The 72,089-nt window shown below is 42.0% G+C and overlaps 1 long non-coding RNA gene across 1 annotated transcript; it reads left to right on the top strand.

Annotated features, from left to right (window-relative positions):
- The first annotated feature begins 15,889 nt into the window (after nucleotides 1-15,889).
- On the top strand, nucleotides 15,890-63,606 carry LOC140697562 (uncharacterized). Its single transcript, XR_012074712.1, has 3 exons — nucleotides 15,890-15,964; nucleotides 60,147-60,256; nucleotides 61,600-63,606. It is a non-coding gene; the product is annotated as an uncharacterized lncRNA (long non-coding RNA).
- The last annotated feature ends 8,483 nt before the right edge of the window (nucleotides 63,607-72,089 follow it).

Below are 72,089 nucleotides of genomic sequence, written 5' to 3'. Positions count from 1 at the left end.
ATAATCAGCTCAGATTTGTTTGATCAACAAGTGATTCTGATGGTCTTTTAGGAGAGTCAGCAGTTGATACCCCCTAGGTGGTTTCAATGAAGAAAACTTAATGAAGGGACTCCTCACAGGAATAAGGACAGGATTAGCAAAATAAACAAGGGATGGTGAGGTACCCAGGGACCAGCAAAAGTGGGAAGCCATTATCAGCCCTAGGGCTGAAGGGACAAGGGGAGGAAATACTGTCACTGGAACCAGAAGTGGGGGAACCGTAGAGCAGTGGGCCGCCCAGCAAGAGCTGCAGTGGTGGAGGCACACATCCACTGTCAGAAACGAGCTCCACGTCCGCAGGGAGGGGGAGGAAACATCGCCACGTCTCACTCCTTTTGCCCTTCAGTGGCCAGCTTGTTCCTCCCACTGACCAAACCCAAATGCCAGCCAGCAAGCAAGAGGCCCGCTCATGCAGCAATCAGCCTTCTGGGGGACAGAGCAGGGCAGAGAAGGGAGGAGAATGGATCTGTGTGGACGTGGGGAGGATGGGGTGGAGTCAACAAATACAGAATAATCAGTGCACAGTACAATATCTGCTGAATGAATCCAGCAAGGTCTGTAGTAAATGATGTGTGTTAAGGAATGGATAAATGAGTTATACTGAATTTACGTTCTTTCTATTTAGGCTTTTGTTTGGAGTTGGGGGGATTGTAATCAGTAAATGTCAATGTTGTTTCTTGGCTTATAACTACATCTTATGCCAAGATCAATAAGGAACTCAAAGGATAAGGAAAACTAGACATGTTTTAGAGATTTCATAGATATTGTCTGTGTCATAATTTGGCTTTAAGCCTAGACTTAAGAGTTCTGGCACAAATAATTCTTTACCCACCTCCTTAAAATAGCACCAAACTAAGGCTTTGTATCTGGGGACCTTACCCTAATTACAAGAGTTACCCAGATCCCATTTTCTGGAAGGAATTGAAAAGGTTAGCAAATTTGGAAATACCACCAAATAAATTGCCAGATAATCCTTTTGTAATGATCTGTTTTGAATTATGTAGCCTAAAAGAATGTGAGCCGATGAGAGTGAGAGCCAAGGAAGCAAAGTAAGTTTTGGTGTTATCTGCTGTAGATACTTGACAGCATAATTGTCAAAAATCTCTAGTTCTGAAATCAGACAGACCTGGTTTTAAATCTCATACTCTGTGACTTTGAGCAAGTTACTGACTCCCATGCCTCAGTTTCCTCATTTATAAAATGGGAATAATATTCCACACTTCTTTTGTCTGGTTTTTTTTGTTTTTTTTTTTTTGTTTTTTTTTTGGCAACCAGCATTCACTCCCACCCCTTTCACTTCCTTGTATCCCAGGACTGAAAGTCTGGTAATTACATCTCAGCCGCCATTTTTTAATTTTTAATTTTATTTTCATGAAATGTAGTTGATTTAGAACGTTAGTTTCAGGTGTACAGCAAAGCGATTCAGACATACATATACATATGTATATACACACACACACACTTATACACACACATGTATTTTCAGATTCTTTCCCATTATAGCTTATTACAAGAAATTGAATATAGTTCCCTGTGCTATTCAGTAGGTCCTTGTTGTTTCTCAGATCCCATTTTCTTCATGGTTCTCGATAAGAAATACATCCTAACAATGAGATGTGTGAACTTATACAAGATTTGGAAGTCCAGGGTTAAGCAGATGTGAAGTTTCACAGCAACTTTTAAGTTTTCCCTTCTACTTATTAGCCTGGGTGCCGCAGGACGGCTGTGACCAGCTGTGGCCATAGGCAGCAGGTTCCTATAGTTTCCTGATCTGAGTGACAGCAGCAACTTCTTGTGATAAGAGTGCAGAGGAGAACCTGAAAGCTAGTAGCTGCCTCTCCTGACTTCATTTGCAGCTTTAGCCTTTCGGCTTCTTATAAGCATCTAATTCCTTCTGTTAAATCCTTTCCTACTTGAAATACCTAAGGTGGTTTCTCTTTTTCTAACCAAATCCTAAGTGATATCTATGAGAGTATAAGTTTCATATCTAAAGTGCCTTTTGCAGAAATGATCCTTGAATTAATCATTCCAGTGGCTGTCTTTTGGCATGTGTATAACTGTTTGTGGAATGTCCTATAAAATTGAAGACTTCAGAGTTCTCCACAGCAACAAAAAAAAGGTAGTAAATTTGTTCATTATCCTGTTGGCACTTTAATTAAAATCATTTATTTGGTTACTATAACCATTTCTAACACCTTAATTATAGAATCATATCATATAAAAATAAGCTGCACTAAGTTTCTTGGTTTAAAAAAAGTACAATTTATAAAATTCAAACATATATTTAGAAACCAAATGAAATTTTCATTTATCAAGAGCCACAAATAGCCCATTTCTTGAGATAGAAACTTTTACTTTAAATTATTAGTTCTCTCAATAGGAAACATAAATACTTCACATGTTTGTTTATTGTTCTATCTAGTTTGATATGCTGTACTTAAAGTAGCAGAAATCCATTAGTCATTTTTATATTATTTTAATTAAAGACAGAAGAAATTCCGACAATTTGTTAGAAACACAGTCATTCTTTGCCAATTCTGCTCACATGTAATGGGATAGAAGATGGCTTCTTTCTTACCACATCCCTCCCTCCCCTTTCCAGCACTGTCCACAAGTACTGCAGAGTCTATTTGAAAATACTCCACACTGTATAAATGCAGCATTCCCACCCCTCCTGGACAGAATTGTAATCTTGAAGTCAAGATTATCCCTTCAGGGAAACTTTTGGCATGCTGTTCTGCATACTAAAAATATTATTGAGGCGATCACGCCTCCTAGATTTGCAGAGCGAGCCACCAGCTGAGCCTCCAGCGCCGCTTCCTTTAGTGCCTGAGTTTTTCAAAGCGAAGTCCAGTCCTCGCTTGCCTCAAAAATCTAATTAATCTTATCTCTTAACTAATGAAACTAATTACATGGCACTTTGTAAACATCCACGGCACTCCCCAAAAGGCAAACACCAGTAATGGTCACAATCATAGCCGCACGTATAGGGTGTTGAGATTATGGTTTGAGGGTCATGCCTGCCTGAAAGAACAGTAAACACAGGCAGCTTTGATCGTGTCACTCCAAACATAGAACCTTCAGTGGTTCCCTACTGCCTTCAAAAGCCACACTTCTTGGTGGACTCACCCTCCAGACCCCTGTCATCTGTTCTAACGCTCACCCTTCCCTCTTCCCATCCCCCTCTCCCCGACCCTGGCTTACCAACCACTACTCCCCACTCTTGTGAACAAGTTCACCAAGTGAGCCACGCATAGCTCATCACAGGCCTCAAAATGCTTTCTCTCCTCCTTCCTCTGCCTCTCAGCATCCTGTATCACCCAGCTTGGGTCCCTCCTCTTATTTCCTTCATTTTACAAGGAATGAGGAAACTGGGACAAACGCTGTAGTATTTTCAGACTTCGTGATTCAACTCCCAGATAGTATTTACAGCTCTCTCTATGCTTCAGAAGAAAATCTGGCTAATTTACTCCTTAAAAGAGCTGAAGAAAATCTGTAAGATTTCTTGAACAAAGTAGTCAATGCTTTCAAAATTCAATATACTCATCTCAAAATTGCAACAGCTCTGTGATACAAGATACTTTACAGCCAATCAGCAGGTGAAAAGATACTGAGTACTACTCATCACTAGAGAAATGCACATCAAAACACAATGAGATACCACTTCACATTCATTAGGGTGGTTATTATATTTTTTTAAAAACCAGAAAATAACAAGTGTCGGTGAAAATATGGAAAAACTGAAATCCTTGTGGACCGCTGAGGGGGATGTAAAATGGTGCAGCTGCTGTGGAAAACAGTATGGAGGATCCCAAAAAATTGAACATAGAATTGTCATATGATCCAGCAATTCCACTGCTAGGTATATACCCAAAAGAATTGAAAGAAGGGATTTGGAGATATTCAAGCTCCTATGTTCATGGGAGCATTATTCATAATAGCCAGAAGGTAGAAAGAACTCAAATGTCCATCAGCAGATAAATGGATAAGCAAAATGTGGTATATACATAGAATCAAATATAATTCAGCCTTAAAGAGGAATGAAATTCTTACACATGCTACAACATGGATGGACGTTGAGGATATAAGCTAAGTGAAACAAACCAGTCAGAAAAGGACAAATACAGCATGATTCTACTTATATGAGGTACCTAGTTAATCTCATAAAGACAGCAAGTAGAAGGTGGGTTGTCAGGGGCTGCGGGGAGGGGTAAATGGGGAGTTAGTGTCTGATGGCCACAGAGTTTCAGTTTCGGGTGATGAAAAGTTCTAGAATGAATAGTGGTAACAATGTGGATATACTTAATGTCACTGAACTACACACTTAGAAATGGTTAAAGTGATCGATTCATGTTATGTATATTTTACTACAATAAAAAAGTAGTTTATGAAAATGCTTTTATATCACGCATTTGGTTCTCAAATACCCTGTGGGGAAGCAGAGGCAATATTAGGATCCCCCACTACTAAGATACAGAAAGTCAGGCTCAGAGGGATCATTGACTTGCTCTAGATGTGCCCAGAATTCCCTGGGGGTCTTGTCACAACACAGAAGTCAGATACAGTGGGTCTGCCTGGGGCCCAAGACTCTGCATTTCTCATCTGTCCCAGGTGATGCTGGGAGTCAGCAGACCACAGCTCTGGGTTGGGACCACGAAGCAGCAGGCCTGAGACTCAGAACCTGATTCTTTAGACTCACGCTCAAGAATTCTTTTAACTCTTTCAGGGAGTCCCTCAGAAATCACTATACCCTCACGAGGAGCAAAAGAAGAAAGGGTCCCCTAAGAACCGGACAGATTCTGATCATCTCCATGGATTGATTAACTCAGATATTTCCAGATGACCATAATCAGACTCACTGTTTTTGTGAATATTCTGGAGACCTAAGTTATACCCTCCTTTAATCTTACAAACACTTTTAAAAGCATTACTTGTATGTTAGCTAAAATAAACTTATAGTAGAACCTCACTTGATTGCACACTAGTAAAGCTTTCCTTAACAAGATTATACGTCAGGTATATTTCACCTAGGGCAGAAGTTCTAATATCCAGATGCACATTAAAAATAACCAACATGTATATTTTTTAATAATGATGCCCAGGTCCCACCCCCAGAGAGATGACTCAATTGGTCTGGCCGATTTTTGGGTTTGTTGTTTAATTTTTTTAAGTTCTCCAGGTGATTCTATTACCAGTCGGGGCTGGGAACCCTTGACTTGAGATGAAACGGCAGCCCGAAGTCAAGATATTTAATAAATGACGTTAGTCTCTATTCTTGGCTGAGATTACCAGACATCACAAGAAAAGAATGGTATATTTTGTTTGCTAACTGCAAATGCAAATGAGACATTTCAGATATTTTATTGGGTCTAAATTTACTCCAGGAGCAAACTTTATATGAAATAAGGAAAGACTGCTAGCAGTTGTATGTCCCTGGCAACATGGAGGTTAATGTTAGCACCATTAAACTCCTAACTGGACCCACCAGTCTGTTTAAAATCATGGTCGGGCTTACTAACCTAATTCAAATCAATAGCTACCTTCTTCCCCTGCTAAAATAAAACTTGCCACAATAGCCATATTGCTGGTACCCTTCGTGTTGATTTTCATCGTTCATATTCAGCCATAACTTGGATATTGCCAACCAACATTTCCAGCCAAGGACACTTCAGGATAATGTATATAAATTGTGCCTTATTGATCACAGAACATCTGCTGGCACTTAAGTATGTTGACATATAAACATGAACACAAGTCTGCAAGTTTGCAATTCTGATGTTCATGAAACTATAATTTATAATAAAATGAACACTGCTATGCTTTTTTAAAATCACCTTCATAAAGATAAACTGATATAAGCAGGAGCTTTAAATTACAAAAACCATTAAAAGAAGATAAAGTCCTAAGTTGTTTTTTTTAATGACTTATGGAAAGAAAACATTTTTCTTTTACAAGTGATACTATTTGATTGCGTTTTGCCTCTTATAGGGTGAAAAATAAATTTGCCAAGTCATAATTACTGAAATCAGAAATTAAAAAGTAACAGTGTTTCCTTAAGATAGATATGTATATGTATACGTTTTCTTATTTTAAGATTTCCAGAGTCCACAGTAAGATTAGTGCAGTTGATTTCTTGGGACATGTTTCCCAAAGATAGATCAGCATCTGCAAAGCAGAGGAGGGAAGAGGAGGGATGTTAAGTAAAACACATGGTCAAAGTCTTAATCCCTGTCATGAGGTGACTGCAGTTGATACTGTACATTAAGAGTGAAAAGCTGCAGCTTTTCCCATAGAAAACAAGATAAACTGGGCAAATAGTGCGCAGGTGTTCACCTGCCCTACCGCTGCTCAAAGTCTAGGAAAGGGCCAGGTGACCTCATCAGAGGGCACCTTCCTAAGTCAGGGAAATGAAGAATGAGTTTCAGGAGAAACCTAGGAATGATTCGTTGGTTCCCAGGAGCGTGTTGAGGAGACACTGTCCTGTCACTGCCTTGGCTCAGTTCCCACAGCGAGGGGAACGCTGACACTCCAAGAGGGCCTGTGATGTTCTAGAACAACACTAGAAGGTCCAGAAGAACATATGCCACATATGTTATACAACAAGAGTAATGCAGTGGGGGAGGTGGATGTGTAATTAGGTTTATTTATTTATTTGATGGAGGTGCTGGTGATTGAACCCAGGACCTCGTGCACGCTAAGCATGTGCTCTACCACAGAGCTCTACCCTCCCCACCAAGACTAATACGTTGAAAATACTAATGGCGTGGGGTTTTACTGCATTCCCTGCAGACATTCCAGAACTCCAGGAAAGAGGGAGAGGAAATGCCATCCAGGAAGGACAAGAATACCCCCCAGCAGGAGGCATGTGAGAGAAAGGATGGGGAAGTGAAAGAAAGCCTTCCAGGTCTGAAGAGAGGGGATCAAACAGGCAGACCTGGGTCCTGCCCCTCCTCTCACTCTGGACAGAACTCCTGGCACAGGGTGAAGTCAGCTTTCGATAGACTAGGGCTGGAGTGGGTGGGAGCTGGGAGGCTGCATAACCGCTCTTCACAGGGACTCCAGGAAGTGACTTCCAGGACAGGGTGTCGCCACGCCAGGGGAGGTAACACAGCAGAGTGAAATGGCAGCCCCACAAAGCCGATGAGCTGCGGTGCTGAGGGGTAAGTCAACCCCACCAGAGAGGTCAATTAAAGGTCAAAGTTGACCTTCAGAGAGGTCTGCCAGACCAGAGAGAGCCAAGGTGGGGAGCTCGGGAGAGCAGGGGCCAGGCGACCCCTGAACCACAGAGGGCAGCAAAGGCACCGTGTCATGGCATCTCGTGCACTTCTGACTAGACCAGGGCTCCTCACCTCACCTCGATGTCAACATGACTGACATCGGGCCAGATAACTCTTTACTGAGGGAGGCTGTCCTGTCCGTTGCAGGATATGGAGCGGCATCCCTGGCCTCTACCTACTAGATGCCAGCAGCTCCCCTACTCCAGGTGTGATAATAAATAAATGTCTGCAGACATTGTCACATGTCCCCTGGGAAACAAAGTCACTGCAGATTAAGAACCACTGCACTGAACCTATACGCTAGCTTGGAGAGGAAGAGGAAAAAGACCCTGAAAACTGAGCATCCATCCCAGAGACAGCAGTTTCACACTGAGACCCCAGATTGAAGAAACAAAGGTACAAACATGGGCAAGTTTAAGGACCAGTCCCTCCATCCTACCCATCTGCGGGCTTCCCCGCAGAGTGGAAGCCCAAGACCAGTAGAAAATACAGCAAAATAGAAAATATTAACTTGGGAAGTGTTTGTTATCACTCCACTTTACAGACGAGGAGACTGAGTCTCTAGGAGGTTAAGCAACCTGTCCAAGGTCATATACCCAGTCAGTGGCAAAGCCAGTGTTCAACCACCAATGAGGCTGTCTCCAAGGCCACATTCACCCAGATAAGCCAGACTACAATTGCCTCTCAAATACTTAATATATATTTCAGTGTCATTTCCAGAGGACATGAGCTCCTATTGGGAAGGAATGATACATGCCTGTTCCCATACTAAGCATTTATTTTGTTCTCCATAAATATTTGTTGAATGAATGAATGAACCTTCTCCTCCACCTTTGGGCTAAGTAGGGTCGTTTTCCAAGGCCAGGTCACACCTGGGAAAATAAGAATGGAGATAAAGGCTCAGCAAAAGTTGACAACTGCAGGACTAATGTTCTTTCTCAGAAGGTCCTTGAAAGAAGCAAACTTCCAATCAACTGCTCTCATGTGTGCACCAGGAGATAAGCTCCAGAAGCTCGTGGAGAAGGGAGAGAAGGGAGGGAGTGGGAGGAGCCAGGCAAGAGACAGTGGATTGTGAGCGGATTTAGGTTCAGTTTGGAAGGGCTGAGGGAATGAATGGGGAAGAAAACTCTAGGGTTCAGTGAGTGCCAGAAGTAAGAACAAAGAGGAAAAGGCAAGAATGAGTAAAACAAGGAGAGTCCAGGCTAAGAAGGGGAGAGATGGGTCTGGCACAATGAAAACCTGATCCTGGGAAATAAGGCTGGGAGGAGGGTGAACCGGAAGTTCAGGCAAAGACATTCTAGGTTGCATAGCGGATTCCTGAGTAAAATCAGCAATGACCATTAACGTGGATTGGTGGGTTGCTGCAGGCAGGCACTGCTCTGAGCACTTGACGGGGATAACCTCGTACACGGGAGGCTGACTGCCCACCAGAGAAACCTGCGGGGGCTTAGCAGGCTCTCCAAGGGGCTGCAAGCCCTATAATTTACAAGTGATGGGGCAGGATGAGAATCCAGGCTGTATGTCCCAAGAATCCACACTCCTAGCCACTAGGCTACACCACTTCCTGGCATGTGATGTGATGAAGGCAAAATTAGCACACCACTGAAAAGGCGACCATCAAGGCCCCTCCTTCGTGCTCTTAATCTGGATAATAGTCATTCCCTCAGTCGGGATGGGGTTTAGGCAGTGGTAGGAAGAAAGATTCAAGATATATTGTAGCAAAAGCTAGGGCTTAACAGCTATGTGCTAGATGACTAACTCTGGTGTGTGTAAGATGCAATTACTCCACAGGCAATTAGATATTGAGCCTCTTTGTTCCTTGGTTATTAGCATGCCTTTGCATGCTCATCTTAGATTTAACACCACTAAGGGGATGAGGACCATGCTTGTATTATTCCCTGTCTTTCTGCAACCTCAGCTTGGCACCACCCTCAACGAGCATCTTGATGATGGAATTATGCGACCACTGATTGTAAAATGTGGAGCCAGCAATGATCCTGGTTCTCAGAAATGCAATCAGCATTGCAGCCGGTGGAAACAAATGATCTGTGTGTGAGTGGTGGTGGGAGGGGGGTTGTGTGTGTATTTGGTTCACTCATTCATTCATTCATTCAATCAACAAATATTTAGTGAGCATCTACTATGTACCAGCCACTGTTGTCACAGAGGCAGCATCTCCAGGGGAGAGACAGACAATAAACATAATAAATAAGTTATATTGTATGTTGGAGGCTAGTAAGTGTCTTGATAAAAGTAGAAAGTAAAGGAAGGTAAGAGAGATCGGGAAGGGAGCAGGGGAGGAGTGAAGTGGTGTATAGTATTAAACGGGACCATCAGAGTAAGCAAGCTGGGTGGATATGGGGGAAGAATGAGCAGGCCTGATGCATGTGATGTCCAGCAAGGAGGCCAGTGTGTCTGGGCTGGAGTGGAGGGAGCTGAAGCCCAGGACGTGGTAGGAGACAGGTCAGAGCAGGTACATTATGAAGGGCTTGCAGGCCTTTACTCTAAGTGAAATCGGGAGTCCCCACCAGGCCAAACAAGCACAAGAGGCATATGCTCTTTCTTAGACATAAGAGAAGCCCATAGCAGGCAAAAGTAAGCTATTATAATCATCCAGGGGGGAGACGATGGTGGCAAAAGCCAGAGTGATCATTTCTCCCCCGGCAGTGCCTGCCCAACGTCGTTCCAAAAATAACTAATGGGGTCAGAGTCAACCAAAGCAGATACTTCGTGATGAGTCAGCACGGGGGAACCAACCCTGGGGAAGACGTGACACGTTGTCCTGCACTGTGCAAATAGCGACAAAACAAAGAATCAGTCACTCAGATCCACCCAGTTATGAAAAAGAGTGCCCCAGACTACATCGCACGCAAGCAAAGCAGTAACACCTGCGTTATTGAAACTTCAGTCCCTTAGCCCTGCTGTGGAAGTGATCAGCTTTGTCTTTACACTGAGATTTTTCCACTGGGATACGGGTTGTACCCAGTCCCTCCCCAAATGATTCCTGTCCTCGTGTGGAATGTCTTGGTCCCAGTCAGTTGTCTTAATTTGGGGAAATTCACTTTGTTCTAACAAGTTGCTTTAACTAAATACCTAAAGCATAGTCTGACTAAACCACATGGGAACTATTTTGCATTTGTATTGTATTTTTTGCCATAGAAGTCACTGCAAGTGCTTCTTTGCATTTTCTTGTTTCCTGATGCAATTTCCTCTGTGAGTATTGTAGTTACAAAACATTTTATTAATTAAAAAACCAGATCCTTCTGTGAAACTGGGATGCCCTTGTGTTAAAATACTGTTATGTGAAAACGAATCTATGTATATTCATGTACGACTGAAAAATTGTGCTATACACCAGAAATTGACACAACATGGTAAACTGACTATAACTCAATCTAAAAAAATACTGTTATGAAGGTCATTACCTGGTAATAAGAACTTCTTTCTTAGTATTAAAAGAAAAGGACACTTGATTCTTGCCTACACAAATCACCTACAACTGCCAAAACTGAGCGTGTGGAATGTACCTGAAACACGCTTTTAATTTCCCACCTGTTTTTGTGCTCAATGAGTTCTTATTCTAGATTACCCAGAATTTATTTGATTTGGCTGTTTCTCTGGAGTTAAAGGGCCTATAGTCCTATTCCTCTTAGCTTTAGAGGAAAAGGAGGGATAATGGTGGCTTTTCAGGGCTTTTTCAGCATCTCTGCTCTAGTTCTTACCCAGTCTCCTGCTCAGGTGAAACTAGCTGTTGGGTGGGAGTTTGGCCACTCTTTCTAGGCCAACCTTGTCAATGAAGGCTGCAGAGAGCATCCTGTGACTCCTCCAAAGGGCCAGCCAATCACCCCCATTTCCAGGGAGGGAGTTCGCAGGACTGGTGAGGTCTCACGTGACAGAAAAGCAGTTCATCGTTTGACAAATATTTATTAAGCACCACTACATGCCTGGACTGCTTCAAGGATCTGCTCTATCCAGCGGCTGTGAAATGCTGCAGCAGAACTGCCTTCCCTACTGGGCAGACCATCAAAAGATTCTCTCTGCAAACAGAGCCATGAGGCCACCAAGGGCGTGTGGACCCATCCCCCTGTGCTGCCTACATGCCAGAAATGCCCAGCATGCAATGCTGCATACCCCTGGGCAAGTCCCCTCACCTCCCTGAGCGTTGGTCTCCTCCATCTGCAAGGTGGGGGTGGCAAAAGCGCCAACTTCACAAGCTTGTTGTGAAGATTCAATGAATCCTCACACTCAGTTCAGAGACTGGTACGTAATAGATGCTCAGGTAACATTTGCTGTTCTACTGGTGATCAGTTCTATTTTACCGCATGGTAGTGAGCAATGTCTTGGCTGCTTGATGGTTTCTAATTAGCCGAACATGCAGCTAATGATGTTTCAAGCCACGAAACCTGCAAGATCCCCCAGGGACCAGATTTGTTTTGCCCACTCGTAACTGTACCAGCTCAGGGGCAGGTAAGCACAAATGTCTACACCGAGAGCAGGGGCCACAAAGGGAACAGCTTGAATATCGCTGTTGCTGCTATGCTGTTGTTGCTTTGAATTGACCTTGAGTGTCTATTAAGGCAGGACCTGCCTGTGTGCACCGAGCCCCACACCCTAGCAGCTTCCACGTTACCTTTCCCACCCTGCTCTGAAGACCCTGGAAGTCTGGCAACCCCTCACATCACTGAACATCCAGATGTGCCCATGCAGTGGCAGGTGATCTCTAAAGGTCAGATTGTAACACCATCAGGATTCTTTAAAATCCTACCACTTTGGCCACAAACAAGGACCTGCTTCTTCTTGCCTATCAGCAAAGGCTTTGAGTTGGTTCTGAAGCGTGGGTGACATTTGGACTGTGAGGGCAAGGCTACAAGAAGGATGGGATGGCTCCCTTACCTACCGGTGAGGAGTTCCCTCTGTGGTATGCGGTGGACCTGGAATCCTGTGAGGGAGCTTTCTCTAGACACGGATAAGAGGCCATTCTTGTGTTCACTCTCCTGTAGACTCCATTGATGTCTTGCCAGTGTAGCAGGATGCTTCCCCACTCCAGATGCACAGGAAGCCAAGAAACGCAGTTTTGTGTTTGTCCAGGCGCAGAGCTGAAGAAAAGCCCTGAAGCAAATGCACAGTGTAGATCTCTCCAGCTCCTGCTGCAGATAGAGTGTCTTATTTCTTAGCAACAGGACAAGGCCGAGGTAAAACTCAGTCCAGCGTAAGAAATGTGCTTTTCCAAACCTTTGGAGTCCTGCTCCTCATCAGGCTCATCCAGAGAATGATGACGCTGGTCCTCACTGTGCAGTGGTGTTTCCTCAAGTTGTCCCATAGGTCCCCTCTCCTGCCTGTGATCTGGGTGACCCCAGGAAAGCAAAACGATTTTTAACGTCAGATTATGTCCATGCTAATCTGGCGGGTAAACCTGCTGCTAACAACACAACAGAAAGGTCACTTGATTTCTTCCAAAGTCCAGCAGAAAGAACATTTGCATCATCAGAGTTCTCTCCTATGAGAGCCCACACACACAAGAAAGCACCTTCTTATTCAAAAGCATGACTTTGGTGAGTGAACCGGACTCGAGGGGTTTGCCTGGGAATTCACATTGACTGTTTTTCTCCTCAAGCCGCTAAGCTTGAATTGGATAAAGAGTGTGACTCATGAAATAGGTTTTATTTAAGGGATTTGGGGTCATGATTTGAAATGTATGCTTAGGGGTATGGGAACGCTGTGCAGAAAAAAAAAAAGTATAATCACGGGTAAATATTCAGATTAGAAATCCAGAATGCATTCCAGCTGTAGGATTCTTGTTGTTGTTGGCCGGGCTTGTTCTGGGGGTGGGGGAAGCGGTGCAGTCTATCCAAACCAGCCCCATGTAACTACACTTCCCACATGATTTGTTTTTTTAACATAACAACAAATGTTCATACATTTAGAAGTGCGAGTTAAACACTGGGTCTTTATTTTGTTTAGCCAGGCAGTAGTTTAACTCTGCCTTTTTTCAGCTCTGGTCTTCTAACCTTACCAGTGGTCAGAGTTGAAGAGAAACCCTTTGTTTTTCTTGGGAACCTCATAACTTACATCCGGTTCAGGAACATTCAAGGGTTTCTTCTGATAAACACATTGATACTTTCCATTCCCCTCCCTGCCCCCTCCCCCACCCCTACCCTCAGGACACATACGTTTGGTTGGTTTACATCAGTTAGACTGATGGAGAAATGGAAATATCAGTTAGAAATCAACCTAAAAGAGTATTGGCTTCAGAGTGGGGAGGGAATAGCTCAGGCAGTAGAGCACATGCTTAGCATGCACAAGGACCTGGGTTCAATCCCCAGTACCTCTTCTAAAAATAAATAAATCTAATTACCTCCTCCCAACAAAATAAAATAGAGTATTGGGGTCAGATGAAGACACCAGGCAGGGATGATGTTTGATTCCACCTTAGTCTTTAGTCCTCAGTGTCTGGATAGAAACTTCACAGTACCAGCCTCTGCAAACGTCCTGGACCTGACAGCACTCCCTGCAGATGCCACCCTCTGTCTGCCAGAACCTCAACCCAAAGGCAGTGAGGACAAGGCAGCGCTAGAGAGGCCCAGGGTGTGGGAAGTGTTTCTGGAAATGTTTCTTCCCATCTCCTGATTTGGGACCCTGGCCCCAGTTCTCATTTGAATGCAAGAGAATTAGACCATTTCTTACATTCCTTTCAATGCAAAAATTTTATTCAAGCTTGAATCCCTTTTACAGACTCTAAGGCCTCGGAGTCCATGCAGGATAATAGTAACTGTGCTCCAGGGTTCAGAGCTCAGGAAGCCTGGGCAGCAGGTCCTAAGGCTGAAAGGTGCAATTGCCAAGAAGGACACAGAAACGTGATTTTTCTTCAACTACAAAATTATAAATTGGGAGGATGACTATCTACCCTAAAGAGGTATCACGCTGATTAAGGGAGATAATGTATAAAGTATATAGCTCAGTGGCTGGCATACAATAGGTTCTTAGTGACGGATGGCTGAAATAATGGGTAAGTGAATGAAACTCTCAAGCAAGCAACTTGCCCCAGGGCCTCACAGCTAGTATGAGGCAGGTCCAGGCTGTGACACTTCACTTTCTTATTTCAAGTCTAGTGATCATTCCACTGATCATCACACCTATTGATATGTACCCCCAGTTGGTTGCACGGTAGGTCATTGTGGTCATTCTGAAGCAGAAGTTCTGCTGGGACTGTCATTACAAACTATCTTATTCAAGGTAAGGAATTTATTCTTAATGTGGGATTCACTCAGGTGGTTGGTAAAAATGTATGATGGCCAAATGTACACAAGCCACTTGTACCTTCCTCCTATATTAGATCCAGCATCCATACCTTCACTTATTCCTGCTATGCATTTATTGAGAGCTTCTTTTAAGTTAACACCATGCTCTAAAGATAATAAATTTTGCACTAGGGCTCAATAAAGAGTAAGACGGGGTCCATAAACAGCTGGGGAGATGAGACAGGCAGACACTCACAAAAATTAAGAAGCATGGCAAAATGAGTGTGTATATGTCCATGAATGACTGAAAAATTGTGCTGAACACTGGAATTTGACACAACATTGTAAAATGATTATAAATCAATAAAAAATGTTAAAAAAAAAGAAGCATTGCAAACATGTAATGAACCAAAGAGAACTCTACAAATCATCACTGTCCCATGGAACACCAAGAAGAGAGAGCTCCATGGGGACTGAGAGATAGGCTACAACGGTATCTTGAAGGACTTTCGTGAAGAGGAGGGAAAGACACTATTAGGCAAGGAGAAACCTACATCAAAAATAGAATTCTCTGATCACCAAAATGGTGCTGATACTTAGAGTTTCCAAGTGTTATCAGTATCTTCTTACACAGTGGTTCTCAATGCATCAGAATCACCTGGGGAGAGGGGGTATAATAAAAAAACATACTTGGTCTTTGGCACGGAGATCCTGGTTCTTGGCACAGAACTCCTAAAACTCTTGGAATTTTCTGAGTGATAGGAGCATACTTGTTATTCATAACAAACCCCTTTTGAACCGCACCTGAGTGTGTGCTAGCAAGGCGACCCTTGGTGGCCCCTGAGCTTCGAGGGAGGGGTTGGCCGCAACAGAAAGACCAAGCATGTGTTTAGAGCACTGGAACTTGCAGTGCCACCCTTGACCTCCTGGAGGCGAAAGGCACTGGAGATTAAGTTCAATTACAAATGGCTGGTGATTTAACCAATACTGCCTACTAATGAAACCTGGATAAAAATTCTTGAATAATGAGGTTCAGGGAGCTTCTGGATTGTGGGCACATTCATTGCTGAGAGGGTGGCACACCCAGAGAGGGCATGGATGCTTTGTGCCCCCAATTCCTATCTTACCTTATAGCTCTATTTGTCTGTTGCTGAGTTGTACCATTTATAAGAAAGCAGTACAGTTAACCCTCCATAACCGTGGGTTTTGCATCCGCAGATTCGACCAACTGCTAATTGACAGTCCGTGGCTGGTTGAATCTGCGGATGCGAAACGCCACAGATATGAAAGGCTGACTGTGTTTGTCGCGCGGCGCCATTTCACATCGGGGGCCTGCGCGTCGGTGGGCTGTGGGGTCCGCGGGGCCTCCTGCAGCGAGCCGCCTGGGGACACTGAGGGACCACGGCAATTGTAAGTATAGCACTTTCCTGAGTTCTGTGAGTCGTTTCAGTGAATTATCGAAAATGGGGGCAGGGGGACACGGTATGGGAACCTTTGAATTTGTAGCCGAATCGTAAGGAAGTGTGGGTGGCCCACGGGGCTTGGACTCCCACCTGGCATCTGAAGTGAGGGCGCCTTGTGAGGCTGATTCCTGAAACCCGTGGAGTCGTCAGAATAGGACTATCGGTGTCCGAGAACTGGTGTTGAAAAACAGCATAGAGGTATTTATTAAAATTCCAATTCTCAGGCCAGTAGTGCTGGCTATGAAAAATTAGTCAATCTAAAAAAGAAGTGGGAAATTTTTTTTTAGCCAAATTGAGGATTATAATCCGGGAACAGCCCCTCTGAAAGCTCCCAGGGCTGTTTCAATTATTTGAGGTCAAAGCCCAGTTAAATCCGTTTGGAGACAGAGGGCTGTACCTTAAATGACATAGATAGTTTGCACCTTCCAGATCTGTGAGTGCAAAGTGGTGGGTCATCGTAACCCCTTAGAAGATCGAGAAGGAATGTTTTAAGGAGTTGTCTTGTGAGTGCTGGGAGAATGTGGTTCTTCATGATTGAACAGGTGTTTCTGCCCATGGGGAGGTTTGGTCCATGCATCATGCAGATAGATGATGCTCAGTAGAGGAGGAGACAGGAGGCCATAAGGCAGAGAAAATTTTTTATGTTTGAAGTTTCCTCTACTTGCCTTAGAATACGAATTTTGATTTCATCAATGCGAATGAACTGCTAAATCAGACTGTGGGTGGGGCTGGAGAAGCTCGGTAGGTGATTGTGAGGCAGGCCAGCATTTGAGAAGCCCTGTCACAGCTTCTGCTTTGGCAACTCCATCTCAAACCCAGAGTTCTTTTTGCCAAAGGCACCAGGCTCTGGACTCTGGAGGTTAACCAGCTTGCTGAGTGTACCGCCTACCTGGAGTTGGAGTGGCTGAACAACAGACACTTCGAGTTTGAGCCCTGCCATTTCAAGAATCACGTTAGTCAAGCCAGCCCACGTGACCCCCTTCTACATGACTCCTGGGTGGGGAGGAGTTTGTGAACCCAACAGGTGAAGGGGTAGATTCCCCAATTTAGTCCCTTCACAAATCCTCTCTTGGCTAGGAAGGCCGTCGCGAGCTCTGAGATTGCAGAACTTCCATATGTCTAAAGGGGGCGCTTGTGTCTGAGCCTTCAAGCGGCTGCCCCTCCCCGGAGGGGCGAATTCCCTCTGCGGGACCCCTTGAACACAGAAATGTATCTCCACATGGCAGGAGAGGATTTCCTCAGGCCCGGGAGCCTCTTGGCCTGGAGAGCAGAGGCATCAAGACGTTCCTGCCCTTGGTAAACATCATCTACGTCGATGCATATTTTTAATACAGTGAAAAATAAAAATAAAAGCAAAACACTCAACAAAAAAATCAACTGCAGTCCCACCACATGACGATGACCACAGTCGGCACTGTATTTATATGTCCTTCCCGTCTTTCAGTGCACATTTAAAAAACGTGGCTGAGATCTGTACTCATGTTCATGATTAACTTCCAGGGCAGTAATAGAAAAGCACAGAGTTTCTTCCTCAGGTTTCCTCGTGGAAGAATATGCTGTGTTCAGTATCCAACAGCTTTGTTCCTTCTGCCGTGGAAAACTCACTCTCGAGGAAGGCTTTTTTGGTTTTTATTTGCCTCTTAATCTTTTTATTACTTTAGTAATACCTATCCATTCTTTAAAAACCCAAACAGTATGAAAATGTATAAAGTCTCTCCCCATCCCATGTTTGATGTGTATGGTTCCAGACTCTTTCCTTTTCATATAAGAACATATATGATCTATACCTGCATTGTTTTTAATCTGCAGAAATGGAATAATGATGTAAATTCTGATGACTTGCTTTTTTAACCTACCAGTATATTGTGGATACCATAGATGTTTTTAGTGAGAAAAAGAGAACGCAGAAATAAAAACTGGGCTAGAAAGTGAAAACAGCCTCTTTAATCTAGATGCCAGGAAGAAAGTATGTACTGGGTTTGCTATGCTAATTGAAACCACAACCCAAGACTATTATATACTCTGTCCTAAGTATGGGATTGAGAAATGTAAGTACGTGGGTTGCCGTTCCTTAAAGCACCCAGAATAAATAATAAATGTATGGAAAAGAGGCTTAAAAAAAAGTTTACATAAGTCTTAATCATATACTGTGCTTCAATATGGCATCAGCCTGAAATTTCCTTTTTTTATAGACAATACTGCTAAAAAAGAATGAACTTCCAAAAAGTACAGATTTACCTTTTCCTTTAAAAAAAAATATGAAAGCAGTCAGTTGGCTCTACAAATATGTATTGAGTGTCTGTGTGCCACGCCCTGTGTTGGGAGATCAAATACATGAGTGAATAACAGCCAGAGATGATCTTCTCCACTCCTCAAGGTCGGGGGGTGGTTGGGACAGACAGTTAACTATGGGCATAATCAACACGGAAATTACCTAGTGTGTTAAAAGATAATATGTGTGATGGGAGGGGAAAAAAGTAACTTAAAAGGTATTGGAAGTTGGTATAGAGGGATGGGGCAGATTGGAGTATTGAAAGAGGTCATCAGAGGAGGCTTCATTGAAAAGATAATCTTATAGTCAGTGTTTAAGCAAAGCCCTGAGGAAGTTGAGGGAGTGGGCCAAGCAGATAACTGGGGGGAGAGGAAGCTGCCTGGTGTTTGTTAGGGTTGAATTGTGTCCTCCTCTCCTCTCTCCCCTCCCCCCCCAAAAAAAAGATCTATTGAAGTCCTAACCCGTCAGCAGCTGTGAATGTGGCCTACTTGGAAACAGGCTCTTTGCTAATATAATCAAGTTAAGATGAGGTCATTAGGATGTGCCCTAATGAAATGACTGATGCCTTTGTAAGACGAGGGAAATTTGGACACTGAGGGAAAACATCATGTGGAGACACGCAGACACACAGACATGGAGGGAAGACAGCCATGTGAAGATGGAGGCAGAGATTGAAGTGATGCTGCCACTGCCAAGGAACATCTGAGCCATCAGAAGCTGAAAGAGGCAAAGGAAGAATCCTCCCCTAGAAACTTCAGAGGATGCGTGGTCCTGTCAACACTTTGATTTCAAACCTCTGGCTTCAGGTCAGGAAACAAATGGAAGGATCATTCAGGACCCAGTTGGTCAAGAAAAGGACTTGGATTTCCTTCTAGTGAAATGGGATTGTGGGCAAAGGAGTGGCAAGATCTGACCTGTGTTTTCAGAGGTTTCTCAGTGTTGCCACCGTGTCCAGAATAAACTGGTGGTCACAAGGAGACCTGTTAGGAGGGTTTTGCTGTGATCTTGGTAAACGGGTCTGTAGTCACAGTGAAGGGGAAAAGAAATGGCCAATTCCCCAGGTATTTCAAAGGTAGGATTTCCTGATGGGTTGAATGTGGGATGTGAGAGCAAAAGGTCAAGGATGAATGACACTTGCTGAGGGGGATGTAACAAGGATATTAGTTCACCTTAGCCAACTTGGCACTTTTATTACTCAGGCTGCGCCAAAAACCAAACCAACAAACAAAAACAGACTACAGACACTGAAGAAGTAATTACCGTCGTTTACGCTGCCCAAGGGAAGCTTTGAGCAACTTTAGACCTAACCCTAGGAATCCTGATTGGGCATCAGAGTGCTGCTTTTAAAAATAATTCTGATTTGTTGAGAAGTCATGGAAAAACCACTTGTTTTTTTTGTACTTCTCATTTTCTCTGGAAAACAAAAGTGCAAATATACAGTGGTTCTTCCATCTTTTCAAGCCTTGATGAGGAAAAATCCTCTGAAATATACACGGTGACCTCTCCGAATTTAACAGAGAATGGTAAAATCTTTTCTGTCATTTTATGATGATGCTAATGAGGATTCAGACGATGATTTAATAAGCTCTAGGGCACCTGAATTCAGGAAACAGCTATGAGCTCCTACTGGTGCTGGGAAAAGTTTGGAGAGTACAGAGATAAGCAGGATGTGGGGCCCCCACTGGAGGAAGAGAGGGTGAAGTAAACACACAGAGACACACAAGTAGGGTGTATGAAGTGCAGATACAAATCGTGGTGACCAAAGGCAGAAATAATTCGTTTTGAATCAAGATGTCCGAGTATGTTACATATTGAAGAGGATATCTAAACTAGGTCTGAGAGTATGAGAAGCCTTGAGAGAGGCAAAGAACGGGGGAGAAATATGCCCAGCTGTGGGAACACCTTGAGCAAAGGCAGTGGCTTGAGAATAAATGAAGTGAGGATGAGCAGAGGTTGGTACAGAAAATGAGTGAAAGGATGTGGCCGGGGAAGAGGCTTGAGAACCCCAGACACAGTGGGCAGCTGTCTGCCTGCCGGTGCGCTTTCTTGAAAGCTCATGGGCTGACCAGCAACCAATCAGGTGCTTCATCTCGTGGTCTTGAATTAAGAGACACAGAAGCTACAGCCTGGAGATGCTGGTGGTGACCTCTGAATTGAAATGTCATGTGGAGACAGAGTTAGAGCAGCCATGGCAAGCTAAGGGTGGGGAGGGAGAAAGATAATGAAAGAAGGAAAAAAAAAAACAGATATGAAAGACGCCAGGGTGACCCACATGCAGGCAAGGAAAAGAGCAGTTGTCTGACTATTTTTCAATGTCTGGGAGGCCCACGCGTACTTCCTACAACGAGGCTTGAGGAGACTGTCCTGTATTTTTATAATGGATCCTCTTTTCACCTAAGATCACTTGAATGAGCTTCTGCTTCTTGCCACCAAATAATCCTTAAGACAGGAATCCTAAGGGTAGTGAGGTGAGAAGAGGGGCATCTAACACTGCACTTCAGACTAAAGACTTTGTTTCTGTAAAATTCTCCCCGTGTGTCTTCAGGGTGCCGCCACCTATCCATCCCCTTCCCCAAGTTCTCTCCATGTCTGTTCCTTGCCTTGTCTCTCACAATAAGTGCTATAATTTCAGAAACTGTGTCTGTAAGCTGAGCAAATCATCTGTTGGGCCTTGGAACCAATCAGACAAGTTTTTCCCCCAACTTTTTTTCATGTCATGAAAGTAACATGATTGGCCCTTATGGGCATTGACAATCAACGATGCTACTATATCACTGCACCCCTTTAATAATACATGGCCTCACCTTAGTTGCCTCAAATCATATCCCTTCTTCTTTTCTCTCTCTTTAGATCAAAGCCTTCTAAATTTGCATGGCTTAACGTATCATCCAGAGTACCCACTTTTATATTTACACTTTTGAACTTGACATCCACAAGCTATTAGAATAAAAACTACTTGTAAGCAAAAATTTATAAGCAACAAGAAGATACATGTTGCATCTTTCTCTCAATCCATATGTTAATATTCTAATTTAAAATTAAACCTTTCCATGATTTTTTCTTTGCTATAACATGCTCATTGAAACAGATCAGTCAACACAAAAGTGGTTTATAGGAAAATAGACTTCTTTCCAGCTCTGTTCCCACAGCAACCACAAGAGAAAAGGCTGATATGTATCTTTGCATCCCTTCACTAAGTTCACACAAACACATAGTCACATATGTGGGATTTGCATCTTTAAAAAACAATAGCATCGTATCATACAAAGCACTCTGCAAACTTTTTTTTCTCACAACATTACAAACATCTTCCCAGGCAATATACATAGATCAAACTTGTCTTCTTAATAGTTGCGTAAAATTACATTGCATGGATGAATCATAATTTATTCAGCTGTCCTCTATCAATAGACATTGATATTTCATCTCATATTTTTGCTGTTTTTCGCACATCTATCCTTATTTAGTAGGACATCTTATGTCTGTAGAATAGATTCATGGTAATACGCTTTCTAAACAAAAATATGTTGCCATTAAAGATTTATGACCACTGTAAAGTAAATTACTCATTTTTCTCTTCTAGAAATAACTTCATTATATCACTAAGTCTCATTCTATATCGCAGAAATGAGTAGCTAGGAGAAACTCACTTTTGAAAAGAGACAATGACCCTCTCAGGTGTTTGCCTTTTCCACTGAGTGTTGGCCGCTGCTCTGCGCTCTGCACTGTGGCAGAATCAGCATCACAGTAATAAGTATTTTAAAGGAAGAGTAGGCGTCCTTCCTTCTGGAAATTCTCTCTCTGTTGGGGAATGTAGCTGAGATCTTTTATAGCATCACTGGATTTAAATGAGAGAAGCAAAGGAGGAGTTAGGGAGGAGTTTCCCTATAATTTTCCCCACATCTCTCTCCACAAAATAGGCCTTTTCTCCCAAAATGGGCCAGATGCAAAAGTGGATTCTTTAAAAGTGTTCCCACCTCTGCCAAGGATAGCCAGGTTTCTTTTAAAAGCCACCTAGCTCCTGGCATTTGCTAAGATTAAGCCTCTAGCTGTAGCCACAGAAAATGGGCTAACTCAACAGAAAAAGGTGCAACATCATCAGACAGAAACCAGCCTGGTATCAAACTCTTCAAGGCCCCATGTGGGATGATGCTCCCAGCTGGTCAGACCCATCCTCACATGCTGAAGGGGTGAGGCTAAAGCTAATGGGAACTACAGGTTTTTGCAAGCCACGTTGCACTTGAAAAAATTTAAAACCCTCTCCTAACCCTAAAGCTAGCTAGGTAACTGCTGCGACTGGCTTTAGGACGTTACCTGCAGTGCTCCGTGGACACAGACACTTTCTGGAGCTATTCTGGAGCTATGTCATCTCTTCTAGATGGACCAGAAAGACCAGGAATTTCTGCCATTGCTCAGTTTTGGGTGAAATATGTACAAGGATGAGAAATGAAATTGACAAAGTGGTTACAGTGAAAAATTTCCTTCCTTCCTGTCTCCCAGCAATTTTCCGGTTTGGTTCCCTGAATCCCTGCAGAGTGCAGTTGCCGACCGTGCACATTGATGGCTGCTGGTACCACACATACACACACTGCCCCTGCAGGCACATCTCCCAGCGATCTGTAGCTAATGCTGGGAACCAGACTGCGAACTTTTCCACCAAATACACTTGAGGTGGTCAGCTGTTGCCCTGCAAGTGCAGGAAGAAGTACCCAAAGCATCATGGAGAAAACCGAAGTAGAGAGGAGGGCAAGGCTGAAAAGAAGAGGTGAGCCGATCGGATACTGGAGACACAAGAAGGTGCTGAAGATGCAACCCTGGCCCTCACTAATTTCTGCTTCAAGATGAGCTGGAGATGACTTCTCTGGAAAGCCCTCCCTCTTACCCCTTGACAAGTTGGGGGCCCTCCAGTGCACCTACAGCACTTGTCATGCCGTTCACCTGAGGACTATGCCCATACTCTTTCTTGCTCAGTCCTGCATTTCAGCACCTGGAAACAGTGTCTGGCATAGAGAAGATATGCAGTGAGCAGGGTTCCAGAGAGGCAAATGAAGGCCTGAGGGAAGTGGTGCCAAAGGGCACTAAAGGATGCAAAGTCCCCAAATCTAGGAATGTAGTGCTGATGAGACACTTACTTATAAATCTTAGTTTTGCATATGTATCAGTCGGCAAAGCAAAGCAATAATGTAAGACACGCTTCTTAGGATAGGGCTTCAGAAAACTTCTGAAAGAGCTCTGTGGGTTTGTTTGTTTCTTTTTTATTACTATCATCCCCAAAGGGTCCGAAATTTTGAATTCATATTTAAATCCTAGGACCTCAGAGCAAGCTTGCTTGCTTCTCTTCTTTCTTTCCATCCTTCCTTTTTTTCTTCTTTCCCTCCTTTTTAATTTTTCCTTCCTTTCAAACATTTCTTAAGATTGTACTGTGAACCAAGCACCTTGAGAGGTACTAAGGGTATAGGAACAGAGAACATAGCCCCTGACCTAGAGGACGTTTCCGTCTAATTTGTATTAGTGAGGACAGGCTATCTTATGCTGAAGTTAACAAATATACCCTGAAACATCGGTGACTGAGCACAGCAGAATTTCACTTCTCACTGCTGCAAGTCCTGTATAGGCCAGTGAGACTCCCGTCCATCCAGTGACATGGATTCAGGCTCCCTCTGTATTAAAACACCACCCTCTAACACATGACTTCCAGGACCACAAGAAAGGAAGACCAAGCATGGAGGTGGCACACTGGGTTTTCAAGGCTTGGGCACAGAAATGGTCTGTTAGTCCCACTTACAAGTCATTGGTCTTAAGAGGTCACATGGCCTCAACCTAACTGCAAGGGAGGCTGGGAAGTGTGAGTAGCACATAGATATTTACCGAGTATTAAATATCAGTGTCACACTGGCAAAGGTAACATTCATTTCTACACGATGTGTTGAAGGCAGTGATCCAGGTATGCACAGGGCACTAAGGAAGCACAGATGAAGGGCCTTCCCCCAACCTGGGAAGGAGCGGATGGAACCTTTCTGAGGAGATGATACTGTCCCTTCTCTCCAGTGTGTTTTCAGATCAACAGTGTCAGTCATTTAGAGCATAGCTCCACACTACGTAAAAGCATAAAATTCAAATTATCTACTGTGTCTTTTTAGAGATAGATACTGAGATATGCACAAATGAAATAAATTGTCTGGAATTTACTTCAGAATTACTGGGGAATTGAGTAGGTCAGGGGACAGCTGAAACAAAATAGGTTGTTTATTAAAAATTGGTAAAACTGGGTAGTGAGTATATTAGGCTCTTTATACTATTCTTCCTATTTTTATTTATGTTTCATATCTTCCGTAATACTTCATTTAATTGCATAGCCATTGGGTAGGGTACAAGTAGAGAGTGTCTTGTTACAAACCACACTGATGTCACCTCAATTTTTAATTTAAGCAAGCTATTACTTCAGTTCCACTCCACCCTCGATCTTAGACCTCAGCTTCTCACTCCTTCTTTGCTGACTCGTTTTATTCGCGTCTGCCTTGCTGTCTGCAGCCACTTCCATTTATACAGCTTGAGGCTTGAGCCGTTTTTCAGCTGAGGGAGCTTAACTCACAAAGTGGCCCAACCCGTCCCACCACGCTTCCTTTACAAGCAAAAAGCCCTTTTGATAAACTTCTGACAGCCTCTGCCTAGATCACTCTCGATTAATTATGTTGATACAACCTAGTCGAACAAAAGCAGCTCTAAAATTTCTGCACCAGCCCTAAATTTCAAGAGCAGGCAACTTCCTGTTTAGGAAAGTAAAGAAGTAGTCCCAGACTCGGCGCACTCTGTGTCTCCCTCCACTTAACAAAAACCTGATTCATCTTGGTGCCCCTGACACCCAGCCCCGCACAGAGCCCGCCACAGACTGGGAGCTCAGGAAGTTGTTGCTGAGGGAATGTGTCTGGTCCCCTCAATACTCCACTTTCTCCGAGATACTGCCGAGCAGCAGGGCGCTCACTGGGCCTGCTGCTGTCTGACCACACTCGTCAGCTCACACTCCGCTCCTTTTCAGCTGCTGCCAGACCCAGAGTCCCCGTGTACACTCAGCCACCCACTTTCCTGTGTTCCCACGTGGCCCAAATGTCACTCAGACACTCCCCAGTTGGTGCCACATTGTCTCTGGCTTCTTACTCCACAGAAGGGCTTCTCTCCTTTCACAGGTAATTATTTTCACATCTTACTGTTTCAGAAGGCTTCCATTTTAAAAATAGTCAATAGCCAGCCTCCTTCTCCCACTGAAGGCCTGCAGTCTCCTGCTAGTGCATTCATTCACATTCCCACGGCTCGCTGAGAAGCGCAGAGGCCAAGGTGTTTCCTCCACCTCTGGCAAGGTTCTTGGCTCTGCATTTTTGGTGGCATTTCATATCTAGAAATACACCTGGAATCCATCCAGTGCATTAAAGAAAGAGCTTTAGTCCTTATTTGTAACTTTGCTTTTCCCTCTACAAGCCCATAAAAACTTGGGCCAACTTGCTTCAATTCACTGAATTTTGCAAATAAAGAAGAATAAGTATTTTGCTTCCAGGTTTTACTGGGAATGAGAAAGGACTCAAATTATTCTTAACACTATCTTTAAGAAAAAAAATGTTTTAACCTTAGTAGAAAATGTACTTTTGAAAGATTTCAAGAGGTTTACATTTTTCTCTTTAGCTTGTCTGTATTTTCAATTTTTTCCATATAGATCATGCATTATGTTGTAACTTTTTGAAATGTAATTTTCTGTTTTCGTTCTTTTAAACGAAGTTTTCTCGACCTTAGCACTGTCAACATACTGGACTTGATTCTTTGTCAGGGGCGTGGGGGCGTGTCTGCTACACTGCAGGATGTTTAGCAGCATCCTGACCTCTACCCAGTAGATGCCAGTAGCAGCCATGCAGTCGTGACAATAAAAAATGTCTCAGACATTGCCACATGCTGCCTGTTGGGGGAAGGAGGCAGAAGCACTTACTTAAAATCTACTGTTTTAAATGAAAGATTTGGGGTCCTGGAGGGAGTTTGGAATCTATTTAGAGAAATGTGTATTCGCTAGGAAAAAGGTCATCAAGCTGCTAAGATTAAATATGTTAAAGAAGACAAAGCACTTCTAAACAACGAATGTCAGACTGCACACAGATTGCTGAAAGACTGGCAAGACACTCAGGGGTTAATGGAATGACCCACTAGCCTATGAGAACAGACAGAGAAGCATCATCAGGCCCACTTTTCCTACAGAAGTTGGAAAGGAGTAGTGGAACTGGGCTCCTGTGCTCATCAATTTGATGCCATTGCTTCCCAGAGAGGGAGAAGCAGGAGAAAGAGAAGAGGAGGCAGTCTTGAGTGAGGGGTGCCATTTAAGCAGCAGCGTGATGAAACTGGTATCATCAGAATGGATCACTCCGCTCTTAACTGAGCTGGAAACCTCTTTCATTTCAACATCAAGCTTTCTCAAACTCACCAGTCTGTTCTCCAGTCTCCAAATGCAGCACAGCTGTTGACTCAGAGTCTTCTGAGGGCAAAAGTCCATCACAATTTCCCCTGTACAGGGACCATGAATGTATGTTGCAAGGATGAGTTAAAAAGAGAAAGTCATCCTTGGACTCTCACCCCAGAGAGGGAAGAGAAACTGAAAGTCTCTGCAGGCACCTAGAGTGATTTGCCAGGAAAGGAAAGGAGGGTAGAGAGGGCAGAGCAGACAGTATATGCCCCTGAGGTGGAGAATGGATAGAATTTGTCCATTTTAGGAAGAGCAGACACTGGCCTTACCCTTGCAGCAGCCTTCTGTGGCACCACCTCAGAACAGTGTTCCCAAGCAAGCAAAGCATTTTAGCAAAGATTCCTCTGTAGGTAGAAATTCTATACATTATTTTTTAAAAAATTATAATGCAACTATACAATAGAACATTTTATTAGAATAAAGAGACTAAACTGGAAATACATAAAATTAGTAGTTTTTTAAACAAGGCAGACAGCAATTATATATTTGAAAAAGACTGTACCTTGTCTGCAAATGAGGAAATTATATAGCAGGCTTAGGCAAAATTCTATTTCTATAATTTGTATTTTTTTCCTTTTTTTCCTTTTTCTTTTATTGAAGTGTAGTTGATTTACAATGTTGTGTTAGTTTCTGGTGTACAGCATAGTGATTCAGTTATACATTTATATATTTCTTTTTCATTATAGATTATTGCAAAATATTGAATATTGATCCCTGTGCTATACAGTAGGACCTTGTTGTTTATCTATTTTATGTATAGTAGTTTGTGTCTGCAAATCCCAAACTCTTAATTTATCCCTCCCCTCTTCTTTCCCCTTTGGTAGTCATAAGTTTGTTTTCTATGTCTGTGAGTCTGTTTCTGTTTTGTAAATAAGTTCATTTGTGTTAATATTTTAGGTTCCACATATGAGTAATATCATATGATATTTGTCTTTCTCTGACTTAACTTCACTTAGTATGATAATTTCTAGGTCCATCCATGTTGCTACAAATAGCATTATTTCATTGTTTCTAATGGCTGAGTAGTATTCCAGTATATATATATATATTGATCACAACTTCTTTATCCAGTCATCTGTCAGTGGACACTTAGGTTGTTTCCATGGCTTGGCTATTGTAAATAGTGCTGCTATGAACATTGAGGTGCATGTATCTTTTTGAATTAGAGTTTTCTCCAGATATATGCCCAGGAGTGGGATTGCTGGATCATAGGGTAAGTCTATTTTCAGCTTTTTAAGGAATTTCCATACATTTTCCATAACGGCCACAACAAATTACATTCCCACCAGCAGTGTAGGAGGGTTCGCTTTTCTCCACACCCTCTCCAGCATTTACCATTTGTGGACTTCTTAATGATGTTCTTAACTTTTCTTTAGTACTATTCCTCCCTTCTCTCCTGAGGATACCCGTAAGTCTCAGCTTATACCCTCAAAGGAGTCTACTGCTCCTGCAGTTCTTCTATTATCCCTTTATAAACAGCAGCTTTTAAATAGTTGTTATAAAGTAAACACATAAATTCATACTAAGGTGAGAATGACTAACACACACTACGAGTTATCACTTTGGGAGCATATTTACACTTTAATGAGGACAATTTAATCTACTATGCACTTAAGAAATGTCCTCCATGAAGCTCTGTGTGATAGAGCCCTGCTCCCGGCATAAGTGACATAGGCTATTGAGTCTGAGCTCCAGACTCAGTAGCCTACTTGATCCTCCTGATCTAAACAAAACTCTAAATCTTCTCCCCACAACCAGTTCCTCCTTCCCATCTCAATAAATAACATTCAGTGTCATTCAGGCACTTAAACCAAAAACCTAGGGTGGTGTTCATGATTCTTCTTGTGACTCACCCTCGACATCTAATCCATCAGTAAGAGTCTGCTCTGCCTCCAGAATATGTCCCAAGCCCATATGCTTTTCTCCATCTCCTAGTCTAAGCCACCATCATCTTATATCTGAACTGGAAATGTCCTCACAACTGGTCCCTGATTCCCTGCTTGCCCCTCCACGATCTATTCGCTACACAGCAGCCAGAGCAGCCTCCTGAAAACTAAAATTAGGTCATAGTACTCTCCTCTAATGATTCCCCATTGCACTGGACGTAAAATCCGGACTTACTATCTTGACCTCAAGTCCCTACACAATCTGGGCCCACCACTTCTGTGACTTCATCTATCTTTTGTGCCCTCACTAACTCTGCTGTAGCCATACTGTTTTACTTTCAGTTTTCCAAAAAGGCCAAACTTGTCCTGTCTCAAGGCCTTTGCACTTGCCGTTCCCTTTGCCTGGAAAGACTTTACGTGGACTTGCCATAGGGCTGACTTCCTGTATCATTTTAGTGTCAGCCTAAATGTCACCTCCTCAGAGTCCTCTCCTAATGTAAAGAGCCCCCCCCCCGAGTCATGCTGTGCCACACCACCTTTTGGAGTTCCTTCATCACACCTGGCACCATCTAGGCCCCCTTGCTTGTTTGTCCATCTCCCCACCTGCCGCACCTTACAGTAAGCTCCCACTAGAATACAAGCTTTGTGCACGTGAGGAGTGAGGATCTTGCCTCTCTTATTCATTGCTACATTTCAATTTATATCAAGCACATAGAAAAATGCTTGCTAAATATTCATTGAGTGAATGAAAATGCAAGGTAGAAGGTTTGGGGGAGAAGCCTTCCCAACACCGTTTACATTAAAAAAAATACCTATTTCTGCAGTAAGTTCCCTTGGCAGGCAAGCTCAGCTAGTCCTATGTGGAAGAGAGATTTAAATGATAGCTTCCACGAAGAGGTAGTTTTAGAAACTACAAGGAAAGAAAATACACTAGACATAGTTCCAGGTAATAAACAGGAAGCTGTGCAGGAAGTATCATGTGAAAGGATGGTCAGAGTCACCATTCTGGATAGAGAAGGAAAGAAAGCATCATCAGGAACTCGCTCCATTTGAGAGGAACATCCAGGTACTTTTTTGGATACTCTAAAAGGGAGAGTTTAGAAAATAATCCTTAGGAAATTTGGAGTTTAACATTACCTATGAAAAGGGCTAGAAAAGAGAGTGGTGCAGATCAGCTGGCCCCAAATCCCCCCATCCAAAGACCATTCACAACTCATTTGACTATAGAGTTATATTGGGCTGCTAAGGCTGGGAGTGGGAGCAGCTTAAAAACTGATAATTCATCCAGAGAAAGCACTCCCACAAAGATAAATAAGAATTGAAGAAGGTGATGTGAAATGATTCCTTAAATGCATCAAAGCACCTAATAGCATGCATCAGAGTCGATGGCCTTTTGATTGCCACAGTGTAGAAAGGCTGCTCAGGGTGATATAAAGGAAAGCAGAGCAACGCAGAATTTTCTGCTTTGATCTAAGGAGGAAAGTAGAACAGTCCTACCTCCAAATAGTCTGGAGGAAGTATACAGCTCCAACAATGGACCAGGGAGACTCTGGGAACCACGCTACATTTCCCTTCTGCCTGGTGCTGGTCATGGAAGGAGTGGCACCTGAGCACTTACAAAAGAGCCCATGGGCTGATGGCACTGCAGCCCCTGTGATCCCATAGAGGTCGAGTGAATAAGTGGACTTGTTGATGGCCCCAAATGATCTGTGTTGCATATTTCAACTTTGAAAGGTGTTAGACCAGATTCCCCATCAAAGAGTACTGAAAATTGTAGACTGAGAAGTGGCTCTGAATCAGAACACAGACTGGATGTGGCTAAGTGCATCTCTGGGCTGAGAGTTTAGGCACCATGGAATCACTAGGGACTTTGAGGCCAGTCTTGGGCCAAATCCCAGTTCTGCCACTTATTAACTGAGTGGCCTTGGACAAGTTCCTTAAGATGACCATGTCTTCGGTTACTCACTTTTTAAATGGTGATAATGATACTGACATCATGGGTTACTGTGAGATTAAAAGAAGTTTTTTTTGTATGTAAATATTTTTTAAGTGTGATAAGGCCTTGCACATAGCAGGAGTTTAGTAAAGAGTACTTCCCCCCTTCTCTCCTCCTCCATGGGGATTAGGGCTGGACTCACCTTTAAATGGTCTGAAAGAGGCTGATGATAAAAGTTCTTTCAGTCCCCCACATGCCAAACTCACAAATATACCATCGAATGATTTCATGAGGCCAGGGAAGGAGAAGAAAAGACTCAGATTATATCTAAAGAAGGCAGATTAGGATACAGGAGTTCGTGCTGAGAGGGCTCCCCGAGGTGTCAGGTCACTTGCTGAGTCTAGCCCTGCTCTGGGGGGTGATGAACAGCCCAGGCCAAGGTCGCAGTTCTGACCAAAAATAGTCATAACAGCAACATCGCTCATTATGTAGTGCTTTCTCTATGCCAGGCAGGATTCCCAGCACTTAATATGTATTATCTCATTTAATTCTCACAACAGTGCTACCAGACAGGAGCTATACTTATCTCCACTTTACAGATTAAGAAACTGAGACACAGAGGGTTAAGTGATGTGTACCTAAACCTACTCTGTTCCCAGTCTTGTTTAGGACCTCTGCTTGCTGCTTGTTTCCTAGAACCTAGTTTAATAATTAATATTTCTAGAGAGCCCCATGGCTTTAAAACACTTGTCCAAGTTCGCAGTATCCATTAAAATTTAAACGCTCATACCTTTAACCCAGCAATTCCTTTCCTAGGAATATGGAAATAATCACTCAAGTATGTAAAAATACCATAACACAAAGTTATTTGTTGCAGCTTTGTTTCAAAAAGTAAAAAAGTGGAAACAAGCTAGAAAAAGAAATTGGAAACAAGCTAAAATGGCTACCACTGTGAAATGGATTAAATAATTTACGGGGCACCTAGGCAGTTAGGATCCTATGGAGGCATGAAGAAGAATGTGGTAGCTCTCTGGGCACTGACCTAGAAAGATGTCACAATGTATGATGTGAATGAAACGAGAAAATATAGCATAGAGAATGATCTCGCTTTTGCAATTGTATTGCATGTTATTAGCCAGAGAGGGGGGAAAAAATCTAGAGGAATATAAGCTAGCCCCAGTGGTTACTTCTAGAAGTTTTGCTTTTCATTACATATTTGTTTTATACTTCTTTTTAACGAGTGTATATCATTTATATCACAAGAAATAAAGACGTGTCTTTATGCTTATACTTTGTCTCATCTGATCCTGTGACTACGCTGGGAGTACATAAAACAGAAGAAACTGAGGCTAAGAGAGACACAGTGACTTACCCAAGGTCACCCAGCTGTCAGAGGAATGCTTCAGTAACCCAGTCCAGTATACCTGACCCACAGTCAGTGCTGCAGTATATGTACTACGTCCCTGAATCACACCTTTAGTAGCAGCACTAGCCCACCCTTGTACAAAGTCATGACGAAGCTTTACCTGGAAAACTGCATAAGATTTCTGTGGTTAGACCTCAAGGAAGATGTGAAAGAGTTGGAGACAGATCAGAGAGAAGAAACCAAACAGTAAAGGAATGGTAACATTTCTATGTAACAGACAGAGAAGGCTAATGGCTGCTGGCCAAGAGCATCCAAGACTGAAGTTTAAAAACTGTGGAAGAAACAGATGCATAGATCAGAGATTTGTTTTCTGAATCCCAAAACTCGGAAGTGTGAAAATATGATTTAAAGTTTGAAAATACTAGCTTTGGATTCAACACAAGGTAAATGTTATCTGCAGAAAGCATTACACCAAAGCTGACACAAAGTGACAGTAAACATAATGGACGTTTATGTCAGTTCATAAATGATAGCTCCATAGCTGTGTAATCTGGGAGCCCAGGGCCAGGCCTGACCTGCCACAAAATACCCCAGAGTCACAGAAGACAGAATTGGGCGCCATGGGCCACTGGCATTGGTCAGTGCCACATTTATATTGTCTTTTTATTCTTTTTTCATTCTCTGACAGCCGTGAGACATCTTTTCTAATATTTTAAATCATGTGCTTTTGGTTTAGATTTCTTCCTTCAAAACAGATCTAGCTGTTTGAATCTGCTTTTGTGTCATTGCTTCAGACAACATCTTACTTTATCCATCGTATTGCTGATCACTCTTGTATTTGTCATTCAGCAAATCTTGTGACCTTCAGTTCTTCTCATGGATGTTTTCATTTAATAATTCCATTTTCAAAAGTTACTCTCAAAATTGAGCATATTGGAGTTCACCATATCATCATTCGAAAGATTCAGACCACACTTTATTTTATATTCAGTTTTTGTTTATTTAAACATAATCTAGTCTTACTTAAATCCATATATCCAAAAACCATGCCTGGAATTGTCATCTACTAAATAATTATATCCTGGATTTATTAATATAATTAATTAAATATTCAGGTAGAGTATATAAGTGTCATATTAGCAAACTATGTAGAAATAAAGCAATATCATTGTGAGGTCATGAAGAGGGCACAAGCCCATCAAAAATGTTACCCTGCTTTTTCAATATATAGAAATAGAGCAAAACACTGTGCAGTTTTTAAGACCTCTTCTCTTGTTTATTTTGATTCCATCCAAATTCTTTTTTTAGCACCTTTATTGTGGTATGATTCCTGTACAGTAAACTATACATATTTCAGATGTACAATTTGATGAATTTTGATAGATGTATACACCCATGAAACCACAACCACAATCAAGATAGCTAACATTTCCATCACTCCCCAAGAAGTGCAAACTTCACATTCCCAATTTACCCTTCCCACTCCCTTTACCCCCTGGTAACCATAAGTCTGTTCTCTGTCTGTGAGTCTGTTTCTGTTTTGTAGGTAAGTTCATTTGTGTCCCTTTTTTTAGATTCCACATATAAGCAATATCATATGGTATTTTTCTTCTCCCTCCAACTTATCTCACTTAGAATGACAATCTCCAGCTCCATCCATGTTGCTGTAAATGGCACTATTTTATTTTTTATGACTGAGTAGTATTCCATTGTGTGTGTGTGTGTGTGTGTGTGTGTGTGTGTGTATGTATGTATGTATGAAAAATATATATATATATATATATATCACATCTTCTTTATCCAGTCATCTGTTAATGGACATCTGGGTTGTTTCCATGTCTTGGCTATTGTAAATAGTCCTGCTGTGAACATTGGGGTACATGTGTCTTTTTGAATTGTATTTGAATTGTGTTTTCCTCTGGATATATGCCCAGGAATCACTGGATCATATGATAAGTCTATTTTTAGTTTTTTGAGGAATCGCAATACTTTCCTCTATAGCGGCTGCACCAATTTACATTCCCACCAACAGTGTAGGAAGGTTCCTTTTTCTCCAGACTCTTTCCAGCATTTATCATTTGTGGACTTTTTAATGATGGCCATTCTAACTGGTGTGAGGGGATACCTCATCGTAGTTTTGATTTGCATTTCTCTAACAATTAGTGATGTTGAGCATCTTTTCATGTGCCTGTTGGCCATCTGGATATCTTCTTTGGAGAGTTGTCTGTTTAGGTCTTCTGCCCTTTTTTTGATTGGGTTGCTTGTTTTTTGATATTAAGCTGTATGAGCTGTTTGTATATTTTGAAAATTAATCTTTTGTCAGTCACATCATTTGCAAATATTTTCTCCCATTCTGTAGGTTGTCTTTTTGTTTTGTTGATGATATCCTTAGCTCTGCAAATGTCCAAATTCTTAATACACAATTTCTTACACTAAAATTTTTGTTTGTCACCTTGGTTATAGCACCCAACACGGACCAGCACCTCTAGGTGCTGGAGTCCAAGCTTTCCTTTCATTCTGTGTTCCCATTACTCCATGCCCTCCATGCTCTAGATAAAGTGCAGTGAACACATAGTTCATAAACCCCATTTTAAAACTGACTCCATCAATGGGATGAGTGGGTAAACAAAATGTGGTATTTACATACAGTGAAATGTTATTCATCCTTAAAAAGGAAGGAAATTCTGTATCCTGTGCTACAGTATGGATGAACCTCAAGGACATTGTGCTTATGAAATAAGCCAGACACAAAATGACAAATTTTGTATGATTCCACTTATATGAAGTACCTAGAGTTGTCAAATTCATAGAGACAGAAAGTAGAATGGTGGTTGCCAGGGCCTTGTAGGGAGAGGGGATTGGAAAGTTGTTGTTTAATGGGTATAGAGTTTCGGTCTTGCAAGATGAAAAGGGCTCTGGAGACAAGTTGCACAACAATGTGAATGCACTTAATCTTACTCTGTACTTACACGTTTTGTGTTATGTGTATTTTATCACAATTTAAAATTTAAAACAATTTTTTCAATGTACTAAAATTATACAAATGTGTTAGCTCCACTATTGACTGTAGAATCTACATTTTTTAAAACAGCCACATTATCCACATGGCTTCCCAAAGAAAATGTTCCCTAGTATGTCACAAAGTGTGACAATGATTATGATTTAGAAAGGCTTCTATGAAAGACAGCAGGTATCTTTTATTAGAAATTTTACTTTTAAAAGTATTTCCATATTTTGAGGATATCAACAAACTTATTATAAACTTTATATGGAGAAACAAAAGATCCAGAATAGCTACCACGATATTGAAGGAGAAGAACATGATATTGAAGGACTGACATTACCTGACTTCAAGACTTACTATAAAGCTACAGTAATCAAGACAGTGTGGTGTTGTAAAAGAATAGACAACTTGATCAGTAGAAGAGAATAGAGAGTCCAGAAATAGACTCACATAAACATAGTCAACTGATCTTTGACAGAGGAGGAAAGACAATCCAACAGAGAAGAGATTGCCTTTTAAACAAATAATCCCAAAACAGCTGGATATCTACATGCCAAAAAAAAATTTATCTGGACATGGACATTACACTTGTCACAAAATATTAACTCAAAATGGATCATAGACCTAAATGTAAAATGCTAAGCTCATAGAATGTAACACAGGAGAAAAATCTGGATGACCTTGGGTTGGTGATGACTTTTTAGATACACCACCAAAGGCATGATCCATGAACAAAATAAATTTGGTAAGCTAGAATTGATTAAAATTAAAAACTGCTCTGTGAAAGACATCGTCAAGAGAATGAGAAGACAAGCCACATCCTGGGAGAAAAATATTTGCAAAAAACATACCTGATAAAGGATTATTATTCAAAATATACAAAGAACCTTAAAACTCAACAATAAGAGAATAACTCAATTTAAAAATGGGCACAAGTTCTGAACAGACATATCACTGAAGAAAAGATGCAAGTGGCAAGTAAGCATTTGAAATGCTCAATGACACATGTCATGAGGGAACTGCAAATGAAACAAAACAGGGAGGTATCACTGTCTACCTATTAGAAGGGCAAAATTCCAAAACACTGACGACACCAAATGCTGGCAAGGATATGAAGCAATAGGAACTCTCATTCATTGCTGGTGTAAATGCAAAATAGTACAGTTACTTTGGAAGACAGTTTGGCAGTTTCTTACAAAACTAAACATACTCTTACCATACAGTCCAGCAATCAGGATCCTTAGTATTTATCCAGAGGAGCTGAAAACTTGCATCCACACAGAAACCTGCACACAAATGTTTACAGCAGCTTTATTCATGATTGTCAAAACTTGGAAGTAACCAAGATGCCCTTCAGTAGGTGAGTAAATAAACTGTGATACACTCAGACAACGGGACACTGTTTAGTGCTTTTTAAAAAAGGAGGGGAGGTGCCATCAAGCCATAGAAAGACTTAGAGGAAACCTAAATGCCTATTCCTAAGTGAAAAAAGCCAATCTAAAGAAGTTACATAATGTATGATTCTAACCATATGACATTCTGGAAAAGGCAAAACTATGGAGACAGTAAAAATATCAGGTGTTGCTAGGGGTTGGGTAAGGGGAGTTAAATAGGGTGAGCACAGAGAATTTTTAGGACAATGAAACTATTCTGTATGATACTAAAATGGTGGATACATGTCACTATATGTTTGTCCAACCCCATAGAATGTACAACAATGAGTGAATCCTAGTGTAAACTATGAACTCTGGGTGATAATGACATTGACGCTTCATCGCTTATAGCAAATGTACCATGCTGGGTGTTTATAGTAGAAGGGGCAGTGCACCTGTAGGCAGGGGACCGGGGAAGATGGGGCATATATGGGAACACTGTACTTTCTTCTTAATTTTGCTGTGAACCTAAAATAGCTGTAAAAAAATTAAGACTAATAAGAATTTTTTAAAGGCTATATACTGTATAATTCCAGCTATGTAACATTCTGTAAAGGCAAAACTATAGAGACAGAGTAAAAAGATCAGTGATTGTCAGGGGTTCCAAAGGGACAAGGGAAGGGATGAATAGACGGAGCACAGTGGATTTTTTGCGTGTGAAACTATTTTTTATGATACTGTGATAGTGGGTACAAGACATTATGCTTTTGTCAAAATCAGTAGAACTGTGCAACACAGAGTGAGCCTTTATGTGAACTGTCTACTTTAGTTAATAATAATGTATCAATACTGGTTCATTACTTGTAACAAACGCACCACACTAATACAAGATGTTAATAGGGGAAACTGGGAGGGGACGGGCACTGTATGGGATCTCTGTACTATCTGCTCAATTTTTCCTTGAATCTAAAACTGTTCTAAAAAACAAAGTCTATTAATAAAAACTATGTATATATTTTTAAGTATCCTTCCAACATGAGCCTGCAGCTGCTAACATGCTGCCAGTGTTCTAAGCCCTTCCTCTAAGGGTGGTGAAGGACAAATTCTGCTTCTTCTAAGCAGGGACTGGGAAATAGGATCATCTCTTTCCAAGGAGTAATGGACAGCTGCCTTCCATTTGGGGAACCAGCCTCTCCCCATCCCATGTGGCCTTGGTGGGATGACCAATCCCGGTGCTTCTTTTCATCCAAAGGATGAGCACATGACCCCAGAGAGGCCAAACATTCACCCTCCCAGAAATAGAGGAACACAGGGGTAAAAGTGATGGGAGTGAGTTATTCTCATGAAGGGGTTACGGAGAAAATGTCCATTCATTCTTGCTACCTACTTCTTCCCAAGATCTGAGTATTAAGCTCTGTATACAAGGATACTCAGTATCTTTACCAAAAAAAGGCCTTTTTTCTTGAGGTAGCCGGAGATGGTTGGGGAGCTTGCAACCAGAAACCTAGATGATACATCTGGGGAAAATAAACTAAAATCTTAGCCTCATTTGTATGAATTTCTAACCAAGTGAAGTGATTAGAATTAGCTAGAAGAAGGGGAGATAAAGAAGCAGTGTGTTACTAATGTTAAAGGAATGCCTCCTATGTGCCAGACTCAGCTGGACACGAGGATGCAGAGATGAGTAGGTTGCGCTTTAGGGACACAGAGTGACAGAATGTATGGAATGTGGGGTGGGGACAGACCTAGGTTCATCCCTCCATTCTGCCCTTGCATCCTATGGCCCTTGTTCAAGTCACCTAACCCCTATGTGGCTTAATCACCTAAAAGGAATTTTTTAAAATACCTATCTTTCATGCCTATTGCCAAAATTAAAAATAATATGCATAGTTCCTACTGTGGTACTTGGGACAAAGCAGATGTTAAATAGGTGATAGTATGACATGAATAGATGGAGAACAGTTTTTTTAGTTTTAAAAAAGGTCTTATAAATGGTATCAAGTATACACAAAAGTGTAGAAAGATAGGTAGTTGATTGATAGATAAATAATAGACAGACAGACACATACACACACACACATCTACAGTGTACACATAAACTCTCACGGCCCTCTGCCTGTTTTTGTATGACTCACAGGCTAATTTACATTTTTTAATGGTTGAAAAAAATCTAAAGATGAATAATATTTTATGACATGTAAAAATTATATGTAATTCAAGTTTGTGTCCCTAAATAAAGTTTTATTGAAACATAGCCATCCATGCTCATTCTTTACCTATTGCCTATGGTTACTTTCACACTACAGTGGTAGTTGTGACGGGGGTTATTATGTAGCCCTCAGAGTCTAAAATCGTTACTCTCTGGCCCTGGAAATTTGGAAGTTTACAGACCTCTGACTTAAGAAATGGAAAGATACCTTATCTTTGAAGCCTTGGGGCATCCATGCCTGATTGCCTCCCATCCTTCCTTCCTTCCCTTACAAAGACATCACTTTTATCCTGAATCGCGTCTTACTACTTTTTTTCATTTTCAGCATCAATGTTGGTTTGCTAAACAAAATATCACTTGTTTTTGCCTGTTTTATTACCTTTCAGTGGAAGAATTCATATTTGCCTTCTCTCTCTCATGCTGTGACTTTCCATTTTTTCACTCGATAATGTGTTTTTAAGATGCATCCATGTTGATCTGTATAGCTGTGGTTCATTAATTCCATTTCACTGCTGAATGGTCTTCTGTTGTAGGAGTGTACCACAGCTTATGCATTTATCCATTCTCCTATTGGTGGCCATTTGAATTGTTTCTAGAGCTTTGTTGTGAACATTCTTCTGCATAGTTTCTGGTGCACAGGTCCAAGCATTTCTCAGAATCTACCTAGGAGCAGAATTACTAGGTATGCCCACTTAGGTAATGCCAACTTGTTTTCTAAAGCAGTTGTACCAGTCTGTGCTCCCATCAATATATCAGAGTCCCCAGTGTGCCTCTATACTAAACATCGTGAGACTCACTGTGGTTGTAATTTCCATCTCACTGATTGTTAGGAAAGTTAAACATCTGTTTATACTTCTTCTGTAGAATTCCTGTTTGTTTCCTGTACCTATTTTTCTATTGGCAATTTGTGTTTTCCTTAGACAGCTGTATATTCTGGATGCTAACCTGTAATCAGTTATATGTGTGCAAATATCTTCTCCCGGTTTGTGACCCGCATTTTCAATCTCTTTATGGAATTTTTTGATAAACATAAGTTCTTAATTTCAGTGGAGTAAAACATTTCCATCTTTTCCATTATAGCATGATTTTTTAGTAAAAACTCCTGTTGCATCTTTCTTAATTAGAAAGCTATTTCTTTTCCTGCAGCCTGTGTACCATCAAGGCTAAGGCATGAGGCTTAGTGTCCCAGCGAAAAAAAGGGCAAGTCCCACTTAGAGTAGAGAAGGAAAGCAGAAGACATGACATAAGGGAGGGTTCCCCAGACAGAATGAGGAACCTGAAGTCCTTCCAGCAGTGATGATAATAGAGAGATTTGAAAAGAAGGAGGTAACAAGAAGACTATACCTGCATCTCTCAGAGACTCAGCGCTGCCTCCTCCCTGGACTCACACTGGCCATAGTATTATAGCACAGAGTAAGGGGCGAGCTGAAAGTCGACGGGACATGGGCCACTTCTTCCACAGGACTGTGGGAGAAAGCCGTTTCACAGGGTAGCCCCTAGCCACGATGGGGCAGAAAGAGTCCTGACCTCTCCTTGTTCCCTTGTAGCATGAAAAGAATTCACATGATACAGTGGGCTCTCCAGTGGTTGACCAGAAGCTAATTGACCACTGAGAGTCAGCAGGACTACCATAGTGTTGGCATGGCTGGTGTCAAAGTGGTCCATAGCAGAGACCACAGAATAGACACTCCAGGCCAGTATGGGATGGAGAACATGGAAGAGAATCAAAGTATCTGCAGAGCCAGCTGGGGCCAATGTGAAGCTCAGTCAGCAAATAGAAGTCTACCAGCTTCTGATAAAGCTGAGATTAACCATAAGTTATGGCAGCTGCAGACTTCAGCATCCTGCAGATGCCAGCAGGATGCCTGGTGACAAGGTGGAATGATGCGCAATTCTGAGGAGGCCAGTGCAGATGCAGACAACAGCACGGGACCATCATGTGAAATACTTGTTTTCCCCAATGGCCATGAAAACATGTATTCCCTTCACCTGACACAGTTTTGGAAAGGGAAGAGAGGAAAGCTTTGAAAGAAGAGAAACAGCTCTGCTAAGGGAATTGATTCCTAAATTTGACTGACTAAAGACCAAACCAGCCAGACACAGGTTGAAGAGTTACGTTTCATTAGCAAGTTTAAAGAACGCCCCCCCCTCCGCCCCATGCACACAGCCATCAGCAGGATAGGGCCTTGAGACTGAGATGGGGGCAGTTAGGGAAAACAGTAGAAAGCTACTTTTCTTTTCTACACATTTGAAAGCTACAATGTACAATTCTACTCTGCTTCAGTGATGATGATGATGATGATGATGGTCCTTATTGTATATGGGGAAGCCAGATATGCAAAAAAAGATTACAGTACAATCTGAACACAGTAATAGAGCTATGTACCATATACAGAGTCCATGAGAGAAGGGGGAAATAAGCTACGTATATCAGTTTTCTATTATTATGCAATAATATTACCACAAATTAAGCAGGTTGAAACACATGTTTATTATCTCACAGGTTCTGTAGGTCAGGAGTCAGGGCATGGCTTAATGGGTCCTCTGTAAGGCTTCAATCAAGGTATCAGCCAGGGATATATATCCTCATCCTGTGGCTCAACTGGGGAAGGATCTGTGTCTCAGCTTAATGTGGTTGTTGGCAGCATGCTACTCCTTGTTGGATGTTGGACTGAGGGCCTCAGTTTCTCATTGACTGTCAGCCAGAGGCAATCCTCAGTTCCTCACCACACACATCTACCCAGCATGGCCACTTAACTTCCTCAAAGCCAGCAAGGGAGAGACTCTCCCAGCAAGACAGACGTCACAGTCTTAGGTAGCGTGATCATGCAAGTGACTTCCCATCACCTTTGCCATATCCTACTTGGCTAATAAAGTCACAGGTGCTTCCTACACTCAAGGGGAAAGAATTTCAGAAGGGCATAACTACCAGGAGACAGGATCATGGGAGCTACCTTAGAGTCTGTCTTCTGTCTGCTGGAATACACGGCAGGTGGGTGGGAGAGATCATGTCAGACTTGTAACCTCTCAGAGTAGACACAATCTGAGTTGGCTTTTGAAAAGGGTTAAGGGCCCAGAAATTGCTTGGCAGCCCCAGAACCCGGCAGTGTCTAGCATCAGAGGAGGCAACAATAAATGTTTGTGAATGAATATTGACATCGGGAGAAAAGTCTAGTCACCCTGGTAAGAAAGAAAATAGTCTTCTACGTAGAACAAAAACAAGAAAAATAATTGTCAACTTTCATCTCGATAGTAGTAAATAACACGAAAGACTTTCCAAAGGTATTAAAACAGGAGAGGCCACTGCATTAATGTCTCAGCAAGCCTCGCCAGGAAAGTGCAGTAAACACCAAGGGCACTAAAAGGACGGGAGATGATCTAATGCAGGAAGCTCCTCCAATACTATAGTTATACAAATGATAAATAGATTTCAAGAAAGGAGAAACCAACTAACGTTGATGACTAGAGAAATAAATAATATTAGAACTTCCCACTGCAGCAGCATCTTTCATCTGGGATCCTAAAAAGCTTTAAGAGTAATTAAATTTGGGCGCTACATAAAAGTAGCTCCATTTTTTAAAACAAAAATACGGATTTTATGCCCTTAATCAGAAGTAGCACATAACACTCTCACAGATAACAATGCAACCTGGTTGTTAATTTATTTTGAAGAATGTTTTATAATTGTTTCTAAATTCTAAATCCATAATTAGCTGAGTCTAAAGAAATGCTGGGTGTAGCCACATTTTTTTTTCTGTATGTCCAAAAATAGGTGTCAGTTTTAGCCCAGGTGGAGTGTGGAGGAATTGATGGTTAAAAATAATACAGATGGAAAACTGCCGTGGATGACAGGAAGCAACCAACTGGTCAAGAGGAGACAGAGAAAGGACTTAAGCAAAGCTATGTAGAAGGAGTAGAGGTTTGCCAAGGGGTGAACCCAAGTCGGTCTGTGACTCTACGTGTAGGACACAGATTTTGGAAGAATTTCAGGCATGACAGTGGCTCATGGCAGTAGGGCTGATGGACAAGAAAAAAGGGAGGCCCCTAGCCTTACACATAATAGCTGCTCAGTACATATATTGGAATGAATGAACTTCCATTTAATACTGATTAAAATACACTGACGTCTCACCCTAACCACCTCCAGATCTAACTTGTGAGGTGATGCCTTTGCACTCAGAAGAGCTGCCACACTGCTAAATACTTTTGGACATATTGTGCTGTTCTTTCTGGAGACCAGATATACCCAAACTTCAGCACAATTTCAGTTGTTAAAATGGGATCAAGACCATACTTTATGGAAATAGCTGAGTCTGGGTCACAGCCATTAGTATCCTGCTTTGAAATGATCTCAGGCCTCTTTCAGGTGTGCCTTTTCTGTATGCACAGTTTTATAAGCTCTCCAAGTGCAGAAATTGTGTCTGTCAGTGTAATCGTTGCTCACACACACTACTGCCTGGTAAGGATCTCTGCCCACACTGGGCAAACACTGTCAATTAACAGAGCGTCTCATTTCAACACAGTTAGGTACAAAGCACTCCATTCCAAGAAATCCCTTTAAACAATAGCTGCTAGGTTAGGTCATCAGACTCAAGGCATACCTTTACCTACTTCCTCAGTCCATGCGAGTCACAGGGTTCATTTCCCCATGCCTAGAATCAACAGATTCAATCACTTTTTTCCAGAAAGAATATATTTATATTTATATATATATTTATACACTAAAATTGGTTTGCAATTTGGAAGTTGAAGCTGAAGATTGCAAGGAGGGGATTTTCTTTGTTAAAAATAACGCTATAGGCAGCTTTCTCTATCGAGGTAAGCTGTCCATTCCTATGAGTTCTTTGCTCCTGCCTCTACAAGAATCCATTTACCCTGGTTCCATTACAGAAGGTTACTGTGGTTTTTCCAGGAAACTGCTGCCTGACGAGAGAGGTGAATGTGTACAAAATTAAGGACCATTTGTACAGAAACAGACATGAGTAAGAGTCTATTAGCCATATTACTATCTTTATGATACCTGGGCTTTCCCAACAACAGTTAAGTCTTGCCAGACTAGCTTTACTTTGTGTTGGCAGAGCATACACCATAATATATAGTTCTTCTTGTCTTGGCAGTGAGGCTGGCACTCTCCTGGCAGAATCAACTCCAAAGGAAATGGGCAAGAGACAATCAGCCCATTCAAGTGCATTAGCAGTGTCGTCCAGTGGGGATTTTTCAATTTTTAAATTGATACAAACTTTAAAACCACCCTGTTTTAAGTAGGGGAAGATTTATTTTCCAAAAGAAGATGTTATATTTACCAATGTATTTCTGACATGTTTTCAACAAGATGTATTGCCAGGTCGTTGGGGAGAAGATGGTCAGAAAAAAACAGGGAAAGAGGCATCTCCCTTTCAAAAGGATATAAATGCACATTGTAATTGATTGGCTTCATTCAGTCAGCAGTTTAATTTGTGGGACTTAAGCACTTACATAAACTTACATTACTGCTGTGCTGTTGTCCCCCTGGCTCCACACATTTTGTTTATGACAACAGCGTGTCTTTGTGAGTGAATTAAAATAGTGGAATTTCTAGCAGCAAACCTTACACCCTTCAAAAACCAAAACCAGAAAATCCTTGAAGAACCACCTATAAAAAGCAAAAAGCCTCTTTACTAACACAAAGTTCAATATTTGCCTGGGTTGGAAAAATCCTACTTGGAGAAAAAAAAAAAGGAGGAGGTGGGTATTTCTGGTTCCATGAGGCTGTAGAGTTTCAGGTAAACTTAGAAGGTACTTGTAGACTATTCTGAATTCTAGAGAGAGTAGAAGAGCCCCCTGCTGGCTGAAGAAGGAAGAGCAGTGAAGCAGTGAATGGGCCAATGGCAGTCATTTTGAGACACCCCAGCTTCCCCTATTTCATTCATGTAGCAAATATATTTTGAGCCTTGCTATGTGCCAGGCACTGTTCTAGATTCGGGGCATAATACGTTAAACAAGACAAAGTCTTTGCCTTCTTAGAGCCCTTACAGTGTAAAAGAAGAGATAGAAAATAAATAAATACGCAATATAATGTCAAGTAGGAATCAATACTATCAGAAGAGCTATGAATTACAACAGAGCAGGAGAAGGATGTAGAGAGTGATGGGAGGAGGATGCTATTTCAGACAGAAGATCGAACATCTGAACTGAATGAAGTGAGGCAAGAAGTGGGAGGAAAATCTATGGGAGAAGCGTTCCAGGCAAGGTGCAGAGCAAGCATGTGGGCTCCAAGGTGGGCTGTAGTGGGCATGCTAGCGGCACAGCCAGAAGGCCACGTGGCTAGAGTGAGGGAGGCGGAGCGGGTTAGGAGATGAGGCCGAGAGTTGACAGCCGAATGATATTGAACCTTGCATGGTAGGAATTTTGGATTTCAAAGGAATCCACTGCAAAATTCTGAACAGAGACTTAAGTAATCCACTTCCCACTTTAAATAGGTCATACTGTGTGCAACACGCAGAATTAACTGCACGTGTGAGGTCTGAGCAGCCTGTTACAAGGCTATTGATGCCTGGTGTTTCAAACAGTTCAGTCAGTGAGTTTTACCAGATTCCTGCTATTTACAATGAGGTTCAAGGAATAAGATATGATCTCTGCCCTCAGAGAGCTTTCAACCAACTTGGGAAGTAAGAGAGACACACCCTAAATTTACAAGAGTTAGGGGGCAGTGAGTGATCGCTAAGTGGCATAGACAAGAATGATGATGATGATGATACCCCAGCAGCCAAGCCCTAGCTTGAGGCAGTTTAACCTAATGGTTAAGAGCACATGCTCTAGAGCCGGGCTGCTGGGCCTCTTAGCTCTGGTGCTACTACTTACTAGCTGTGTGACCTCTGGGCATGTTACTAACCTCTCTGTTCTTCAGTTTTCTCCTCTGTAGAATGGATCTAATAATAGTACCTATTCAGTAGGATTCTTATGAGAAGTAAATAGCTTAATGTTACATATAAAATACTAAGATCACTGCCAGGCACTTTATAAATACTATATAAGTGGAAGAAATGTTTCCAAAGTTACACTTTTATTATCTTTCTTTATTGCTGCAGTAGTCCAGCTGTTATGTGATAATGACTTGAACAAATATCAATTGTGTCCATGGAATTAAAAGAGCAACTATTTCCGACCAATGAACTTACAAGGATTGGTGATAATAAGATTGTAAATGAGCTATATGAGGGGGTCCAATCTGAATGTGAGATCTCAAGTATAATGATTAGGCAAACAGTAAAATGGGGAGAAAATGAGGACCCAGGAAGGGGTCTTGGCCTGAGAGCCAGGCACGTTTGATTGGAGGCATGCTGACTTGAACCGGACAGGCAGTGAGGGCTGTCAGGCTGGAGTTCAGAGAAGCAAGAAGGGCATCCAGGTGGATTTGGAGGCACTTCCTGATGACTAACCTTGAAGCCATGAAGATGACTGACATAACCAAGAGAAGGGGCTGGAAGAAGAGCTCTGAAAAGGACTCTCAGGAGAGTTGAGCATGGTTATGAATTAGGAAAGGGGCTGGTGGAGGACAGGGAAGAACTGGAAGGTTAGGAAAGGAAGCAAATTATTGAGAAAGATGGTCAAATGCTACTACAAGATAAAGGATGACTAAAGAGGCTTTTGGATGAGGTGATGATGAAGGCATTGGTGGAGTCATGGAAGTTTCCAAAGTGCAGGTCATATTGAAGGCCTCTGCTAAGTGTCAGTCAGGGATGCTGTGCCACCCGGACTTCCCCTTCAGGACCCAAAGTATTATTCCCCAGGAAAAGATGCCAGCTGCATCACTGAGGAAAGCCATCTTGTCTAAGATTGTGCCCCTTCCTGGGGCAGCTGGCATCGATGACTGGTTGACCTGGGGGTATGAAGACCCACTCCTTTCACACAAATAGGGACAACTCAGAAGAGTCACCCCAGCTTCAGAGCTCGCTGTGGAATCAGCTGCAGCCGCCACTCTGACTGCATCTCCTCCGGCCTCTCCCGCTCGCCGTCCCGCTGCCCTCCCTTCCCCACACGGTCTCGTTGCTAGAGCTCCCCAGTGACCCTCCCCCAGGCTCATCTCCGTCTCACAGTCGGCACCCCTGGGAACCAGCTGCTGCGCTGTGTCATGAAAGTCAGCAAAAATAAAAGTAACATCAGGGAAGAGCTGAAGCCACGGAGACTAATGTATCAGTAATATTTTAACAGGAATGAAAATAGTTTCTTCTAAATAGAAATTCTGAAATTTAAAGGAGTTACGTCTGAGGAAAGTTAGTAAAGATGGGCTTTTCTTCAGAACCCCAAACCCATCAGACTTGCAAAAATGAGATGGTACCATTTGCCTTTGGTGAGAATAGAGTGTTGGATTTTGTAACCCGATTGATGGCGCCGTCACCTGTACAACTTTACAATCTCTTTTTATCTCCGCACTCTTGTCACTTTGCTGCCATCTGGAGAGAGGATTAATTTCATTTGTCCCCCAAGGAGATTAATGTATCCCATTGGATTCCAGCACACAGAAGGATACCACTCTTTAGCCCATCAGCACTGATCTGGCTGCAGCCGCTGCTAAAACAACTTCCCTGCCCTTCATCCACCATCAGGAACTCAGTGACCTTTGAAAGTCACCCTCATTTTCCTCACAGCTGGGGGATGTGGGTGGGGTGCAAAAGCCCTTCCTGCTGCTCCCAAGAAGAAAGAACCTGTGAGGATCCTGAGACATGGTCAGTGTGACGCCTTGCCAAGTTCCCTCTCATACCAGGCTGTCTTGCTAGGTTTCCTGGGGCTGAGATCTCTCCGCAGGCTCAGCGGGTCTTCCCATAAGCAATTGTGGGGAGGCCTGGGGCATTACTCTTCTTATGTAAGAGAATGTTCCTTCACACAACGGTTGCACTTTCCAACCTCTCAGAGGCTGGAATGGAGCCCGTTTGCTCAGCACTGTACCCCTGAGAACCCAGTGAGATGCCTAAACACACAGTAGGTGTCGACTATTGAATGAATGACTGAAAAACTGTTGCAAGGTGGATTCCTAATAAAGTAGACAAAATAACTGGCAAATGTGCATTCTAAAGACAGCTTGATTGCATGTACATCCTGACTAAATTGGACCCCCCTTCCTATTTCCTCCTCATTTTATGTCAGTCCCCACAGCTCCCTCAGCAACCGAGTGGCCCTTGGTGAATGCTTAATAAAGGCCTTTTGGACTGAGGTGAATGACAATGAAACCTTATTAGCGGGGTCCTAAATGCCTAGGCTCTTACAGAAAGGCATATTTACTGGTGCCAGTACCTCAGAAGAAGGGGAATTATTCAGCACAGAGAATATGACAGTTACAGGAAGAGAAGGACAGGGACATTTTCCAATAATGAGAAGAAAGGAATTAAAGGGTAAGATTTTAAGAAACACAAGCAGTGTTCCACTTTAATGGAATAGTCTTTCTAAAGCTTCAAGACTTGGCCTGAGGAACCTCCATGAATTTGCTATCCCAATTAATTTCACAGAGTGAAAATAATACATGTTAGCGTTTCTCGCCATTCTGAGGACTTTGCATGTGTTCTCATTTAATCTTCTCCATAACCCCATGCATTAGGGTTACTAGTATTAACATGTCCATTTTTCAGATGAGGAACTAGGTCTGGAGAAGTTAAGTAACTTGCCCAAGGTGACACAGCTGTCACCTTGTAGCTGTAAGCTCAGGTACTTGAACTTAGACCGTTTAACTCTGCGGTCCATGCTCTTAACCTCTACACTATACCGTCTCTTGGAAGGACAAAAGTTCCACCTTCTTTTTCCTGTTCAACCCACAGATATGTCCAGTATTATCTGGTTTTTACACTCTTTAGAGAGGATGCTCTTGGACAAAACCATATGACATGTTTTTAAGTGCGATTGGTGTCTAAGACTGCACCTCAGCATTGAGGTTCTAAGGAACAGTATTGTTAACATGGTGGGTGTTTAAAACAAAACAAAGCAAAAACAAGACAAAACAAAGTGGACCATATTTGAGGGCAAATTTTTTGTCTGTTTTGTTCATAGATGAACCCCACAAGCCTAGAATAGTGCCTGGCGCATGGCAGATACTCAGAAATATTTGTTGAACTTATGTTTGAACCAAGATGAGATATACAGCATCTCCTATACAGGGACCATATAAACTTTGTGACATGATTAAGATCCAGCCTTCAGGCCATGGTTTCTTAGAAGAATCCAAATTGCTAACTCTCACTTCCTATTTGCCATTTTATAATTATTCTGTGAGATGATCAAGGCACTTTTATGATGGTTAAGGAATGTCTCCGAAGTCACACAAGTTGCTAAAGGAAGAAATAAGTAGATTAGAACAGAGATCTCAATTGGCCTGGCAGTGATTTACTTGTAATTGATGTTTTCTTAGCCTCCTGAGCCCCAGTTTGAGTTGTTTCGTTAATCACCTGATGAGTTTTCATTTGTACATTGAGGCAGGACTGTCTCATGGTTAAGAGGCATGGGCTGAGTGATACAACTTAGGTATGTTTCTTCATGCCTCTGAGCCTTAGTTTCTTCATGTGGAGAAAGTAGGTACTGTGGCACTTGCCTCTGTCAATCAGGTTCCGGTCAGGAGGGGAACCTCTTCAGACACTTCAGTGAGAGGGCACATAAAAGGAGAACTGATTACCTGGGTGACAGAAGGGCTGGGAAGTCAAATAAGAGGGCGAGGTAACCCAGAGATCAGCTACATCAGGAAGCCACTACCACCCCAGGCTGGTGTCAGAGCAGAAGCCAGGGCTAGTGGGAGCTGGATCCATGCAGAAGACGCAGCCGCTCCCAGAGCCAGCACCTGCGCCAGAGCCGAAAAAGGAGAAATTCCCTCATGGCTTCCCCCTTCCTGTTCATCGGCCTTTACCGTTGCCTCTTGTTGGCTGAACCCAGCTGGAAACCAGGGAGCCTGAGAAATGTGACACAGAGCAAGGCAGGAAAAGGGCAGATAGGCTGGCAACCAGCTCAGGGCCTCGTGGAGCTGCTGTGAGATCTAAGTGAGATAAATGTGAAGTGTGTAGCACTGTGCCTGGTGGTAGTGCTTACTGCAAGTTATCATTATTATTATATATTATGAGCCCTGGACCAGACATGGGTAATAATAAAGCACAGAGTCTGCTGCCAACAGCAAGCAGTCTAGCAAGTAGCCCAGTTTTATGCCATGATGCTTTCTGTGGATCCCGGAGTGAAATCTTCGAGTGGGCGTTATCCCACCATATTGGTTCGAGTGACCCGCGTCTGAGCATGAATTAGCCCCTCAGGCATCAATGATTACACAGAAAAGCAAGCCCATATTGGCCTATAAATGTTTCACTTTCCTAGAATAAACAATCATTAAAAAATACAAAATATTCTTATGTGAGACACAAAATGATCTGTCAATAAAAATAGGCATCAGCTCAATCATCTTCCCTGAAGAAAGAATAAGTCACTGACTGTATTGTGCTGGAACTTGGAAAACACATTAGCTTGTTTCACAAAGGTGTAGAAACCACTCTGAAAACACCAATGCCAAGTACTGTTAATATTCACTGTTAGTAGAAAGATAAGGCAGAGATTGAGACAGTGACCTGACCATGGCAGTGGGGCCCAACTCCTCCCAGGAAGCATCCGATACTGTCCGCCTTCTCGTCCTGTCTCCATCTAACTCGGGGACATGTAGAAAATAGGCTGTGGGATGAACTTATCTGCAAAACAGAAGCAGACTCACAGACATAGAAAACAAACTTTGGGTTACCAGTGGGGGAAAGTTGGGAAGGGATAAATTGGGAGTTTGAGATTAGCAGATACTAACTACTATATATAAAATAGATAAACAACAAGTTTCTACTGGATAACACAGGGAACTCCATTCAATATCTTGTAGTAACCTGTAATGAGAAAGAATATGAAAGCGAGTGTATGTATGTACATGTATGACTGAAGGACTGTGCTGTACACCAGACATTGACACAACATTGTAAACTGACTATACTTCAATTTAAAAACAGAAAAGAAAAGAAAAGAAAATAGGCCGTGGGAGAGAGTCATACCCTCTGTGTCTGACGTATTGACGCCATCTTAAATGCCAGGCAACCTGGAGCATTTTAATTAGGTGGGAAGGCACCAGAAGACATAATCTGTATCTTCCATACAATGACTAAAAGTAATAACTGAGAGCTCTAAACTCAGCTTTAAAAGAACATGAATGAAAATAATATTTTATACGGAGAAATAAAGGGAAAGATGGAGTGAGGGTCCCAAAGTTACAGGTGAAATTGAGCTGGATTAATAACCTCTTTCCTATATGAAGTGAGCTGGCTTGACAACTCCATGACACAGAAGTCACCATGGGTTTAAGACAATGGAATGGCATTCTCAATACTAATCAAAAACTTTTCAAAAAGGAGAGTTCCTGAGCACAACAAATTTCGTTGTGATATTATTTCCTGGTTCTGTTTTTTGGTTTTTTTTGGTCCCAGTATAAATGGTATCACCATTCCCATTAGTTAGGCATGAGGTACTGCCACCGCATAATTACAATTGCTCCCCACCCCCGAGCCAGCATTCTGTTACATTGAGCTGTCAGTGGGTTTCATCTTCAAATTGTAATGGCGTTACTTGCTTTATTTAGGCTTGGGTGATACAGGATGGATGCCCTTCTAGAAAAGCATGTGCATTTAAGATGGCAGAGCAAGAGTGATTTATATGGGGAATAACTCCTTAGTCTGTCAAAGACCTGGCGGAATCTTTCTGGGAAAACTAACTGCAGCCAGTTCCTTCCAGTGCTTGTAGTTGAACTATCAGCATCTCTGCCAGCTATCATAAGATACAATCTGCCAACCATGTGAGGGGAGGAAACCAGATTCCTCATTCTCAACATTTGTACATGCCTGATAATGCTGAGTTTCTTGTGAGCCCGTTATTCAGATTTGAACGTCCCCTTGACAAACATTCACCATCTTCCCCTTATCGCTACAATATCACACAACCTTTCTGAACCATTTAAGATGCATGCAGAAATAATTTTTATCTCACAGCCATGCTGATATAGTTGCTGTGAGTGTCATCTTTTGATGCCCTTGAGTTCTCATAAAGAGTAGAGATACAGGCTGCTAATCCGATGGGGAAAGGTGAAAGGGTCTGCCTGCAACATGGGAGATGTTTTGCCCGAATTCAGAAAGTTGTCACTGATCGTATTCCCTACTCTCCTTTCTATGGTTCTTTCTCCCCTAAGCTCACACCCTCATCCCCCTTCCATTAGTCTGAGAACCACATTGGACTCACTGTTCATCCACCAGAGTTGGCAGCACCAATGTTAAGGAAACGGGTGCAGTGTGGAGCATGTCTCCCTAGGAGACCCAGGGCCATCAGAACATCCCCACCTTCCTGGGCGGGGCCCAAGTCAATCCTTTTGGGTCACTGAGACCAGTAGTTACTGATAGGGATGATTTTTCCCCCAGGGGACATTTGACAATGTCTGGAGACATTTTTGATCATCACAACTGGGGGTAAGGCATGCTACTGGCATCTAGTGAGGAGAGACCAGGGATGCTGTTAAACATCCTACTGTGCACAGAACAGACCCCCACAACAAAGACTTGCCTGACCCAAAATGTCAATGGTGCCAAGGCTGAGAAACCCTGACCTAGATCTTAAGGTGTGCAAATGAAGTTCAGGCAAGTCTCTCTCCCTTCCCATTGGCACAAGCCCCTCACAGGAGCTGCACCCCGCGCAGGAGCTCTGTTTAGGCCCAGCATTTGCCTGATTCAGCAGATCACACTTTAATAATGTAATTCAATTCTTTCTCATTTTTTTAATGTTATTTGGGCCCTTTAATATAATTTGGCAAGCTATTATAGTTGTTACAGCTGCTAGTTTTGCCCTCAATACTGATTTCACTTATGACCTCAGCCAGAATAAGATTTAAAGTTTGAGATGATGTAAGTGAATAAGGATTATTAGATTTATTCGTATAGCAATTTAAATAAGAAACTGCCTGGCTTAGAATAAGTGGTAAATGAAAAATGCTAGTGATTTATAGACCTGTCCATTTTAAAGATTTATATGATGTGTGGGATGATTAAGTAAGAGACAGGCCTGATTATATGAAATATGTAATTTTTGTAAATGCAATATTGGAAGCAAGCTGCTAAACAGTGCTGCATAGCAACCCTCGGCTAAGCAGTTTTTATTACACGATTATCGTAAACTGGGATGCAGAGTCATGTGCGATTTACACATGAAGTCTTTGCTCTAATTCTTTATAGCTGGATAGGAGCTTGTTCATAGGAAATGCGTCTAACTTCAGCCCCAAAACATCAGCCACATCAGGACCCCAGAAGGCAAGGCAGGCTGGTGATTTCAGACCTGACTCAGTGACTGCCAGGCCGGAGCAATTCTCTTTTGTAAGGGACTCGGCCACTCTGTTCAGGTAGCAGCAGCCCAGCTTATGACATGGGTGTTATCCATTTGTCATATTTTAGTGACACTCTGGTGAAAGTACTCTTGACTCCGAAGGACTGCAATTAGAAAGAGAAATGCAAGAGACTGTCATGTACTTTCCTTTCTCCATTATGACTCCCTATTCTTACCACTGTAGCACCTGGAGCTTGAAAGCTCGGGGGGCTCGGAGATGATTCACTCACATCTCAGGTTACGTCCCTTTCCAGGAGCCCCAGGAGCCCATGGAGAGAGTTGAGGCCCTGTGCTTCCTGAGGGTTTGTACACAGCTCCCAATTCAGTCAGGGGGTTGCTGTGAAGGAATAAACAGTGGTTCGAGCCTTATGTCTCTGGTGTGGGGAAAATGTAAGAAATATTATTAGTATTTAAATTATTTTGACAGTTGCTTGGTACAAACAGAAAACAAAATAACCAAATACCTAGAAAGACCTGGGTAGCAGGCATATTTCTTCCATAAACTGATGTTGGACCTTGAGTAAACTGTCCACCTCTGTACACACAGGGCTACAGCTTCTTTATCCACTTCTCAGGTTGGTATGAGGTGCAAAATGGGTAACTGTAAGGAAAGCCCTGTGTAAAGCAAAGGACAACCTACAAATGCACGTAGAGAAAGAGGCTCAGAAGATAAAATGGAGGCCAAAGCAAAACAGGAAACACCTTCATTCAATAAAAATCCACGGAGGCCCTTCGAGGAACCAAGAGAAGCTACCCATGAGACGTCAGGAGAGCTCAGGCCTGAGTTAGGGGGTTATCCAAACTCTGCAGTGTTTGCACAGCAGATTAAGTGCTAAGGAGGTGTATAATCCACTGGGGAGGAGGGCGATGTGTGGTAGCAAAGTAGAAAACTTCACAGAAGAAATAACATTGAAACCAGCTCTTGCAGGATGTGGAGGAATTAGACAAACAGAAAAAGGAGACTCCTAGTCCCCCCAGATGGATGACCACATTGTAAGGAGGTGAAGAAAATGACCAACATGCCATTGATTTGTTGTCATGGACCAGGAACACATATATAGTCAAGCTTTTGGAGAAGAGTGGCACAGTGTTCTGCAGATCTAGAAATTTCCAAAGCTAGCAAAGATCAGAAACTCTTATTTAAATTCCAACCTCATATTGAAATTTAATATCCCTCATTAAATATGTGGAATTTTTAATAAGTTAGAACATCTATACTCACACCATTCTTTAATATAATGTTTGTATCATTTATTGATCAAATGTAATCCTTTTCAGCTTTTAATGTGACCATAGATTTTTGATAACTACTAATCAGAATTCCCCAATATAATGATTTTAGTAAGTATTTTTCTTTCATTTAAACAGTAAATGTTTTGGTCCAGAATCCTGATAAGCTGATTATTATTTCTGAAAGACTCACGTTGCCCATCTTGATTAAATGTGATGGCATAAAGAAAGACAGGATCTTATTTATGCCAAATGAATTGATTCTGCAGAATTCAAAAAATGTATCTAATCTTTTAGGTTTGGATTACTTTTAATAACCTTGGAATCTTATGCCAAGTTTCTACATGAGGAAAATAACAAAAGGAACCCAGGCTGTCAAATGATAGCTATCCTCACTCAGAAAAGAAATATTTTTAGTTGCTAACTGGAGACATGGCCATGGAGCAAAAAGTATAGGGCAAGAGAGAGAAGAGCAAATTAAATAGTAAGATGCATTTGTTTGTTGGAACTTTATCACCACTCCTTTTTCAAATCCTACTTAACAAAGGTAGGTTTTAGATTTATTTCCTAATTAATACATTAACAGATTCCCCAACATTCTCCTGATCAGTTTTATGAATTGATTAACAAGGCAATCATGGTTTGGGAAAGCTTTTCTGTATCATTTGATATAGATGTCATCTATACAAAGACAGCCAACTGAGCACCTGATAGCCAGTAAAGGAAGATTCAAAAATTGCAGTCTTAGAAAGATAATGGAATGACCATGATCTCAAGTACTTTGAGCCAAATAGCAACTGTGAACTCCTGATAGCAGTATTTGACCTCAGAGGCAGGTGACAGAAACCAACCTGAAACAGCCATTTTCTCAAATCCTGTTAAGGATAGTAAACCATGTAGGGGGCAAATCACCCACCTGAGTAAGGAAGTCCCTTGTAATCAATGACCTAGAAAGAAGCACCATAATCTGGGTGGAAAGTGTCAGGTGCTAAGGGATTCTGAGAGTTCGTTGCTTTAGATCGAGTGCTTACTAGGTTTTGGCAGAGTTTTTGCTTTGGGTGGTTGAGATTATTTTGCTTTCTTTTGACTTTTCATTCTTCTCAAGGAAAATGTCAACATACATAGAGAAGATAGTATTAAATATCCCTGTCTGCTCATCATGGAACTTCAGTGATTATCAACTCAGGGCTACTCTTATTTCATTTATAGTCAGACATTATATCATTTCATCCATAAATTTTAAATAAATACTTAAGTGCATATTTCTAACATATTTCAGTAAACATTTCTACAAAATAAACTTTAAAAAAAAACCCATGGATCTAAAACCATTATCACCACTAAAACATTAACAATAATTCTTTAATTTCATTAAATGTCCACTCAGTGTTCATTTTTCCTAATTGTCTCCTAAATACTTTTAACAGTTTGTTCGAATTGTCCAAATAAGGTCCACATGTTGCAGGTAGTTGCCATGGCTCTTGTGTTTTCTTTATTCTGTAGGTCCCCCCCCACACTTTAATTTTCTTGGCCATTCACTTATTGAAGACATAGAGTCATTTGTCCTAGAGTTTCCCACATTCTGGGTTTTGCCCTCTGTGCCCTATTTTTTTCTGAGAAGTGGTGGTTAGATCGAGTCTGATTAGATTCAGTTTTGATTTTTTTGACAAGACCACTTTATTAGAGGTATCAAGTACTTCCATCAGAATCGTCATGGTATCTGGTTGTCTTTTTCTGTGATGTTAGTGGCCACTGATGATCGATGGTCTCTGTTAATATAGGGTGTTTAGAGAAAAGCACTGAACCAAAACATTCAGAAGGTTTTGTTTTAAAAAAAAAAACTAATAAAAATAATTGTATTCTGTGCCAGGCACTGTTTTACAGCACACAGGGCCTCATTAAATCACTAAGACACCCCTGTGAAGTGGTGCTGGGGAAGGATATGAACCCAGTAAGTCTTCCTCCGAAGCCCACTCTCTTGGCTACCATGGAAGCAGATCCCCTTGAGAGTCCCATGGGTTACCAAAGGAGAAAGAAGCCCTTGCACCTTAGGTAGTATAACTAACTAACAGAGGTGGAGGTGAAACCACAGCCAAAAAATGGTTGAATCTTTAAAAATACAGTATACATTTATTCTTTTAAAGAAAGATCAGAGTACCAAGTAACTATTAGCTGGCAAACACAATCATTGAAGGAGCATGTCATCTGAGAGTGGATGAGAGAGTTCAGCTGTAGTCGCAGTGTCATCTCGGCACAGGCAGAGAAAGAAGTGGAGGAGTTTTGGACAGCCTGCATTGAACAGGGCTGAAATAGCACTATGAATGTCACCAAAGTGACTAGATGCTCAGATGCGCCGTTTAAAGTCGGCTCCGCCCTTTGCACCAATCAACTTAGAGTTATGTTACCCACTCTCAGTGTGAAGGGTTGCCAAAATTAGAGTCATTTCATTAATCTCCCATGCCAGGGAGAGGTGGCTATATATCACTCCACGTTACATTGACAGGAAGACAATAACATTACATTTCCACGGTGCAACAAGCAGCATTTTTCTCAATTCATTTGCGATGAGTCTCTATAAAAATGCCTTATAACTAAAATATGTCTGTCTTTTAGACTTCAACAGGACTGGCTTCAAGATAAACATTTCATTTTTTAATATATAGGAGGAAAAATATGGACGCTTCACTTCAAATGAAATCTCTAAACAAATAAAAAGATTAATATATATTTTTAAAGACTTGTCTCATTCCCACGGGGGATTGGTGCCTTGTGATTAGAGGGAGGAAGAGAGGGAGAAGAGAAGGAAGAGGGTTGAGGAGGAAGGGAGGGAGGCAGAGGGAGGTAAGGGGGAAAAGAGGGAGGGTTTAACATTACAGTATTTAGGATGCTAGCTTTTATTACAGTATTTAGGAGATGTAAATTTAAGTGTCAAAAACAAAACTAGGTAACAGGATAGAAAGTGATGTTTTATCATTTCAGTATATTTTTGAAAATAAAATGACTATGCAAATTCAAAATCCCTCCTTCCTGTATCTTCATTTCTCACAGCTCACTTTAAATCAGCAGTGCACTTGGGAAGGATTCTAATTCAAGACCTGGATAATTTACAAGCTCTAATGGAATCCCCCAACTTCCCCAATAGCGTTTATTAACAAGAAACCGTGTCATGGTTGAAATTTCTGTAAACTATTCCTTGATACAGTATTCCTTCCCAGTTACTTTTAAAAGCAATGTAAAATCAATCATGTTTGGTAGATAAAGAAGGATCGTTTTTTAATAGAGTAAGGCATTATTAAAAAATAAGAATGGGACCTCAAAGAATGCATTGTGAAATAAAAATTTTCAGAGGCAAGAAAGGAGGCTTGTGTTATCACCATTTAACTGTTGTTGCTATAGCCCAGAAGTCTTTACAACTGCTTAGATCCACAAAATTGTTTCTTTCATCTCACATAACTCATTATGTTACCAGGTGTTTCTGTAACAATTTATTAAATGTTACTCCTTGCCAACAGTTCTGCTGCTCTCTCAGCCCCAAGAACCATTTCATGTCACAAGATTGTGAACACACAGTTCGGTAACATTAAATATCTCTTATCTGTGCGCTGAAGAAACCAATCAGGGAGTAAAGGTCTCGCAAACAATACAAAGGACAAGAAAACAAAGGCCGCCTGGTTCAGACCCGGGCGCTCAGACCAGTCGCCGCAGACAAAGAAGGACCGCCGATCCCCAGGCGCCCGGCAGGCCCCGCGCATGCGCTGTGCTAGCGGGATCAGATGGCGCCGGGCAATGCAGTTGAAACAGCACCGCCAGGCAGCAGTCAGCCTGGCCTGGGTACAAATGCTGATCTGCTACTCACTAGATGTGTGGTTTGGGGCAAGTGGCGTAATCTCTCTTAGCCTCAACTGCCACCTTGTAGAGTTACTGTGAGGACTAAAGAAAGACACATGTATAGCTTCTTGGTATGTGATAGATACTCAATAAAAGGTATTTGTTATTACCACACACCTTCATAGCTCTTAATCATCATCCCAGATATATAAGAGGCGTCACCATACAACATTCACTATGCTTAGACCGATCCTTAGAAAAATAAATTGAAACGCAAATTTACATAATATATATTGCTCTTGCAGACATTCTTTTAGAATTTAGGCCATCTGAAAGTGGAGTCATGTAAGTGGGTTGCCCGCTCTTGTGCTTTGTCTTGCCTGTGTATTCATCGCTCCCTTCCTCTATTCAAACAAGAACAGAAATTAAAATCTGTGGGTGTAGTAAAAGAGCACAGGTCTTAAAAAAGCAGCGTGGAGTGAATGGAGCCACCAAAATGTTTAGCAGCAAAAAAGACTATATATAGAGCTCGAAACTCAGAGCCACTCAAAGTTTCATTCTAGGCTTAACATTCTGAATTAATCAATCCATACTAAATCCACGTTTCTGAGGCAGACACAGAAGCCAAATATAATAACTTCCCACACACCATCCACTTTGAAATGTTGTTCAAATATTGATGAGTTTCAAACTCAGTGTGTCAATATAGAGACATTATAGGCCACATCTGAAAGCCAGACTTGACCCTGGAGGGGAAAAAAGGATCAAAAACAGATACATTCTATACATACTTCCTTTCCAAAGCTATATGAGAATGTCAAATAGTATCACTGATCAACTATTCATTTCACCTTTTTTCCTCTCCAGAAAAGGGAATTTCTGGGATTATAAAGTCTGTCTACAAACTAACCTAACCTGAAGACGGGAAAAAATCTAAAAAAGTTAAAATACAAGAGTGCATTCCATTGTTTCTCCAGGTCCAAAAATACGCGTGCGCGCACACACACACACACACACACACTCTCTCTCTCTCTCTCTCTTTTTCTTAGCTAGCCCCAAAAAAGAAAATTTTCCCGAGAAAATCCTAACTCTGTGAGGATAATGGTCAGCATTTTCCCCTATCTTGTTATTTCTTAAACATGGGTCTGCCAAATATTGTCCTTCCCCAGTTGCAGTTTCTACAAGAATACCGCAGAATAAGCTCTGGATAGCCATGGTGTCTTAGCTAGATCCAAAATAAAAAGAGTCAAATATGTGTAAGCACATCTGGCCTTCATGACTGGATTAGTGCATTCTGTTGATTCTTACTTTCTGGTTGGCTTTATTCCTTTGATAACTATGTAAGTTTGAAAAGCTAAAGCTCTCAACTGTTCTTAGAAACGAATAGTACATGTATGTAAATTTTAAAATAAAAAAAAAAACCTCAACCATGGCTTTTTCTGGATCCAGCAAGTTTTTATATGTCATCATTTCATTACCTTTCATTTCAAAATATTTTTCAATTTCTGTTATGATTTTATTTTTGATCAAAGTGTCATTTAGATGTGTTTTCTCAATTCCCAAATATAGGGAAACTTTCTAGTTACCTTTTTGTTAATGATTACTGGCATAACTATATTGACATGAGAAAACATATTTTGTATGATTTAAATCCTTTAAAATCTGATACAGTTTGCTCTGTGGCCCAGCATATGTTGACTTTGGTAAATGTTTCATGAGTATTTGAAAAGATCGTATACTTTGCAACTCTGAGGTTCCATGTTCTGTGAATGGGATTGGGTCAAGTTTATTTTTTAAATAAATAAAAAATGTGAAAGCTTTTAATTAAATAAAAATTAAGGAGGTCAGGTATCCTGCCACCTTCGCAGGAAGGCTAACAACAAGGACCTGTATTTATGTTTGGTGAGGTTTGCATGGGCTAAAAGAGAAAACATCTATGCACCGATGAATCTGGTAGGTTCTAAAACATATCTCTAATTAACACGATTCAGTGTCAGTATATATATTTGGGGAGGAGGTGGGGTAGGGGGAGGAAACAATCACAAGATGTAGGAAAGCTCAGGAAACATAAAACAGCCTGGGAAGCATGTGTCGTTTTCAGAAGACTGGCATTCTGCTCCTCTGCTGTGTCCAGGGCTTCAGGCAGCCTCCACCGGTACTTAAGAACCAACGGATGCAACTGAAAGAATCACAGAGCTGATGGAGCTGATGCAGCGTCTTCCCAGGGTCTGTAAAACCACAGAGGTAAGTGCCTGGAGTGGCTGTTACCTTGGGGAAATCTGACTAAGTGGGCCCAGGAAGTGAGTCACCACCACCTGTATCCAACCCTCAGTTCATCAATCACTAACTGTTAGCTCTGAACCAAGTTGGGCTCTTCAGCCTGTCTGGTAAAGAGCCCCTGAGGGTTCTAACTGCACATCCCCAATAGCCCGTCGCTTACCCACATCCAAGCTTAGTCCAGGGGCCTTGGAAAGCCCTATGTTCTCTGGTGAGGACCAGCCTCCCCTATGGGTCTGTCCAAGTATGATTTTAAGGGTAAAATGAATCTCTCTCTTGAAAAGTTTTCTCCTCCCACCTTCAGTGCACCTCACCCATCTTCCCAGGCTAAATGCTTCAAGAAGTCTTTGAAATGCCCTGTCCAGAAGCTTCCTTTAAAATGCAAATACATTAATGTAGATTTTCAAAAAGCACTTTAGCTGTGTCAGTCTTTAAGGAGATGGAAAGCTAGGGGAGAGGGAGGAAGGAAAACCTGTCTAGGAAAAGGTGGTCTACATGGGGCACCCAAGAAAGGCTGTGGGCAGCCCAGTAGAGCAGGGAACTCTGGGAGCTGAAAGAGTGGATTCCGGTGAGAAGTGTCGAAAAGGAACTGCAAGTGTGAGAATTAGAGCAGATAAGGGAGGCCATGTTTCTCCCCATCTCTATGTTTTAGACCCTGGCTAAAGTCCAGAAGGTGCTGGGATAGGTTGGGCAAGCCTCTTACAGAGATTTTCCATCCTTCCACAACTGGTGTCATTTTTAATGATCTGAACTATGGGGTTGGTAAACTATGGCCCACAGGCCAAACCGGGCCCGATGGCTATTTTGTATCTGTGAGCTAAGAATGTTTGGAGGGTTGGGTTTTGTTTTGTTTTTTTCCTTTTTTAATGGTAGGGGATAAAATCAAAAGAAGAATAATGCTTCGGGACACATGACAATTATATGAAATTCAGATTTCACTACTCACACAAAGATTTATTGGAATACAGTCACTCTCGTTTGTTTCCATATTGTCTGTGACTTTTCCATTTTCAAAGCCTAAAATATTTGCTATCTAGCCCTAAGAAAAGGTTTTTGGGTCCCTGATCTAGATTGTGGTTAAGAGCATGATGCACTGACATTTGTTAACTTCTCGGGCAAGTCACTCAATGTCCCTGTCTGAAAAGGGAGGACCAGTTCTTGCAGAGTGAGGGTGAGAACTAAACTAAGTGCTTAGCACAGAGTCTGGTTCATAGTAAGAGTTCAGTAAGTGTTAGCTGTTTTTGTGTGTATTAATGTGATTAGACACTGGCACACAATAGAATTCTATGCCTCCCTGTCCTCCATTCCAGGTTAGAGTACCTCTCATGCTTGAACAAGACTCTGGGAAGATTCAATTTGATACAGCCACCACTACCAAAAGATTTCAAGAAAGACAATTGCATAACAGGAGTTGACAAGCATTTTGCACTAACCACTAACCCCTAGAAATTCAACCTTCGATTTATTTCCCACGACTTAAGTAAAAGCAAGTAAATCATCATGCAACCACTTAAACAGAAAAAAGTTAATTAAGGCCAAGAAGTGATATGACTTAAAGATAATTTGAGTACAGTTACACCAGCTCGGGCAACCTGAGCTCAAATGACTCACTGCTTAAAGAGCTTTCTCATTATGGCAAAAGCAACCAGCTGGAAGTTAGGTACCTTGGGGTAGAAGCTTGTTGCTTCAATTCAAGAATTTCCAGTTTTTTAAGATGTTCATTAGTGTCAGCTGAGGCGTATATGAGGGATTAAGTTAGAGAACAAACATTGGAAGGAGTACTGGAGGGTAAAAAGGGAACAGAAGAATTATTGACAGGGTGAAGTGAAGTTCAGCCCCTGATGCAGGCGGGCTCGGTTACACTGCCCTTGGCCAGACACCGACCCTGTAGGAGCCACTGTGATGGAGGTGTGATGGCCTTTACTTCCCATGCTTCTAGCCTTCGGGTTAAAATAGGAGAGCATGGGACAGAATTCTAAGGAGCTGGGTCCGTTAACCATTTCATGAATTCTTATAAGAATTGTGCCAAGCCATCTGCTGAATGTTTGATGTGCATTACCATATTTAACCCATCCAATCCATTCAGGTAGGCTTTCTTGGCTCCATTTTACAGAAGAGGAAACTGAGGATTAGGAAAATCAACCGCTTTTTAAAAGTCACACTGCTGGTAAGCAGCAGAACTGGAATTTTTTAAATTTAAACTTTATGACTTAGCAATACATGCATGTGTAACTGTAAGGTGTATAGTGAAGAAAAAGCAAATAAGTCTCCTTTCTTCCCTCTGCCCATGGGGGAAGTTGCTACTGCTTAGTTTCTTTTGGATTCATCCAAAGAAATTCCATGCGCTGACAAACATGTGTGCACACGCTCTTCCCCTCACGAGGGGTAGCAGAGTAAACACACTGCCCTATGGCTTGCTTCTCCTCCTTAACCCTTAATAGTATTTTTAAGAGAACTTTCTGTGACCGTATATGTAAAGCTCAGGCTTGACCCAGACTCCCTAGCACCCAAATCTGCACTGATGTGCATCTTGCCACATCGCCTTGGCACCAGTGAGGATGTAGGTAAGCAGAAAGTAAGGGTGCCAACCTCAGTGTCTGGGCTTGTAGGAGGAAATTCTCACTGAGCTTTTGCTGTTTCTAGGGCAGTGTGATGAATCCCCCAAAAAGAGCAAAACCTAGCCCTTCTGTCTGTTCATTTGGAATTAAGATGCATTTACCTGCTATCAGTCACACAAGCGAGGAGTCACCCAGCACAGACAGAATGTATCAGTGAGGTTCAAGGGGAAAAATCTGGGGAGGTGAGAACCATTCAGAAAGAAAGGGAGGAATCCTAGGTGGGAAAGGGAATGGCAGGTGGAAAGGAGTGGCTGGAAGGCAGGTTTGGAAGGCCCTCAGGGAAGGTATAGCCAGGTCAAGGAGAATCAGCTTTTCAGCTGTGGTGGGACCACATGCTGTTGGTTGTGAGATGTATTGCAAGTTCTTTGTTATTAAAAGTGGAAAGATTCTCGGCTTTGTGTCTACGTGGAAAATACTAAGGTGGTTTGCAACTGCGGTGATTTTCAGAGGATTTAAGCCACGCCCTCAGGGCAAGTGGGGAGGGTAGAAACCATTTGAGAAGCTTTTCAACTGCTCTTCCCAAGACTGAGCACCCCCACCCTGCCCCAGATATCCTGAAAATGCATCAGGGGAGAGCAGCATACTTGAAAAATAATTCCGCATCTCACTGTGAGAAGATTGTCCCCATGTCACCCTGCTTCACTAGCAGCATGGTGCGCTTCCCTGAGTGCAAGAAACTGCAGATGATTTAGGGAGATTGTGGACCCCAAAGTCATTTGTAAATAATGAAGAGGAGAATTGCAGCTGGCATCAGATTTTTAACAGAGACTCTAGACCTGTCTGGATTTTGCACCTAAAGACTACCTTTTTGATGAAATAGAATAGAAACCATCAAAGGGCAGAGATGATAGATGTGTTTGTTTGCACGCTGGGCATATTTATATAAGTGTATGTATGGCCCCTGAATCTCAGCATAAAATGGATTTCTTACACTGAGTTGTGGTCCAAGAAGTTTGAAATCTAGAATCTGCTACTTCCCAGAATACAGCAACCTATTACTGAGAAATCCAAGCAACTGGACCATGCCCACGGATGCAGATCTCACATCCAAAGGAAGTTCAACCTCACTAAGAAAGCCACACATCATGAAGGCCAAGAATAGAAGAAAAAAGATGCCATGGGTGACTGAGACCACGGAGGAAGTGTGTGGGGACCCGGTACTTCAGCACTTGTTGATGGGGAGTTGGCATCCAACAAGGCAGCATTGGTAAGTCAGGCCATCCAACAAGCCAGAGCTGAACGCATCTGTTGCCCCTTTCAGTGATGCTGTGGTTCTCAACCAACAGTGAATGGAGCTCCCCATCCACATCTAGCTGATGTGCAGCTGTAGTTGATTTGAATTTGACACAGGTGGGCCAGCCTCCGTGGGCCTCCAGCTGTAGAGTACAGTGGAATCAGCTGGATACTTATCAAACATCCGGGTTCCTGAGTCCTCCTCCAGAAATTCTGACTCAATCAGGGAAGGGAGAGAGGGGGGTGGTAGAGTTCAAAGCCCACCCATACCTGGAAACCACTGGAAAAACAAAGCCTTCCACTTCCATGGTGGCAGCAGGGCAACTTCCATCTGTCAGCAAGCATGTGTTAAGCAAAAGTAAGGAACTAGGAGGGTGCTGGGTGCTGAGAATTTTTTAAAGGGTCTTGCATTAAGGAGCATAGAAATGAACTGTGTGTAGCATGTATGTGCATGTGTGTAATTTAATTAAGGAAAGGCAGGAAAATGGGGTAATAGGGAGAGGGAGATGACAAATGGATAAAGACACACATGTCCCTTCCTCTCCCATAACATTTCTGGAGCAAGATCAGATTCCTCTATTCATCTACAATTTTTTTAAAAAGGGTAGTGATGTGAATGAAGTCAGGGAGTTCCTAGGAAGTCCTTTCTTAAGTAATAGCAGGTGGAATAACTGACAGTCACAGAACAAGCTAGTAGGTGTCAGATCAGGACAAGGAGATCACATATCCGTGGCTGACGTGGACAAGATCAGAGAGACAACCACTATCTGCCTGACTACCATGTGACTTAAACCATAGTTGGTTCTTTTGACAAATAATAAAGTAGAGAAACTGACTTACAGTAAAGGGACTAAAGGTCAGATATGGTAAATTATTTGCTCAAGGCCATATGGATGGAACCAGGTCTTGAACTCAAATCCTCTTTGATGAATATATTTGACCTACACTATTAATTCTGGGTGTGAATGGCTGGCTGGCCACACATGTAAAAATAAACAAACCTGAGACCAGCACTGACAGTACAGTGTGTACCTGGAGCACGGTAGACACTCAATAAATACTTGTCAAATAAATGACTGTCTTCTTTAAAAGATACATGATGTTAGGTCAAATGGCTGTGGAGGGCCTAAGTCTAGCACGTGATGGCTTCTCGGTGAAACGTGGCTGATAATCAAACAAGCCATATTGATCCTTGTTTATGTGCCCAGAACAATAATAATAGCTGACACTTATTGAACACTTTCTAAGAGCCAGGCCCTTGCTTTACAGACATTGACTTAATCATCATAAAGCTATCAAGCAGGAACTGTCATTATCACCATTTTACAGAGGAGGACGCAGAGGCAGAGAGTGATGAGTTAACACAGGCCCTTACTCCTCCGAACTTGTAACAAAATTTTGAGACCAGGTAAATTCCAACATATGGCTACTGGATGGGATTTCTTTATTTTTTTTTAATTTTATTTTTTTATTAAAGTGTAGTTGATTTATAATGTTAGTTTCAGGTGTACAGCAAAGCAATTCAGTTATACAGATATATACATATATTTTTTTCTAATTCTTTTCCATTATATGTTATTATAAGAAATTGAATATAGTTCCCTGTGCTATACAACGGGTCCTTGTTGTTTATCTATTTTATATATGGTAATGTTATCATTAATTGGATGAGGTTTGTTAATGCAATCAGAATTTAGGATTATTAGCGCAATAGGAGTTAGCTCTATAGGAAAAATCATTTAGACTGCAGACCGGGGAAGAAAAGCTCATGGTGGAGGTAGGATTTGAGCTGCATCTTAAAATACAGGCAAGATTAAGAAATGGGAGAGGGAGACATAAGGAAAAAAGGAAACAGTGTAAATGAAGGCACAGGGGTCAGGATGAAGAGGGGATGCTCAGGGGCCTTCCTGCCTGGGATGGAGACCATGAATCCCAGGTTAGTGAGAAGTAAGTTCAAAGAATAGCAGGTAGACTCAGGTTATAAAGGTCTTACATCCAGGCGAGAGAGCTTGACTGATGACTTAGAAGCCCGTCTAGTTTCTTGAGTAGGAAATAGCCCAATAAGAACTGAACATAAAGGACATTAGCTTGGCGATAGCCTATAAGAATGGAAGAGGGCAGCAGCTTGAATGCCCGGAGACCAGTTTGGTGGTGGCTGCATGAATCCAGGCGTGGAGGCAGTAGAAATGGAGAAACGGAGCTACATCTGTGAGACGGTCAGAAACGGTGAGTAACGGTGCTGAGCCCTCCTGTAGGCCAGGCTGTGTGCCAAAAACCTGTGAGCGCGTCGTGTTGCGTTGTCATAGCAACGCAGGCCGGGGATGTCATTGACCCCCTTTAAAGGAGAGGAAACCAAGGCTCTGACTCCCGAGCTTGTACTCACAGCAATAGGAACAGGTTCCGGCAACAAGTGATGCCTCAGCTTCCTATCGGGAGTGGCTGCTTTGAATGGCTTCAAAGGGGTTTGAGAGCAGGGAGGCAGTTGGAGGTGATGGATCCTGTTTGGGGTTAGCTGGGTCTGAGCTGACAGTGCATTTGTGCAGGGAGTTAAAAATACTGGATGAAGTACAGAGCTCATCTCTGAGCTTGGAGGCCAGCTTAAAGATGGTGAGTGTGGCTAACTGGTAGAAAAGCCAGGTCAGACCCCAGTAAAACAGTTCCTGTTCTAGAAGCTGCATGCATCAGGACGTCTGTTGGCTGGACCAGAAATGAGCGACCCCTTCTCATAGAACTGCTCCCTTCAGGGCCTTTCACTGTAGACTGTAGATTAAAAAGAGTCAGAAAACAGAGCAGACAAAAACGTACCTTTTCTCAAAGAATTCTGGCTTGCTGATCCAGGTGTAGCCAAGAGAAAGTATTACCAAAGCAACATAGCTCAGTTAACTGCATGTGTACATTTTCTTCCTTTTTATTGAACATTCTTATTCCATGATTACACAACACAGCTCTTTAAAAATGGAGACAGCATAAACTGTGACAGATTTGTCCCCATCTTACAAATAGTACCCCTTCAGGGGCCTGTGGAGCATCTGGAAAAGTAAGTCTGCCAACCCACCAGCAGATGTCTCTGTTTTTCCTAAACGAATAGTGCTCCCTCTGCTCTCAGCCACTACATTTCAGATCCAATTAAAGAAAACCCTTTCTCAACTTGTCCCCAGAGATCCCAACAAGCTTTTGTCTAAAAGCAAAGAATTTCTTTCCTCCTTAATTTTTACATAAGAAATACAATGAGTTAGTGCCTGTATCTCCTTAAAAAAATCAGCACCCAAGTCTCACACACCCATTTCTAGTAACCCTCTAAAACCAAGCTTATGCTAAAGAACATGCTATCCTCAGCTTTAGTCTTTACTGTAAATCCTACTCACCGGCAAATGTTGCTACAATTGGGAAGAGAAGCTTAAGGAATGTAGACTCATCCCAAGGATGAAAATTTAAATTCTCGGCGGTTGAAGCAAAAGTTTCCGAATGGACCACTTTTTGTTAATGACTAAATAAGCCCAGCTTGAGTAAAGGTGGGACACCCTCTTTTGGAAGTCCCTATACGAAAAGAGATGCCGAAAAAGAATTCAACCTTACGATGGAAGTAATTTTTCATTTAAAATATTCCCAAAGTGTAATTCGGAGATTGTTACTTTCTTCCTGCTGTGCCTTTTCCCCTCAAGAAATTTCAATTTTAAAATTAAATAGAATGTAATGATCAATATTTAAGGTTTTTCTCCCTTAACCAATTAGGAGATTTATCCATGTGGGTCTTGGGAAATGCCTTCCCCCGTGTCAAAGCAGGCCAGTCCCGCTGGAACTCTTTTCAGTAAGTGTGACCCTCCTGAGACAGGGAAGCCTTCTCATCTAGAACCTCTGATTGTCAAGTGCCAAATACTCAAAACCTGCCCCCTGGCAAACTGTTCCCGGCAAGATTCATGTTTCTATGGTGACACCTTCTTACATCCTTGACCACTAAGCCAAACTCATCCATGGATTCATACAACATCACTTAAAAACACACATCTACATAAAAAGGAGCACGTTAGGAATAGACTAACCCTAATGGAAATAAAGCCTCAAGAATCTCCAATAATTCTTCAGAAGATCTCGAAATTCCACTTAAAATTCTAGTTCTGTTCAACGAGTTAACTTAAATTGAAAAGCATTTTAAAATGAAAGGCGCATTAAGAATCTCAGCCCAAACATAGCTCTGTCTTTTTCCAGCAGAATCTTGGCCTGAGCCTTTCATTACTTACCTCTCCAGGATGCAGGAAAGTCATCCTTGGATGCGGCATTGATCCAATTATCCTGTGCTAAGCATGTATAAATTTCACTTTTCACAATATATCACTCTCCATTGCATTCAAAGGAGACGCGGCATCTCGCCAACCCCTCCCCATTCTGGCTCACACTGTAGTAATGAGTGACCAGAATTTACTGCCATGTTGAATGACGGGGCCAGCTGTGCTTTAGATATTTCCTTTCACTGGAAATAACAATGAGGATATGTCAATCAGCTGGTATGATGCCACCAATGGCATCTCACTATCACCTCCCCTTTTTTATTTTTAGCTGTTACGTGACAGGTGAATACCATCCATCTATTTCAAATGCTGTTCCCCTTATTGAAGCTTTTAGGGGAATTTATGCTGGTAAAAGGTGCTAGCAATAGAGAAGGCAACTGTTCACACGGGAGAGTGGGTCACAGTGCCAGGACAGTCCTAAGAAGACCTGGCACCACAGACTCTTTGATAACTCTTGGCGGGAGAGGAGTGGAAGTCCTTCTAGCTCTGCAGCTGTTGCATAAAAGGAACGAGTTTCTGCAGAGGAAACTCCACTCATGGCCAAAGGGGCAAGGATGTAAAGTTGTGGTCCCGGTGGGCAGGCAGGCCCCTTAGAGCCTGACTCTGTTACCTGGAGCAGTGTGGCCCTCAACAAGGCACTTAAACCCTCCGACCTCAGTTTCTCCATTTGTAAAATGGGAATAACAAAATCCATCTTGTAGATATAATGGGCATACTTTTCTGCTCACAGTAAGCGGATACATTTTTTAGTAAATGTTTTAATGAAGTGTTACATATACATAGAAAAGTTGTACAAATTGTAAACTCTGAATTTTCTCAAAGCAAACACTCAGATTAAAAAAAAAAAAGCATCTCACTCCCTCCCAAGAATAATCACTATCTTTTTTCCTTTTTTATTTAATTTTTTTATTTTTATGCAATTTTAAAGGTTATTTTCCATTTACAATTATTATAAAATATTGGCTGTATTTCCCATGTTGTACAGCACATCCTTGAACCTATCTTACAGCCAGTAGTCTGTACTTCCCACTCTTCCACCTTTATATTGCCCCTCCTCCACTGGGAACCATCAGTTTGTTCTCTGTATCTGTGAATCTGCTGTTTTGTTTGTTTGCTTTATTCACTAGTTTGTTGTCTTTTTTTAGGTTCCACATATAAGTGATATCATACAGTATTTATACTTCTTCATCTGGCTTATTTCACTTAGCATAATGCCCTCCCAAGTCCATCCATGTTGCTGCAAATGGCAAGATTTCATTCTTTTTATGGCTGAGTAGTATTCCACTGTATATGTATACGACATCTTCTTTATCTGTTCATTTGCTGATGGACACTTAAGTTGCCTCCATACTTTGGCAATTAAAAATAATGCTGCTGTGAACACTGGGAGTGCTTGTATCTTTTCAAGTTAGTGTTTTGGGGAATTTTTTTGCATATATACCCAGAAATGGAATTGCTGGATCATATGGTAGTTCTAGTTTTAGCTTTTTGAGAAACGTCCATACTGCTTTCCACAGTGGCTGCCCCGATTTACATTCCCACCAACAGTGTACAAGGGGAATAGCCACTTCTTGCCAAAAACACCATAGACTAGTTTTGCCTGATTTTGAGCTTTATATAAATGGAATCCTACAGGATGTATTCCTTGTATCTGGCTCTTTTCACTCAGAATGGTGTTGCTCTGAGAACTAGCTGTGTTGCTGTGACAAGCAGCAGACTACGGCAGTCTGTCCTCCCCACTGTTGTATAATATTCCATTGTATGCTGGGCCAGTTTTTAAAATCGTATTCCTTTGCAGTCTGCTTCTCCAGGCCAAGCCAGGTGGCTTTTTTTTTTAATAACAGCTTTACGAAGATTTAATTCACATACTATATGATTCATCTATCTAAGGTCTACATTCAATGGCTTTGAGTATATTCACAGAGTTGTGTAACAGTCACTACAATTTTAGAACATTTTCATCACCTTAAAAAGAAACTTGTACCCTTTCGCGGTCTCTACCCACCTCCACCCTGGCCCTCAGCAACCACTAATTTACTTTCTGTGTGTATAGATTTGCCTTTTCTGGGCATTTCACCGAGGCTTCCTACTACAGAAAACATGGCAGGAACCGCCTGGAACACAGAAGCCAGTAAGCAGCTTTGAATTTTATATGTGTCTTATTTTCATGTTCATGAAATAAAACAGTGTTCATGAAGGCCAGATACAGTTGAGAGATGAAAATTTCTACACTTTCTAAGCTCTTATTTAATGTACCAAGGATTAAAGGGGTGACAGAAGAAGGGATACAGGCAATCAATTCTGTGTTCCAACCTCCCCCTTCTCTGGGCTCAAGTTCCACAGGGGAGAGGAGGCCCTGTAGAAGGCATTGAAGGGAAGGTGAGGGTGGCTTGGCATCCTCCCATCTCCCTGCTAATGGACAGTCTCCCCAGGCCGCCTTCCCCATGCCTGTGAGCGTCAGAATCAATTTCCGCTACAGCAGGGTTAGCCTGGCACTTGCTTGCTCGGCTGCCCTGTTATCCTGTAGTTTAGACAGCACCCAGAGGTTCTCAGATGTCCCCAAGGTGGGGGTGGGGGATGCAGGAGGGAGCTGAGGTTCTGGCTAAGGAGCTTGGCTTTTGTGCACCATGATAGGAGTGAGGAGTCTCTGTAGTTGTGAGTCAGAGGGCAGACTCTAGAGCTGTTCCAAATGGGAGTCATAGCCAAAGTTTTAGGGGGAATCCATAATGTTCCCCAAAAGAGGCAGCGTCTGCTCAGCAGAGACAGCCACCATGCCCTGAATGAGGTCAGATTTAAGCAGAATGGGGAATGGGACCATCCAAACATCACTGGACACCAGGCCATAGCCCCTTTCCCCCTCCCATGCCGTGAGGTTTCATAAGCCATGTATCCTCCACAGAGATGGCATCTTGGAGAGTTGTTCAGGTGATGTAGAACTCCATTTTAGCCAACAGATAATATGATTTATATTTAAAAAACAAAGTTGGTTCACTTACTGAATTGGGCTAAGGCTGGACTTAAATGTAGGAGTTTTCGTACACTTGATGGAATGAGGATAATAAGATCAAATCAGTCATAAAGAAATACAAATACTATGCTTTCGTAGATATATCAGCATGAAATTTGCCACCTGATATCAAAGATGTTTTAGGAATTAAAGTGTTGAACATGCCTAACGCATAGATGCTCAAGAAGAAGTAGAGATCGCTATTAGTATTATTATTTCACCATCCTCATCATTGCCACCCCTGTAACAACTCACATAACCCAAGGCAATTCTGTTCTCTTGGGCATAATTTAAAAAGCACCTCCCAGTATAGTTTTTGAGAGTCTGTGTTTGCTCCCCTTCAAGGAGCGATTAATTTCGGCTGTGCTCATCCTACAGCCTTCCCAAAGCCCCATCCTCACCTATGACCCCTTCTTCTTCCGCCTTCCCACACCCCTTCTCTCACTTCTCAGCCCACGGCATCTTGGCTTCTCTTCACTCAGTTAAAGAAAGAAACTAGAGGGCTCCGAGAAAGGGTAGCTAGAGAGAGATGTTCTTTTCGTATGCGTGCGTGCACGCATGTGTGTGTGTGTGATTACCAAGGCTTCCAAAACATCCGCAAGTGAAGAAAAAATGATGTTAATTTACTTTTGAGCACTGATGATAGCTGAAACCCA

The sequence above is a fragment of the Vicugna pacos genome, chromosome 7, assembly GCF_048564905.1.
Source record: "Vicugna pacos chromosome 7, VicPac4, whole genome shotgun sequence".
Classification (NCBI taxonomy): Eukaryota; Metazoa; Chordata; class Mammalia; order Artiodactyla; family Camelidae; genus Vicugna; species Vicugna pacos.
Note: the sequence above shows the minus strand (reverse complement) of the source record. Positions and strands in the feature narration are given on the sequence as shown.